This window comes from Plecotus auritus (genome assembly GCF_963455305.1).
Source record: "Plecotus auritus genome assembly, chromosome: 7".
In the NCBI taxonomy this organism is placed as follows: Eukaryota; Metazoa; Chordata; class Mammalia; order Chiroptera; family Vespertilionidae; genus Plecotus; species Plecotus auritus.
This window is the reverse complement of record NC_137774.1, coordinates 118,697,073-118,769,161: the sequence shown is the minus strand read 5'-3', so window position 1 is coordinate 118,769,161 and position 72,089 is coordinate 118,697,073. Positions and strand designations below refer to the sequence as shown.

The 72,089-nt window shown below is 41.0% G+C and overlaps 1 protein-coding gene across 1 annotated transcript; it reads left to right on the top strand.

Annotated features, from left to right (window-relative positions):
• The first annotated feature begins 14,442 nt into the window (after positions 1 to 14,442).
• On the top strand, positions 14,443 to 44,320 carry LOC308252840 (uncharacterized protein). Its single transcript, XM_080677601.1, has 5 exons — positions 14,443 to 14,456; positions 29,291 to 29,421; positions 29,824 to 29,951; positions 42,687 to 42,752; positions 44,120 to 44,320. The coding sequence occupies exons 1-5, from the start codon at positions 14,444 to 14,446 to the stop codon at positions 44,202 to 44,204; spliced, it is 423 nt and encodes a 140-aa protein (XP_080533727.1). The 5' UTR covers position 14,443; the 3' UTR covers positions 44,205 to 44,320.
• Positions 44,321 to 72,089: the final 27,769 nt, after the last annotated feature.

The following is a 72,089-nucleotide window of genomic DNA, read 5'->3' as shown; positions in this document are numbered from 1 at the left end:
GGGATGTCTAAGTAGTACACTTCCCTACTGATCTAGTCCAAGAAGGCTCAGGGAGTGCCAACATCTAGTAAGAGAAGAACTTGATCAGGAGGAAGGCTGAAATATAGAGGACTGGTTTAAAGTTGCTGAAAAAGCAATTAGAACACTAGTTTTCCCCAACTCCTTATCATTAGGCAAAGGCCAACTGCAAACTGGAGTTTATTGTAATATAGCCATGCCCATCTGTTTACATATACCTATGGCTGCTTTCTTGCTACAACACAGAGTTGAGCAAATAGTATTTACTACCTGGCCCTATACAGAAAAGTTTGCTTACTCCTGATCTATGCTCTTGAGGTTATTTACACCTTTGCATTTCTATGTTACAACTACTATGAAGTGGTGTTCTGCTGCATGACTCTTCCCAACTCTGCATTCAGGGAAATCGCTTTGGTAACTTGAAATTGGCTGTGATGGGAGAATTTTTACCACAGAAATAAGCAAATGCTAGAATTCAGGACTTTTTTTTTTTCCAGATAGCTGCTTCTTGTTAAACATTTGTCAGCAGCATTTATTGATGTGTGGTAAGTGCTGTGATCTGAATTGTATCCACCCCAAGTGCATATGTTGAAGTCCTAACCCCTAGCACCTCAGAATGTGACTACATTTGGAGATAGGATCTTTAAAGGATAAGTAAGTTAAAATGAGGTCATTAGGGTGAGCCCTAATGGAATTTGACTGGTGTCCTTGTTAGAATAAATTTGGAAACAGGTACAAAAGGAAGACCATGTGAAGACTCAGGGAGAAGACAGCCATTGGCAAGCCAAGAAAGGAGAGAAGCTTCAGAAGAAAACACTGCTGACACCTTGATCCCAGGCTTCTAGCATCACAGAACTCAGGAAATAAATTTCTTGCTATTTAAATCACCCAGTCTGTGGTATATTGTTATGGCAGCCATAGAAAATTGTAACATAGTAAGTGACCCAAGGAAGTATCTACAGAAGTAAGTTTATTGAAAAGAGTTTCAAAGAGCTTTGATCTAGTGACTATCTGCACCCCACTCCTTTTACCCAACTGCATTTTGGTGTTTGGTCTAATTAGCATATTAGCTCTTTATTATATAGGATGAGTTATTTCTCAATTTTAAAAGAAATTGAATAAATGAACATAGAAGTAAGGAAATCTATGTTGCAATTTTGAAATTCTGATTTATGATGCTCAGAATACAACAACAACTAAAAAAAAAGTAATGGAAATTTAAATCAAATACCTAATAACACCATTAGTTGTCAGGAGACAGATATTTGGGACACATTCTTGAACTTTGAGATTTGGGCATATATATATATATATATATATATATATATATATATGAAAAACAGAAGTTCCTTTGCTACTTTTTCAGAAGAAAAAGAGTGGTTAGATACCTCTGCTCCTTCAAGGCATTTAAAAAAATTTTTTTATACTTTGTAAGTATAACACTTACATTTAATGACATGAATTCATGATGCCTAATATGTTAGATATTATTTCCTTGGGTAGACTTCTTACTGCAGTGATAGCCATGGTCTTTCTTATAAAAATGTACAATGTTTGATCAAACTCACATAAATGTAATATTTTAATATATTTACCGCCTTTCTAAGTAAATGAATATTTATTGGGAGGAAGAGTAAGAATGTTATGTTAGTTTAAAATAAAAATGCTTTGTATTGGGTTTATTTCTTATCTTCACCATGTAATTAACAGGAGAGGGCAGTCATAGACTGCTTTTAAGAATTCTGTAGCTTACATATATTTCAATGGCAAAGTCTTATAATTCTGCCTTGAAAGCACTTCCTTCAGTAACGTGCTACATGCTATTTAAAATCATTGCTGATGAATCATTTATACCTCTGATGTATCCATTAGAGTATGAAGGGTCCTTAGTAAATGTCTAACCTCTCATTTTATAGGCAAGAAAATAAAAACCTAAGGAGCTTATGTGATGTACCCAAGATTACCTAGCCACTTGATGGCAGAGTTTGTTTAAATTTGTCCTTACTGTGCACCCCCCCCACACACACCACTACCAAATGACCATGTCTTTAATATGTGTCCATGGAATGGAAACTAGTTATGAACCTTGTAGTAGATTCAGAAGAATCTGAAGAAATTTAGGCTTGAATAAGGTCAGGTTTACCCGCTTAGAATTTCTTAATAATAATTACTTATTAAAAAAATTAACTTCCATTATCTGAATTTTTCACAAAGAGGATGACCCAGAAACACATATTTGAAAAACATAACAATTTTAGGTTTGTTTTGTACTATATGGTATTAAGTTTGGGTTATCTATAAAAATCATTACTTACAGCAAATTATCACAACATCTATATGTCTATTAAAATTATCCTTAGCAAGAACTTTTAGAGGTGTTGAAATTTGATGGCAAAACTTGTATTTTTTATTGTTTAGATAGTTCTAAATAACAACGTAGCACCCATGAAAACACTGCAATATGAGGAAATTGTAAAGATCAAAAGCGTAGGAGAGACATTTTTACTGACTGTTTCCCTCAGACTCCCTCAACCTTGGATTTCCCATTCAGGCCTATGTTGTCTGTGCCTCTGGGATCTGAGTTGGAAAATTGTTCTTACTAGTAGATTCAGCAATAGCAGCAGGTGCAGTCGTTTACCAACTTATTTGTTATATCACCAGAATACTTATATCATCACTAATCAATTTTTATAATGCACTTACTGACAAACCAGAGAATCACCAAACACGCCCTCCCAAACACACACACACACACTCACACGTGAACCTGTGGTGGATGCTATGACACGTAGATTCCAACCCTTTAAGGACTGAGACACTCGTGCTACATCTGTCTACAGTGTTGGTTGCTAAATGCTCATGACTACATTCTTTTCTGGAAATTGATTTTGACCTAATGAAGCTACTGCATCACCCTCTCTATCAATGTGAGGATACAAAGACTTGGCCCCCTGGCTGTAATTCAGAGCTTCTCTGGAAAGCTTCAGGGCTCTAGTAGGTCCATGAAGGCCTCTGTTACAACTTCATCTCCCTCTGTCTAATCCTACCTCTCACAAATCTTGTTTCCAAGAGTAACTACCACCCCCAGCATGCCTCTTACATGTAGATCTCAGAGTCTGTTTCCCAGGATTCCAACCTGCAACAAAAAGCATATATGTGTACATGAAAATAAGGGAAGAGAAAGAAATAAATTTGAATGAGCTGATTAATTTTGGCTATCACATGTGGCATAATGATGGGGGAAAGAACAAGAAAACAAGGCCTGGATATCAAATTCATTTTCTTAAGTACCACTGGTCCTATTTTATCTATAGTCCTTTTACTGCATTATCTTCTCCCATTTACCCCTTAATTTTAGATTACCTCATCTTTCCATCCTTCACTCTCTTTTCTTTGTATGATGCCTTTGCATTCAAATTAGGCCTTTGAAATTAATTAGCACTTACACACAAATGGATTCCTATATCTTTAACTCTACTCTAACCTCCTTTCTGAGATCTAGATGAGTATTTCCAAAGTCCTTTTTAATTTCTCAATTTGAATTTTCTACAGACACTTCAAAGTCATTGTGCTCAAACTTACTTATAAAGGTAATGAGTCTATGGGGTAACAACTATTCCCCCACGAATCTCCATCTCTTTTTAATACAATCACTATCTTACCAGTTCCCAAAGTAAATTACCTTAATCATTGTTATTCTTCCTCTATAGTACCATACTAACAATTAGTCACCAAATCTTGAAAAGTCTTATCAGAAATATGTCTAAAATAAATTTTTTTCTCTGCTTTATTCAGGCCCTCACTTTTAAAAAAATAATTTATAACCTACCTACATATCTAATTTTGTTTATTTAACCATCCTCCTATTTTCTCTTTCAAACCTGTACTTCTTAATCAGTCTAACTCACCATGTGCTACTTACCTGTATGCCTGTAAAAGAAACTACCCAATGGTATTTATAGAAACAGTTCTAGGCCAACTTGTTATATATATCCTGAGTCCTCATTCCATTTTTTTTCTACTTCCTAAACTTAGCAATTATGTCTAAGTTCTGCCTCTGAAATCTTGAATCTTGGGATTCTGACTTGGCTTTCTCTTTTCAGGGCCTCTGCAGATAATGTAGTCACCATCATCAGTCACATGCCCAATAGTCTACAGCTCAGGCAGCTTAACACCCAATCACTATGTGGGAATAATGGACATTTTGCTGCTAACTGTTGATTCTAGAAGTATACTTTTCTTAAAGATACATGCAAAAATACACTTAAAACTTGATTTTAGAGAGAGGAAATGGGGGGAGAGAAACATCGATTTGTTGTTTCACTTATTTATGCATTTATTGTTGATTCCTCATGACCATGGATTAAACCCACAACCTTGGGGTATCAGAAGGATGCTCAGCTACCTGACCAGGGCTCAAAAATACACTTTAAATCAGCAATTTTTTCCCAACAAATATTTTTTAAGTATCTACATTAATAAAAGAGAAACATGCAAATTAGCCATCACCCCGCTATGCCAACCATGCCCACCAGCCAATCAGGAGCAAGTGTGCAAATTAACCCAACCAAGACGGTGGCTGGCCATGGAGTTGGAGCAAGCAGGAGGCTTGGGTTGCCCCGGCAATGGAGGAAGCCAAGCTTCCTGCCCACCCTGGCTGGCCCTGGCCTCTGCTCAAGGCTACAAAGTTTCAATTATAGAAGATAAATAAATCCTAGATACTTGCTTCCAGCTGGCCCTGGCCTCCGCTCAAGGAGGTGCTGAAAAAAAAAAAAAGGAAACGAAAAAAAGGAGGGGCTGGGACCTTGCGTCGCCAGGGGGTGATCAGGCCAGGATGGGACGGCAGGGGCCGTTGGGGGTAAGCAGACCAGCAGGGGGGCCAGTTGGGGGTGAGCAGGCCGTCAGTGGGGGTCAGTTCGAGGTGATCAGGACAGCGGGGGGGGGCAGTTTGGGGTGAGCAGGCCAGTGGGGAGGGAAGGGGGGGCAAGCAGGCCAGCAGGGGAGGGCAGTTGGGGGCGAGCAGGCCAGCAGGGGGGGCAGTTGGGGGGTGAGGAGGCTGGCAGGCAGAGTGGTTAGGGGCAATCAGGCAGGCAGGCAGGTAGGTGAGCGGCTGGAGCCAGCAGTCCCGGATTGTGAGAAGGATATCCGACTGCTGGTTTAGGCCCGATCCCTGTAAACTGGCAGTAGGACATCCTTTGAGGGGTCCCAGATTGGAGAGGGTGCAGGCCTGGCTGAGGAACACCCCCCTCCCCCCCCACACACACACGAATTTTGTGCACGGGGCCTCTAGTACATTATATGTTAGATGCTGTTCTGACTACTAATAATATGACAGTCAACAAAAGTTCTTACACTCCAGAGGGGTAAGTGCATCTGTTGAAGCCCAGAGATGAGGGAGGGGAATGTTGACCACAGTACTTGTACGTGAACACCTGGCTGAACTAGTGTGTTGAAAAGAAACTGCTTGTCCTGCAAGTGCCAGCATTTCCTCCCAGAGCTGTCCAAGGCATCTGCAAGCCCTCACTGTATCATCTCCTCAGACACATCCTGGGCTCAATAAAAAAAACTGCCTTTCTTGCTTAACTAGCTGTAAATTCATATGGAAGCACAAGATTAATAATTGGCATATTTAATAGGGTGACATTTTACAATATCATACTGATGTAACTTAGTGCTTCTTCACAATCTTTTTTCTCCTGGGTTTGAGGCTTATTACACAAAAGGAGCCAAAGGCTATTGCACAAAAGAAGCTACACCAGAAAAGGGCATTGATGAGCTTTAGACTGAAAAGCTGACTTTCCTGACCTCTCTAAGACGGTAATTGTCTTGCAAAACCTAGGGAGTGAAAAGGTATTCTCAAACTCCTTTAACTTGCATTTAACATATCAAAAGCTAAGCCAAATAGCCAGGCTTTCAAAGCACCCGTAACCACAATAGGAAATATGTGTTATGACCCAGTTCACATGTGTGTATAATATTCAGTATATAGGTTATAGCTGAAACAAGTTTCACAAAAAACCTTACTCTTACTACTTGCAATGAATTTTTATATGCTCTGTCCACTACAATTTCATTTATTTTTAATATACTATTTACAACACTGAATTGTGATCAAAGTTAAGAAAAACTAGCCTAGGGTTTTTCAAAAGAGAGGCTTCAATGAAAAAGAAGAGAAGTTTAGTCATTTTCTGGAGACGACGGATGGGGGTTGAAGGCAGTGCTTAGGGAGAGTATTTGAAGGATCAGAGTGTTAAAATTCTTGGTGTTGAGTATAACTGATCAGGGGGGGGAAATGTATTTTTTGTAGAGTGAAATTGTATTAATGTAGGTTACAAAACAAGATATATCAAGCCACTGAATTCAGGTCACCAAGATACTGTGAAAAATAGATAAGGATGAGGCAAGTGCAGAATGTTTACATTCTTATGACAATAAGCATAGGATGAACTAAAACCACAATTGGAGATTAACCAAAAGAAGGACAAACTATACACTGTAGAGCAAGCATGTCAAACTCAAAGGCTAACACTGCTAAATAAACAAGGTTTATGTGGACTGCAAAAAAACAAAAGCTTCAATTTTCATAGAAACGTAGGTTTATTTCGATAGAGATATGCTGAATACAAAGGGCTGAAATAAATGAGTAATTGTTAACATAAAATAATAGAATATTGTAATAAAAATTAATATTTTTTTCTTGAACATTAACTTACCAGACCCTGAATAACTACACAAATTAATAAGTGTAACGCAAATAAACGTATTTTTCTTCTTTTCTGAAAGCGAAATATTTCCTGTTGTGCACACCAAACAAGTCAGTACAAGACTAATAACGTGGCAATTGGCTGCTAAAATATTTGCTGCTAGTATTAGTGGAGAGAAATGGTGAGCTTGCACCTAAGGCAAATGAGGGACATGAATGCAACACAATTAATCAGCCATTAGCAAATGTTGTAGTCCGTTATTAATAATTATGTATAACAGTATTGTAAAAATTAAGTTATGAAATTTTTATTAAAATGTTTCTTAGCCCTAGCCCAGTGGTCGGCAAACTCATTAGTCAACAGAGCCAAATATCAACAGTACAACGATTGAAATTTCTTTTGAGAGCCAAATTTTTTAAACTTAAATTTCTTCTAAAGCCACTTCTTCAAAATAGAATCGCCCAGGCCATGGTATTTTGTGGAAGAGCCACACTCAAGGGGCCAAAGAGCCGCATGTGGCTCGCGAGCCGCAGTTTGCCGACCACTGCCCTAGCCACTTTGGCTTAGTGGATAGAGCATCGGCTTGCAGACTGAAGGGTCCCGGTTTCAATTCCGGTCAAGGGCACATGCTCAGGTTGTGGACTCAATCCCCAGTGGGGGGCATGCAGGAGGCAGCCAATCAATGATTCTCTCTCATCATTGATGTTTCTATCTCTTCTCTCCCTCTGAAATCAATAAAAAAATATATATATTTTTTTAAAAAACACACATTTCTTACATACAATTATATTGGCTGGGCCATGGACTGTGAGTTTGACATGCTTGCTGTAGAGGCCCCACTCTTGATGGCCTAGGCAATGGATAATGATATTTTATTTATTTTATTTATTTATTTATTTTTATTAATAAATCTTTATTCAGATTACAATTATTTCTCCTTTTTCCCCCCATAGCTCCCCTCCCAGTTCCCACCCCACCTTCTGCCCTTACCTCCCCCCCACTGTCCTCATCCATAGGTGTATGATTTTTGTCCAGTCACTTCATGAACCCCCCCCCCATACCCTTTTCCCCCTGAGAATTATCAGTCCATTCCCTTTCTATGCCCCTGATTCTATTATATTCACCAGATTATTCTGTTCCTCGGGTTTTTAATTCACTTGATTTTTAGGTTCACTTGTTGATAGATATGTATTTGTTGTTCATAATTTTTCTCTTTACTTTTTTCTTCTTCCTCTTCTTTAAGAATACCTTTCAGCATTTCATATAATACTGGTTTGGTGGTGATGAACTCCTTTAGCTTTTTCTTATCTGTGAAGCTCTTTATCTTCCCTTCAATTCTGAATGATAGCTTTGCTGGGTAGAGTAATCTTGGTTGTAGGTTCTTGCTATTCATCACATTGAAAATTTCTTGCCACTCCCGTCTGGCCTGCATGGTTTCTGTTGAGAAATCAGCTGACAGTCGTATGGGTGCTCCCTTGTAGGTAATTAACTGTTTTTCTCTTGCTGCTTTTAATATTCTCTCTTTGTCTTTTGCTCTTGGCATTTTAATTATAATGTGTCTTGGTGTGGTCCTCTTTGGATTCCTTTTGTTTGGGGTTCTGTGCGCTTCCTGGACTTGTAAGTCTATTTCTTTCACCAGGTGGGGGAAGTTTTCGGTCATTATTTCTTCAAATAGGTTTTCAGTATCTTGCTCTCTCTCTTCTTCTGGCACCCCCATAATTCTGATGTTGGTATGCTTGAAGTTGTCCCAGAGTCTTCTTACACTATCTTCAACTTTTTGGATTTTTTTTTTTTGCTTTTTGCTTTTTTCGGTTGAGTGTTTTTTGCTTCTTTGTGTTTCAATTCTTTGACTTGATTTTTGTGTTCCTCTTGTCTGTTTTTGGGTCTCTGTATAATATTTTTTATTTCAGTCAGTGTATGTTTAATTTCTAGTTGGTCCTTTTTCATATCTTCGAGGGTCTCATTATATTTATCGGCCTTTTCTAGGATATTCTTAAAAAGCCTTATAACCGTGGTTTTGAATTCTATATCCAGTCGTTTGTTTTCCTCCATTTCTTTCGTTTGTGATCTGATTCTTGGACGCCGCATTTTCACTGCTTCCCTGAGTTGGTAAGGTAGATTTGTGTGGTAGGTTTCCAATATGGCCCAGTGGGTCTGCCTCCCCAGTTAACCTGAGGTGGACACTCTTGGTGCACCCCTTTGTGGACTGTGTGTACAGCCTTGTTGTAATTAAGTCTTGATTGTTGTTGGTATCACTGGGAAGAATTGACCTCCAGGCCAGTTGGCTGTAAGGATCAGCTGTGTCTATGCTGGGAGAAGTTCGGTGTTGGAGACAGCCTTATAGGATTAGACTTGCCAAATTGCAGTAGCCTCTGTGCTCAGCTTGGATGGGGTGGTGTCTCAGTCTTGGCTTTCTGTCAGCCTTACCCTTGCGCGCACGTGCACGCCTTCAGACCTCCACCTTCCCTGGCTCCTGAGTCTCTGCCCAAGAGTCCAGACTCCCCCCACAAGAGCATGGGTCCCCAGGGGCTCGCCTGGAACCGGGGTTCAGTGAAGTCAGGAACCTCCGACTCCCTTCCACTAGGGAAAGCCTGTGGCAACCTCCGCAGCCTTTGTGCGCACTGGCGTGTGCGCGCGCGCTTTCAGTCCTCCGCCTTCCCCGGCTCCCGAGTCTCCGCCTGAGAGTCCAGACTCCCCCCACAAGAGCGTGGGTCCCCAGGGGCTCGCCTGGAACCGGGGTTCAGTGCAGTCAGAACTAGGGCCCAGTGCATTCAGGAGCCTCTGACTCCCTTCCACTAGGGAAAGCCTGTGGCAACCTCTGCAGCCTTTGTGCGCACTGGCGCGTGCGCGCTTTCAGTCCTCCGCCTTCCCCGGCTCCGGAGTCTCCGCCCGAGAGTCCAGACTCCCCCCGTAAGAGCGTGGGTCCCCAGGGGCTCGCCTGGAACTGGGGTTCAGTGCAGTCAGAACTGGGGTTCAGTGCGGTCGGGGGCTTCCTTCCCCCTTCCGCCAGAGAAAGTCAGCCAGGCTCTCAGCCGCCCTTCCTCTCTGCGCGCACAAAGACCCTTTGCCGTACCTCCAATTCTCTGTGAGCTTTTATCTTTCCTTCTAGTTGTAGAATTTTCACTCAGCCAGCTTTCCTGTGGTTCTGGATGGTGTCCATTCTGTCTTTTAGTTGTAGTTTTGAAATTGTTGTTCGAGGCAGCAGTTTAGGTGCTTACCTATGCCGCCATCTTGGTTTCTTCTGGATAATGATATTTTAAAGAAAAGAAAATGAAGTAGTACCAGGGGTCTAGTTATTGTCACTATGAGGAAAAACTAGGTGGCAATTGTAGGGGTGAGGGAAAAGAAAGTTGTGTAAGAAAGATGAGAATATAAAAATGATATGCCTAATACTTGGGGGCCTCAGACCTGTTATAATTAACTGACAAGGTTGTGTTCACTATAGACATTGCCTCATGAGTGTGTCCTATCCTACAGCTTTGAGCAACAAATGGATTAGGCTGAGGTTATCCTAGGTTGGATTAAATTTAGATTCTTTTTTTTCTTGCTTCCCAAAAGGATAGTGGCTCACCAGAAAGACTGGATAGGTTATAGAAAGTGAAAAGACCTCATTGTCATTATATAGTAATACTAGAGGCCTGGTGCATGAAAATTCATGCACTGGAAGAGGCGGGGAGGGGGGGGGTCCCTCAGCATGGCCTGCCCCCTCTCACAGTCTGGGAGCCCTCAGGGGCAGGAGGCGACCCAACGATCAGGGGAAGGCAATGCCCCCATCACACCTCTGCTGCTGCCACTGCCGGCAGCGCAAGCCTTGGCCAGCCCTGGTTATCTGAGCCTTGGGTGGCCCTGGGCAGCTGGGCAGCCACCATCCGAGGTTTGCCTGTGCCTCGGGCCGGCCCTGGGCGGCTGGGGGGCTGAGGGTGGGTCCGGCTGCATCGAGCACCTGCCACCCCCCTGGCAGGGCTGAGGGGACTGGGTGCCACCATCTTGTGTCTATGGGGACCGCCATCTTTGTGATGGCATGACAGTCAATTTGCATATTCCCTCTTTATTAGACTGGATGTGACCCTATCCATTTGAGCTTTGCTTAGATTCCACCTTTCAGCAGGCCTCTCCTGACTACTCTGTTTATAACTGTACCCCAACTAATCCTTCTTCTTCTATTCTGCTTTATTTTTCTACATAGCGTTTATCACAAATGAATAATTGTGTCTGAGTGTGTATGAATGGTATACAAACCCCCATGTTCCAAAACTAAGCTTCAATAATTATCAAGATTTTACCAATCTTATTTAACTTATACTGCCACTACTTTTATTTTTGGTACATTTTAAAGCAAATTTCAGACATTATGGCATTTCCTTCCGTACTGTATATTTTACTTACTTTGTTCAATGTCTTACCTTATTAGAATGGGAGCTGGATGAGGTCAATAATTTCTATCTGCTGTATTCAAGAAACATCCCCAGCACCTTAAAAAGATTCCTGGCACATTCATATATTTTTTTGAATGAATGAATATAGAATCTAAAAAGTGACATAGTCTCTTGCTAATTAAGCAGAGATATAGAAATGATTTTATTTAGATAACCTGCAGTTTCCCATTGTGGGATTATATGTGAGTTTCTGGCCATGACTGTGCTTGAAGTGTGGGATTATATGTGAGTTTCTGGCCATGACTATGCTTGAAGTGTCCAACCTCTCCTAACAGAACAATTTGCACGTCTCTCTTGAAGAGTGTGAAAGCAGAATTTAGGTTTTTGTAGCAGCAACTGGTCCGCACTTATGGCTTAGATCAGGAGGACCTCAGGAGAGCACTGACTGGGAAGCTGGCCCAAACTATGAGTCCATGATTTGGCCACAGTTAGCAATAACAGACAATTAGGCAGAAACAGCAAGTGGAGATTATGCCTTTTAGTGACTGGTGGTGAGCCAGACATAGCCCCAGTCAAGTCCTAAACTAGACAAAAACACCTTGACCCATGATTCAGAGGAGCTTAATTGTATCCTCATGCTCATGTTGCTTTAGAAATTTCATATGTTCCCTTTTCCAACACAGTATCCTATGCTATAGCTCCACCCAGTCATCTTCTTTAGATTAGGAAATCCTGGAGAACTTTCTTTATTTACCCCAAACCTTTACCCCCTTTGAAAAGCCATTGCCGTGGATTTCATGAAATACTTGCATCTCTTCAAAGATCCCATCACAACCTTGATAAATGCACTCACCAAAATGGCAGAATTTATTCTCTTCACTAAACCTCCAATTACCCTAGTCATTGTCATATGATTTAGTAAAAAAAAAATTTTTAAAAATTGCCTAACACTGATAACCTACCATGTGAGCCCTTTCTCCTCATGCTTTCAGCAGTCACTGCTCAAAGTACTCCATCTCCATATCCACTTGGCCATCATCAACCATCTTAGACCGTTACTACAACAATCATGTTCTAGAAGATTGTTTTCACCCTACATACTTTACAGTGCCAAGGCATAATCTACTACAATTTAAAGTTTAAAAGAGTGTATTGTCCTACCCATTCAGCTAATCACATCATTCATTGCCATCACAGCTTTCATCTCTACTTCCCCATTTCCTGCCCCTCCAAGAACAAGTCTCTGTTTGGTTACATGAATGAGCTTCTCAAGAAAACCTGCAGGATCCCCTCTGCACTTGGACATTTCATATTTTAGCTTAGCCTGCACATTCTCCTTCAGCTCAGGAATCAGCTTTTTTTAGGGCTTTGCCTCTCTTCCATTGTTAGGTTTGGACTGATCCCAGTAGTTTTAATCCAGGAGTGATTACCTGGTTCAGTCAGAAAATCACATTAGCCTAGCCGCAGAGCTTGGGTCATGGGTAACTACACAACAGAAGACAATTTCTGAGCTATATGCTGGAATTTTGGGGAGCAAAAAAGATTTCCTTACAATAGAATTAAACCTAATAATAAAAATCTTGAGCTGCTGGTCGCAATTTTGCTGTCTGTGGAGAACCTGTCTGAGATTGAAACTAATGCAGAGGAAAATAGAATTGAGACATGGCTTGACAATATTAGTTGAGCAATTGCTATGTGTTAATTAACCATACAACCATTTCATCCTACAATAACACCTTAGGGGCAAGGTCGGCATTTATCATCCCCAATCTAGAGATGAGGTGAGACTATATGTTTCACCCAAAGTTTCACAGCTAATGTTGAAGCTGAGATTTGAACCTAGGCAGTCTAGAACCTGTGTTCATTACCACTTTGTTAAACTGCCTAAATAGATGCTATTGCTAATAAATACAGAGAGAGAGAGAGAGAGAGAGAGAGAGAGAGAGAGAGAGAGAGAGAGAGAGAGAGAGAGAGAGAAACTGAGACCTTATTATTTGTCTTTGAGTCCTTGGATCTAATCATGCCTGAAATCTTGAACTTCTTGTTTTGTTTTTTTGTTTTTTTGTTTTTGTTTTTTTTTTAGTTAAGCAAAGAAATGTGTCTCCCTTCCCTGTCTTTGTCAGAAGCCCATTTGACTCCTAAAACTGGAAAAACTGAGTAATATGCTCTCCAATATGCAAGGAGCACTATAAAGTATATAGAAACGTACACCAAACATCCAGAGAGATGACTGCCTGGGAAACATTGGATGGCTTTTCCTACCTTATAGGCCTTTACATTTGCACCATGTATCTCTTCATGCTGAGTCCAGCTAGCATACACCCTGCTGTATGTATATCTAGGCCCTAGGGCCTAAGCTTTTTTAGATGGGGAATCAGAGGACATAGGGAAAGCAGTGCCCTGGCAGCTGGTGTGCTGCAACCCCGCCTCCCATATCAAGGTTTCCCCTAAGTGCATGGCAGCTTTTCCTTAGGTTATTCCAAAGAAACTCAGACTGAGCCCCGTTTGGCAGGGAGATCTGAGTCCGATATACCGACCAGCTAAACTCTGTGCTTTAAGCCATCCCAATATACCCACACACCATGAACACCAGGTACATGACTTGACCCTGCTCACTTGTTCCCTTTCCGTGCCTGCTTTGATTCTGTATTTAACTGATTCCTGATTCTTAGAGACATCTCTTATTTATCTTCCTACTTCTATGGGCAAGGATTTCTTAATCAGTATTACAAAATGAGCTGACCATAAAGGAAAATATTGACAAATATTTACTATGGATAATATTAAAATTAAGAATTTCTGTTCATTAAAAGATACCATTAAGAGAGTGAAAAGGAAAGTGATAAATAGGAAAAGACATTTTCAATGCTTATATTAAAGAAAAACCTTACAAAGAAAGGTAACAATAGAAAAATAGATAAGAAACTTGAATAGGTACATTAAAAATATGATGTTCAATTGATCTACAAATATAAGGCACTCATCATTCGTGAATAGAATAATGCAAACAATGTGTTAGCATTACCCAGTAATCAAAATGGTTAAATGAAAATATCAGTACTAAAAATTGATGTGGATTTGGATACTAAGCATTGATGTTGATCTAGAACTCACATACATATTTAATAGGAGTATAATTGGTACAACAACTTTGGAAAAATGATACTATCTCTAAAATAGAACATATACACCCTCTGTGAACAGCAATTTTAGTCTTAGGTATACAGCCAACAGAAATGCACGTACACATCAAAACTATACTGAAGATTCATAACAGCATTATTTTTTTTTTTTTCAGATAAGCAGCTGAATCTTGGAAGAAGAAGGAGAAGGAGAAGAAAAGATATGCCGGAAAATGGTGATTGTTACTACAAAGCAGGAAGGTTACAAATGTTTCAATGATTAGAGAACCATTATGATGCTCCATGGCTTTTCAACGGATTACTGACTCCTTAGTGGGGCATAAATCTTGAAAATACACACAACTTGAAATTTGGTGCTATTGTTATGAACTGTTTAAATGACAAAGCTTTACTCTGACATTTGAATAAAACATCTAGTATGCAATTTACTTAAGATATACTTTGTGCATATTAACTGCTATCATACATATAAATTTCTACTGTAGCAATGTAATATAAGGACATTTTTATACAATAGAAATGAACCAAGGAGTCCTTTAAAGTTAAATATGAACTACATGGGGAGAAAAATAATAAAACATTTTAGCAGAATGCCCCAAGGTGATCTGGAAAGACTTATCCTAAAACAATATTTCATTAAGCAGATCACATATGCAGTTGATGTTATTAAGCCCTGAACTAAGATTACTAAATAGAGACTAAATGTTTGTGTTATAAAAAATAAATTACATATTTACAACTGTGGATGTATAAAAAGCCAGTATTGGGAAGGGGGGAATGCTCTGGAAGATTCATAGCTTACCAAAGATTGAAATTGATTTTAGAGTTTTTAATCAATGGCAGGTATGGGAGAATTTGCTTGGAAATAAGAGTAATCATACTGGGGAAAATAAATTTGGCAGAAAGAAAGAAAAAAACAAAACTCCTAAGGTAAAATCATGGAACATCACAATAACTATTTAATAGGAACAGATATTCTAAATATTAAATTCCTATATTTTGCTTGTCTGGAAGGAGAGTTTACACAAATGTTTGGAATACAACTTCATCCAGAACAACATTAGCACCTTGAACATTTCTTTTTATAATCTCATCCAATTTGCTTATGAGTTTCCATTGCCACTTGGGAGTAACCTAGCACCAATAAACTGGCACCATTCCTGAACAAGCAAGAGATCAGACTTGGGGAAGGTAAACCCAAACCCAGGTTAGGTAGGAATGGTGGAAGGATGTGGGAAATGAAGCAAGTTTATAATCCCACTTAGAAGAGAGTTCATGAAGAATTAGTAACAAATGTGGGGTTCAATAAATGACGAACTTAGGTTGGACTAGAGAATTTATTTCATTACTAACTCCAGAGTTCTGTGATTCTAATGTCAGAGAAAGGACATAAATCTTTCTTTGTAGTGAAAACAGTGATTCTTTATATTAGTTTAGTTGGAATGCTAGCTATTCTAACAGATAAACACCAACTTTTAGTGGCTTAACATATTGAGTTTATTCCTGACTCAACAGTCTCATATCAGTGGCCTTGCTTTGGAGGCCTTCCAGACATTTTTTCAGGGACCCAGACTCTTTAAATTCTCCCAGACCTCTCCAGCCAAATAGCAGATTGAAACCCTTATGTGGGAAGTTTTCATGGGTCGGGCTGCAAGTGGCTCATGTCATTTATGCCCATATCCCTTTGGCTGGAGCTCAGTTTTATCACACATTTCATTGCAACAGAGACTGGGAAATGTTGTCTATCTGTGTGCTTAGGAAGAGATATGGGTTTGTGGGCATCTAGATAGTGTCTGCCAACTTTTTGTAATAGTCAACAATTTTAAAGAATATTGAAGTATAGCCTCAGTCAAGAAAGAAAATTTTATACACACACAATTGCTCCAGTGAATTTCTCTTGGTCTCTGCTGTTGACTCCTCTCTCTCTCTCTCTCTCTCTCTCTCTCTCTCTCTCTCTCTCTCATAAGGATTAACAATCTTATTAAACAACCTTATTCTATTATCCTTGGATTTATTTGTTCTACAACTTCAGGATTCAAGGAAGGACAACTTCTAATCCTCACCCAAGGATATTTTTCCATTGCTTTTTAAAAAATATGTTTTTATTGATTTCAGAGAGGAAGGGAGAGGGAGAGAGAGATAGAAACAGCAATGATGAGAATCATTGATCGGCTGCCTCCTGCAAGCCCTCTTCTGGGGAACGAGCCTGCAACCTGGGAATGTGCCCTTGACTGGAACCCTTCACTCCGCAGGCCAACACTCTATCCACCGAGCCAAACCAGCTAGGGCTCCACCTAGGGCTCCATTGTTTTTAGAGAGACGTTGGAAGGAAAGGAGGGAGGAGGAAGAGAGAGAGAGACACTGATGTGAGAGAGACACATTGATTGGTTGCCTCTTGCATGTGCCCCGACCAAGTCCAAGGATGGAACCTGCAACCCATATATGTGCCCATGACTGGGAATTGAACCCACAACTCTTAGGTTTGAGGGTCGACGCACTAACCACCAAGCAACACTGGTCAGGGCTAGCATAAACCTAATCCTTATGTATCACTTCATTTTAGCAACAGGGAGATATTAAATATTATTGTAACAATCTGCCTTTCTTTGGCATCAAGTCTGCTTATATATGATACCCTAATAGTGTTGTATTAATAACCTCTAAAAATGTGATCACATTAAACTATGGGTTGCCCTACAGTTTTACTATTGTTTCCATTTTTTATGCATACAAGGTAGAACAGTCTCCAGCAAATTATTGACAAGTGTTTTTTTTTTTTAAATAAATCTTTATTCAGATTATTACAATTATTTCTCCTTTTTCCCCCCATAGCTCCCCTCCACTCCTTTCCCACCCCACCTTCTGCCCTTACCTCCCCCCCACTGTCCTCATCCATAGGTGTATGATTTTTGTCCATTCTCTTCATGAACCCCCCCATACCCCTTTCCCCCTGAGAATTATCAGCCCACTCCCTTTCTATGCCCCTGATTCTATTATATTCACCAGATTATTCTGCTCCTCAGGTTTTTAATTCACTTGATTTTTAGGTTGGCTTGTTGATAGATATGTATTTGTTGTTCATAATTTTTTCTCTTTACTTTTTTCTTCTTCCTCTTCTTTAAGAATACCTTTCAGCATTTCATATAGTACTGGTTTGGTGGTGATGAACTCCTTCAGCTTTTTCTTATCTGTGAAGCTCTTTATCTGCCCTTCAATTCTGAATGATAGCTTTGCTGGGTAGAGTAATCTTGGTTGTAGGTTCTTGCTATTCATCACATTGAAAATTTCTTGCCACTCCCGTCTGGCCTGCATAGTTTCTGTTGAGAAATCAGCTGACAGTCGTATGGATGCTCCCTTGTAGGTAATTAACTGTTTTTCTCTTGCTGCTTTTAATATTCTCTCTTTGTCTTTTGCTCTTGGCATTTTAATTATGATGTGTCTTGGTGTGGTCCTCTTTGGATTCCTTTTGTTTGGGGTTCTGTGGGCTTCCTGGACTTGTAAGTCTATTTCTTTCACCAGGTGGGGGAAGTTTTCGGTCATTATTTCTTCAAATAGGTTTTCAGTATCTTGCTCTCTCTCTTCTTCTGGCACCCCCATAATTCTGATGTTGGTACGCTTGGAGTTGTCCCAGAGTCTTCTTACATTATCTTCAACTTTTTGGATTTTTTTTTTTGCTTTTTGCTTTTTTGGTTGAGTGTTTTTTGCTTCTTTGTATTTCAATTCTTTGACTTGATTCTTGTGTTCCTCTATTCTGTTTCTGGGTCTCTGTATAATATTTTTTATTTCAGTCAGTGTATGTTTAATTTCTAGTTGGTCCTTTTTCATATCTTCGAGGGTCTCGTTATATTTATCGGCCTTTTCTAGGATATTCTTAAAAAGTCTTATAACGGTGGTTTTGAATTCTATATCCAGTCGTTTGTTTTCCTCCATTTCTTTCATTTGTGATCTGATTCTTTGACCCCGCATTTTCACTGAATCCCTGAGTTGGTAAGGTAGATATTTGTGCTAGGTTTCCAATATGGCCCAGTGGGTCTGCTTCCCCAGTTAACCTGAGGTGGACACTCTTGGTGCACCCCTTTGTGGACTGTGTGTACAGCCTTGTTGTAATTAAGTCTTTATTGTTGTTGGTATCACTGGGAAGAATTGACCTCCGGGCCAGTTGGCTGTAAGGATCAGCTGTGTCTATGCTGGGAGAAGCCTGGTGCTGGAGACAGCCTTATAGGATTAGACTTGCCAAATTGCAATAGCCTCTGTGCTCAGCTTGGATGGGGTGGAGTCTCAGTCTTGGCTTCCTGTCAGCCCCGCCCCTGCGCGCATGTGCGCTTTCAGTCCTCCGCCTTCCCCAGCTCGAGTCTCCGCCTGAGAGTCCAGACTCCCCCCACAAGAGCGTGGGTCCCCAGGGGCTCGCCTGGAACTGGGGTTCACTGCAGTCAGAACTGGGGCTCGGTGCAGTCAGAATCCTCTGACTCCCCTCCACTAGGGAAAGCCTGTGGCAACCCCCGCAGCCTTTGTGCGCACCGGCGCGGCGCGTGTGCGCACTTTTAGTCCTCCGCCTTCCCCGGCTCCTGAGTCTCCGCCCGAGAGTCCAGACTCCCCCTACAAGAGCGTGGGTCCCCAGGGGCTCGCCTGGAACCGGGGTTCACTGCAGTCAGAACTGGGGCTCAGTCAGGATCCTCTGACTCACTTTCACTAGGGAAAGCCTATGGCTACCTCCGCAGCCTTTGTGCGCACTGGCCCGTGTGCACCTTCAGACTTCTGCCTTTCCCAGCTCGCGGTCCGAGGCTTCCTTCCCCCTTCCGCCAGAGGAAGTCAGCCAAGCTCTCAGCCGCCCTTCCTCTCTGCGCGCACAAAGCCCCTTTGCCGTACCTCCAATTCTCTGTGAGCTTTTCTCCTTCCTTCTAGTTGTAGAATTTTCACTCAGCCTGCTTTCCTGTGGTTCTGGATGGTGTCCGTTCTGTCTTTTAGTTGTAGTTTTGAAATTGTTGTGCGAGGCAGCAGTTTAGGTGTTTACCTATGCCGCCATCTTGGTTTCTCCTCCGACAAGTGTTTTTTTCCCCCACAGCAAACAGACATTAATATAGTTTACGAAGTGTTCCTGCAGATAATTCAAGTGCCCACCTGGCCCTGTAGATAGTTATTACACTATTTTTAACTCTACTGTATTCCCTATGCTTCATCTTATATCCTCATGCCTATTTTGTAACTGCCGATAGTACTTCTTAATCCCATCACCATTTTTTACTCCATCCCTCACAACCCTTCCCCTCTGGCCTCCATCAGTTTGTTCTCTATATCTGTAAGTTGGTTTCTATTTTGTTTGTTCACTTATTTTGTTCTTTAGATTCCACATATCCTATATAATAAAGAGATAATATGCAAATTGACCCTTATGCTCTCACAAGATGGCTGCCTATGAACAGGCCGGCAGGGCGGGTAGAGAGGGACAACCAAATGAGTGAACAAGCAGGCTGTGTGAGGTGACCAGGCCGGCAGGGGGGTTAGTGAGGGATGACCAAATGACTGACCAGCAGCCTGCGTGGGGTGACCAGGCCAGTAGGGGGGGCAGTTGGTGACCAGGCCAGCAGGTGGGGCAGTTGAGGGTGACCAGGCCAGCAGGGGGGCAGTTAGGGGCAACCAGGCTGGCAGAGGGGGCAGTAAGAGGCGATCAGGCTGGCAGGGGGGCAGTTAGGGGCAACCAGGCTGGCGGGGGGTGTGCAGTTGGGAGTGACCAGGCCGGCAGGGGGGCAGTTGGGGGCGATTAGGCTGGTGGGGGGCAGTGAGGGGCAACTAGGCCGGTGGGGGGGCAGTTGGGGGTGGCCAGGCCAGTGGGGGGGAACAGTTAGGGATGATCAGGCAGGCAGGCAGGTGAGCAATTAGGAGTCAGCAGTCCAGGATTGTGAGAGGGATGTCCGGCAGTCAGACATCCTCCAAGGGGTCTTGGATTGAAGAGGGTTCAGACTGGGCTGAGGGGGAACCGCCCCCCCCCCCCCCCAACGTGCACAAATTTCATGCACCAGGCCTCTAGTAAGTGAAATAATATGGTGCTTGTCTTTCTCTGTCTGGCTTCTTTCACTTAGCATAATGCCCTTTAGGTCCACCCATGCTGTTGCAAATAGTAAGATTTCATTCTCTTTCAAGGTTAAATAATAGTCCATGGTATATGTCCCACAACTTTTTTATCCACTTGTGTCAACTCCTCTCTTTAAAATGCTTTGTATTTCTCCTTAAAAACCACTGGCTGGTATTAAGGTTAGAATTTCTCCTAAACCAAGTTTCACACAATCCATCTGTTGGACAGTGGTGAGGAGAACCAGTAATGAAGATGTAAGAAGAAAATGCCTTCTTCTTTTGCCTGCCACATCCTACTATGCTCACCTTGTTTTACTTTGTCTCATCCAAGATACAGAGCTCAGACCTTTCACACAAAAAATCTACCTGTCCTAATGTTTTAGTGAGAAATGTAGGATTTATTTGACTTATTATAGGGGGCAGGAAGGAATGTTTGCATGCAACAGTTCATGTTTTTAAATGTAATAAAATGAGGTATATTTATTGTATTTAACTACAAAATAGGAGATAAATAAGAGGAACACAAGTAACTTGTAATCCTTTCCTATAACTCAACCCAACTGATCATTGAATTTCCTTTATGATTTTTTGTTTTGCTTGAATTTTACATACATGTAAAATCCTATCTAATAAAAGGGTAATATGCAAATTGACCATTACTCCAACACACAAAGTTTGAGGGTCGACGCTCTAACCACCAAGCAACACTGGCCAGGGCTAGCATAAACCTAATCCTTATGTATCACTTCATTTTAGCAACAGGGAGATATTAAATATTATTGTAACAATCTGCCTTTCTTTGGCATCAAGTCTGCTTATATATGATACCCTAATAGTGTTGTATTAATAACCTCTAAAAATGTGATCACATTGAACTATGTGGTCAATGATGGCCACCCCCATGTGGACACAAGATGGCCGCCACAAGATGGCCAGCAGAGGAGGGCAGTTGTGGGTGATCAGGCCTGCAGGGGAGGGCAGTTGGGGGGACCAGGCCAGCAGGGGAGGGCATTTGGGAGTGACCAGGCCTGCAGGGAAGGGCCAATGGGGGGTACCAGGCCTGCAGGGGAGGGCAGTTAGGGGTGACCAGGCCATCAGGGGAGGGCAGTTAGGGGCAATTGGGCCAGCAGGGGAGCAGTAAGGCATCAGTCACCAGGATTGGGCCTAAATGGGCAGTCGGACATCCCTCGAGCAGTCCCAGATTGGAGAGGGTGCAGGCTGGGCTGAGGGACACGTCCCCCCCCACCCCCCACCCCCGTGCATGAATTTCATGCACCGGGCCTCTAGTAATCTATAAAACATCAGCTTGAGAAAGAGAGCCCTTAGGTAACTCAGGCCCTACACCAGGGGTCCTCAAACTTTTTAAACAGGGGGCCAGTTCACTGTCCTTCAGACCGTTGGAGGGCTGGACTATAGTTAAAAAAACAAAACTATGAATGAATTCCTACGCACACTGCGGGCCTGGGATGAGTCGGCTGCTAAGCAGGACAGGCAGTGGCACCCGGCGGGTCGGATAAATGTCCTTAGCGGGCCACATGTGATCCACGGGCTGTAGTTTGAGGAACCCTGCACACGGTCCACAAAGAAGAAGAGACCTGGGGCTAAGGCAAATGCCTATAAGGATGGGATCCTGCAGTGTCCCCTCATTGATGTCAAGGTCTACTAAGAGCCCGCAGGGATGCAACGCTGGGCCAGTTGACAGTGCATGTTCTTGTAAGACATCGTTAACTTCCTAACTTCTTTCTCAGCTATCATGCCATCGGTAGCTTTTCTCTCTGGCTCTTCTCTTATATATCCATTAACTTGGCTCCCTTTTCTCTGCTTCTCAAATATTCCCCAGAAGCTCAAATTTCTCTGCTCCTATTAGGAAGAATTCTTTTTCCCTTCATCCTAAGTCTTTATGCCAGCTAATATCCAAACTTCTGCTTTCAACTCTAAGAAAAGTATTTTCCCAATACCAAATAGCTGCTTCTCAATAAAAGGAACTCTCATATTTACTCCTAAGATAATAAAAATCTCTCCATCTTACAATGAGTCAATATTTTCAAAAACTAAACTTGAGCTGAGTATGTTTTAGTGTACCATGGAGGACCAAAGGAATGTAATGTCTGGGGCTGAGCAAGGCCTTGAATAAAAGATAAACTGTTGATCAGAATTAACCTGTTCATCACCACTTAGTTATTGCAGCACAGCTCTGGGACAATTAACATAGAGGGTTGCCCTTCAAAGATGTTAGGGGGTCAGTTCCATGTGCATATATGCATAACCCATGGACACAGACAATAGTGTGGTGAAGGCCTGAAGGGAGGGGTTGGGGTAGAGAGGGTAGGTGGGAGAGACAACTATAACACTTTCAACAATAAAGATAAATTTTTAAAAAAGAAGTAAAAGAACAAGATGTTAGGGAGTCAGCAATGGTTTCAACAGTCCCTTAGACTTCTGGGTTTATATTTTGGATGAATATGTGTGATTTGGCCCAAATGAGTGACCTGAGGGAAATAAGAAGCAACATAGCACAGACACTGGGTCTAAATTCAGTCCTTGGTACAAGGATCCTTATGCAGATAGTGCCATATTGGGTGCCCTGGATTTCTTTCAATTCTAGAAGGTATGAAAGTTAATTGCTTGTTGGCAGGGAATAACATTCATGAAGTTGGAGGATGCCCCAGGTAGAGCTATTTCCTAGACACCTTGGAAATTGATATTTTCAGACATAGCATCAACTTCCCAGACAAGAAATTTGATACGTAAACATTGGAAGACAGAATGCATGAATGTTTATGCCTAAACATGGACTCTGCTGAGAGTTGGGGCTTGTTTATGTCAGCATATCTTTAGTTGGTACCATAATTCCATCCCCAGGGTGACTCACAAATAAAGGTGGAACTAGAAGATGTAATCCCTGTTCCCTTATTGAATGTACATATCTGGGAGTAGTTGGATTTTCCCAGAGCATTTGGAAATCCAGATCATGGTGGATTCCCAAGCATTAGAAATCACATCTGTTAGGGGGTAGGACTATAAGCCCAGACTGGACGTGCCTAAGAACTACTCTAATCAACGTAGAAACCACTGAGAACATATCACTGGAAGTCTTTATTTGTGGGTCATAGCACACATAGCCTGCCATAAAGAAAAGGCTATATAATGTTAGCTAACGTAGTAGATAAAGCTAGCTTTTAGAACATACATTCTTCTCCCCTTTCTGACACATGGAAGACCACTCCTTGACTCTTGCTGTTGAGCAGAGCTGTGTCACTAGATTTGAGGAATGATTGTGAGCAGAGGTGATAAATTTCACTTTCAGGCTGAGGTAGTGAAAGCCCATTCACACGTCTTCATCTTTCTCTACTGGTCCATGGAGGAGCCTTCAAGTTGAGATGAAAGAGCCAACACATCAAAGCAATCTGGATCGCTGGAATGTCTATGGGAAAGCTGTCCTAGAATAACTCCTGAACCTGCAGTGAATTTGGCATAAAAGAAGAAATTAACTTTTATCTCAGATATTTTTCTTTTTTATAGCAGCATAACCTACACTCTCCTGTCTAATACAGTGATTATTATTGTTCATATTATTTCTAAAAATGTTTTTATGTAAAAAGTGCTGAGTTTAATTTTATTGGAATGCTGTTTTACAATAAGGAATTTATAATTTGGAGCAATCATTGATTTTTCTTTTTTTATACCCACATTCAATCCATTACTAATTCTATTAGAATCCAGCTTCTAAAGATATCCCAATCCAAAAACATTTCACTGTTTTTAAAGCATCTTAATCTTTTAGCTGGATTACTACAATAGCCTCTTAAGTCATGTTCGGCATTCTTCCCACTGCTCAGCCCACCCACTCTCAGGTATATGCTCAACACAGTAGCTCAGGACCCTTTCATTGTTTCTTTATTTTTTAAAAAATATGTTTTTATTGATTATAGAGAGCAGGAGGGAGAGAAAGAGAGAGAAATAGAAACATCAATGATGATTGAGAGAGAGAGAGAGAGAGAAAGAGAGAGATGGGACAAGTACAGGTCATCAGAGTGGAAAGCTCCGGGTGCCTAGCAACAGGCAAAACGGGAAAACAAAGATCTCAGCCCCCAAGGTAACCTTTAAAAACAAAAATGATGAGAAAAATCATCCATCAGTTGCCTCCTTCACACCCCTACTGGGGATGGAGATTGCAAGTCAGACATGTGCCCTGACTGAGAATCGAACCAAGACTTCTTGGTTCCTGGGTGGATGCTCAACCACTGAGCTACACTGGCCGGGCTAGGGGTCCTTTTAAAGGGCAAGTTAGATCATGCCACTTCTCTCTTCCAAACTCTCAAAAGCTTCCCATTTCACTTAACATAAAAGTCATAGTTTTTAGCTCCGGCTGGTGTGGCTAGTTGGTTGTCTTCCTGTGCACTGAAAGGCCACCCGCTTGATTCTGGTCAGGACGCATGCCCAAATTGCAGGCTTGATCCTCAGTTGGGGTGCATGTGGGAGGTAGCTGATTGATTTTTGTCACATTGATGTTTCTCTCTCTCTCTCCCTCTAAAATCAACAAAAACATTTTTTAAGTCATAGTTTTTATGACTGTCTACAAGCTTTTTTAGTGAGACCTTTCTTTGCCATCCCATTTAAAATATAGAACTGCCTCTTTGTTCCTTCTTCCCCCCACACTTTCATCTCCCTTCTGTGCTTTATTTTTAGTTGAAAAGCTTAGTAATTATTATTAATTTGAGTATTGTCTATCTCCCTCTGTTAGAATATAAACTCCATAAGGGTTATCTTGTTTACTGCTGTATCTCCAGCATCTGAACAGTGCCAGGCATTTCAGAATTCTATAAATATTTTTAAATGAAATAAAGATTTCTATACAGTTAGGGCAAAACAGGTTATTCCCATATTCATCCTATCTAATAAAAGAGTAATATGCAAATTGACCGTACCTCTGCTACACCCACTAGCCACGCTCACCAGCCACACCCACTAGCCATGCTCACCAGCCACACCCACCAGCCAATCAGGAGGGAATATGCAAATAAACCCAACCAAGATGGCTGCAGCCACAGAGAGCAGGAGGGAGGCTTGGGTTTCCCTGGCAATGGAGGAAGCCAAGCTTTCTGCCTGCCCTTGCCAGCCTAGGCCTCCACTCAAGGCTACAAAGTTTCAATGATAGAACATACATAAACCCAAACAGAAATGGCAGCAGCCACAGAGCTGGAAAGAGCAGGAGGCTAGGGTTGCCCACGGAAATGGAGGAAGCCAAGCTTCTGCAGCCCTGGCCTGCTTTGGCCTCCGCTTAAGGCTACAAAGTTTCAATTATAGAAGATACATAAACCCCAACAGAACTGGCTGCCGCCACGGAGCAAGCAGAAGGCTTGGCTCCACTCCAGGCTACAAAGTTTCAATTGTAGAAGATAAATAAACCCCAGATACCAGGGCCTTTGCTTGGGTTGCCAGGGGGCATGGCCGGCCTGCAAACCACCACAGGCCCCTCGCCCAGGCCGCCCCACGCCCCAAGGGAACCCCCACCCTGATCCGGGACACCCTTCAGGGCAAACCAGCTGGCCCCCACCCGTGCACCAGGCCTCTATCCTATCTAATAAAAGAGTAATACGCAGATTGACCATCACTCCAACACACATGATGGCTGCCCCCATGTGGTCAAAGATCCTGCCCCCATGTGGACACAAGATGGCCAGCAGGGGAGGGCAGTTGGGAGGGACCAGGCCTGCAAGGGACGGCAGTTGGGGGCGATCAAGCCTGCTGGGGAGGGCAGTTAGGGGTGACCGGCTGGCAGAGGAGGGAACTTGGGGGTGACTGGGTCTGCAGGGAAGGGCAGTTGGGGGTACCAGGCCTGCAGGAGAGGGCAGTTAGGGGCAAACAGGCTGGCAGGGGAAGGCAGTTAGGGGCAAACAGGCTGGCAGGGGAAGGCAGTTAGGGGCAAACAGGCTGGCAGGGAAGCTGTTAGGCATCAATCATGCTGGCAGGGGAGTGGTTAGGGGGTGATCAGGCTGGCAAGCAAAAGCGGTTAGGTGCAATCAGGAAGGCAAGCAGGTGAGCAGTTGGGAGCCAGCAGTCCTGGATTGTGAGAGGGATGTCCGACTGCCCGTTTAGGCCCAGTGGGATCGGGCCTAAATGGGCAGTTGGACATCCCTCGTGGGGTCCAAGATTGGAGAGGATACAGGCTGGGCTGGGGAACGCCCCCCTACACCCCCCCCCCCCCCCCCCCCGTGCATGAATTTCATGTACTGGGCCTCTAGTTACAAATAAAGAGGGATATGTAGTTATTTGAAAAGTCTATGTGCTTGGTTATTTAAAAAAAGGACAACTTAAAAACATGTGGCATTAAGAGTGCTGATTAAGTTTTATAATTAATTATCATTGCAGAACCTCATAATGTGTTTTATATCCTTTTGGGATCTCCAAGTAGAGAGAGGAGTTTCATTATAATTTTGAGGCATAATTTGTCACATAAAACTGCTCTAATGAGAAGAGTTATGGGGTTTTATTTAAGGCTTTAATAAGTCATTCTGCTAAAATGTGAAATATATCACTGTTCTTGGCAATATAAATTAGGAAAGATAAGGAAGATACTTTCTAATGGGACATGGGTGAGTTATTACAGGAGTTTACTTGGACTATTTTTTCTGTTTATATTTAATTAAATATAAGCAGAATTCAAAATTACTGTTAGGCATAAAAATTTTCCCTTAGTCACTTATTATTGTGATTAAAAAGTTGTCCTCTTATGCCTAATATAAGAAAGTCAATCTATGACAAAAATAAAACTTTATAAATATTAAATGTAAAAGTTATGTGATAGCATTAATCTAAAAATTCTTCATTTTGGATACAGAATTTAATATTGCTCCTTCTTATCTCCTGGTTTCTGAAGTATATTAGGAGATGAAAAAGATGAATGGGTAATGATTTTCTTAGCAACACAGTTTTCCTAGTAAAATTAGAGTCTGTTGAAAGTCACCTGGAGATTAGCACATTCATTATGCATTTTATTAAAAATTACAATTATTAGTATAGTTTGGAGTAGAAAAAAGGAAAAGAACTCTGAGGATTGCATCCTTGATAAAACCCAGTGAACTCCAATAATAGTGTGAATTAGTGCTAGAAATCATGGTATAAGTTTCAGTTTACATGAAATAACTTTATTTTCACTAATTCCTACAGAATATCACTAAAATTTGCATTCAGTATAAAAATTGTTTTGTAATATTATTGAGATATTTTATTACATGGCAATATTATTAAATGTAAAAAGTTAAATGAAAAAAATACCTTCCAAAAATTCTATTTAGTTATTATGGCTGTTTCAAAAGTTATGGTTTATTGGTGTTCTGAAGGCTATCTCATCATCTCATCAGTTACCTATTTGTTACACTCACACCACCTATGCACCATTTCCTAGGTACTACAAAATATCCTCTAATAATATGGTGCCATTCTCCCTCACCCCTGGAAACAAAACAATACCATCATATGAATCAACTACATCAATGCATTCGTTTACACATTTCAAAAAACTCATTACAATGTTTAAAAAACTCAATAGTAGCAATCTTACTCCATATGACCGGGACCCAAATATGATTCGGGACACTAAAAATTCAATTTAGATTAGGAAATTATTTTTTTAAATGGTATAAGCATATGCTAAACACTTTATCTTGACTTAAAACATATATGAATTTTTCTTGAATACAATTCAGCTGATGTCTTCTTTCTGGCATGAAAAATATTCAAAGTAGCATGATGGAATCCCAAATTGCACCATTTCTGATTTATAGTTTTTGTTTCTTTAAAGTGAAATTGGCCTTAATGACACTTATAAAGCAATTTGAGTGCAAACTCAACTTTTATTTTATTTTTTAAAATTTTTAAATATATTTGTATTGATTTCAGAGAAAGGAAGGGAGAGGTAGAGAAAGAGAGAAACATCAATGATGAAAGAAAATCATCAATTGGCTGCTTTCCGCATGCCCCCCACTGGGGACCAGGCATGTGCCCTGGAACCCTGACCTCCTGGTTCATGGGTCAACACTCAACCCCCGAGCCATGCCAGCTGGGCTCTTTCAACTTTTAAAACTTTCCCCCAAATTTTTACAGATGCCTTGAACACTCTAATTTGACAGAAACATTTTCAAAATGACTCATTTTTATTGAGCCTTTACAAGGTATTAAATTTAGTTTTCATAGATGTAACTTTTTCTTTTTTTATTCATATTTTTGGCTTTTAATTTTATGTATTTTGGCATTTATTTATGATATAATACAATGGAAAATACTGTATTCAACTTAAGCGTACTTTATTAAAATAGTATTCATTTATAATTTGACAAAAATTAATATTTTATTAAATTAAATAATTATACTGATAAGCACAACTGACTGAAATAGGTTGGGGAATTCAAGTTAAAAGCTTACAACCATCTGAGAAAGTAGAATATTAGGAGGCACTAGAAAGAGACCAGAGAGAGTGAGGAATTAAGTAAATATCCATTAAAGAGCCAACGCTGTGACTGAATTTATGAAAAGTACTTAATGGAATACTATTGAAATTTTATATATCACCCTCTTGTCCATAAGTAATACTTCTGAATACCTGAAACTCAGGGCAACTAATTTTTCCAGAGTTACATGAGTATATTCCATTAATATTAAGTGAAATTATTCTAGTTCTTGGTAGATGAAGGTCAAAACTATGATTCCCAATTTTGTATTTTGCTTAGGTAACTTTGCTTTACTTTCTGCATCTATACTGTTCCCTAATCCCCATCTGTCACTCCTAGTCATTTTCACAATCTAGTCTGGGTTTTTGATGGTTTATAGGTGGTAAGAAGAGGTGAGGAAGAACTACCTCAAGTAAAAGTATATGACAAGCAAAAAATAAAAAAAAATGTACTTCCTGAAGACCAAGAATAAGCAAGCTCAAATAATCTCTTTGATTTCTTTCCCCATGAGATCTTTTTTTAAAAAGCAGGGTTAAGAAATGCAAGAGAAAAAGGAACAGAAGAAACCACATTGCCATTTAGAAGAAATCCTGGAGCCAACTGTCACTTATCCATAAAGAAAGCAAGTTTTTTAGAGAAAAAAAGAGTGAAGAAAAGCCAGGTATACTACCACATGTATTCATGGACTTTTTATTTATACTACAAGCTTGCCTGCTTTATTTATTTATTTATTTATTTATTTATTTATTTATTGATGAGAGGGGGGTGGGTGAGGGAGAGAGAGAAAGAGAAAGAAGTGTGAGAGAAACATTGATCAGCTGCCTCTCATACATGCCCCCACTGGGATCCAACACGTAACCTAGGTATGTGCCCTGACCAGGAATCAAACCTGCAGCCTTTTTGGTGTATGGGATGACACTCTAACCACCTGGCCAAGGCTCACATATGTTTTCACCAATCCCTAAGACTTCCTCCCCTTTGGCAACCATCAGCTTGTTCTCCATATCTACGGGACTGTTTCTGTTGTGTTTTGCTTAGCTTACTCATTTGTTTTATTTTTCAGATTCCACATACAAGTGAAATCTTTCTCTGTCAACTTCTCTGCTCTCCACAAGCATTTGGGCCTGCTACTTCCTCTTGCTGTCTGCAGTGGGCAAGGCAGTCTTCTTCTACTCCTTTCCTTACTTTAAAGTATGTTCAGCTATATAGTGTCTAACAAGTTTCACCATATTGTAATACAATGATAAAACTAACATTCATATCGGTCTTATGGCCAGACATAATTATATGTTTTCTACATGTGTCAGATCACTTAATCTTCACAACAAACTTATGGGTAGGTACAATTATTTTTCCTATTTTAAAGAAAAGGCAAAAGGTTAAGAAACTTCCCAAAGTGGAGATAGTATAAGTACTCAGATGATGTAGCTTCAAAATCCATCTCTTAACCACTATGGTACACAGTGAGTCCTTGACGAGTGCAGTACATAATGTCTGTTATTTTCTGTATGCACCATATACATTCTAATAATACAAACTTCTTCCTAATATCAAGCCACTCTCGTTCCTACAGAGAAGTCAAAGCTCTAATATAGGATCCAGTGTCTCAAGAACCCTTGATGCCTCCCTCCTGCTTGCCTGCACCATGCGCATTTTCTTTTAATCTGTGCATTCTTACATATAGGTGACTAATTCAGGAGTTTCACTGCAGCCCGAAGCTTCTCCTCTCGCTGTATCCTGGGCCATCTTCCACTAAATCTGAGGTAAAGGTTTTAGATGCTCAACAGAAGCATGAGATATCCCAGCCGCTACTCCCACCCCCAAAATTTAGACCAATATATGTCATGATCTAGATTAGCACTGTCCAATGGAAAAATAATGCTAGCCTTATATGTCATTGTGAATTTTCTCATAGTTTTATTAGGAAATTATAAAGAAGTAGATGAGTTAATTTTAGTAATATATTTATTTTAACCAATATATTAAAAATAAGACATTTTCAACATGTAATTAATATAAAAACTGAGCTGTTACATTATTTTTTGTACTAACCTTTTGAAACTGAATAGATATTTTACAGCTAAGGATGCTCTCAATTTAGACTAGCCAAATTTCAAGTGGTCAAAAGCCATATACAGTGCTTACAATATTGGGGAGAGCAAGTCTAGATCTACCAGCCATAAGCCAAAAGAGCAGAGGTAATTTTTCCTGTAGGGAGTAGACAGAAGAATAAAATGAAATAAAATAACAAATAAAGGCTATTTGATTTCAACCCCACCAAGACACAAATAAATTCCTATTGATTGTTCACTGTAAGGTTTGCACCTCCATGATGCAAGCTTTCCTGAGATCCTCCTTTTTCTCTGAATTATTTCCATTGTCCCCTAATGTTCCTACTATTTTGGCCCCACAATCCTTAATTGAGGGTGGTCTGTTCTCGGTAACATAGACTCCCACTCTGTGAGCTGCTTATTCCCAGCAGAGCCCCATCTTTGCTTGTACCGTGGCTCTAAGTTCTTCCTCCCACTGTACACACAGGGGCTCACTAAGAAGTCTGTTATCTTTGCCCTGTCTCATTCCCCAAATCTTACATTTTGTCAGCGTGGAAATCACATAGCCTTGGCTAAACTGTTCCTTCTTAGAGTGATGTCAACATATTTTTCTGCCACCTATTTTCCTGCTCTAGCAGGAATTTGCTATTTTCCCCGGAGTTACATCTTGTGCCCGCCGCCCTGGCTGAGGAATAGGATGAAGAGGAAATAGATCCTGGAGTGGAGAACATAGAGCAGTCCTACAATGTGATTGGCACTGCAGAGCCGGAAGTTTGCACACTGAAGCTCTGCCTTCAAGTCAGCCCAATACCCTGAAGCCCAATCCTTGTCTTCACCAAGTCCTGGGTCCATGTATCTGTTTCTGTCCACGTTAAAAGCCTTGCTTTTCTTGTGGGGATTTACCCATAAGAGTGAAACAGCCCGTCAAGTTTGAGGTTCTTGAGTGATCTAACCTCTCAGACCTTAGCTATGTACTCACGTTGGTCAGTTTAATGACACCAGACGTTGGTGATCAGAGTCCCAAATTCTGAGTGATAGGGTAGTAGGCTGGGCTACGGCCTCCTATCACAATGTAGTCTACTCACGAGTCAGTCAGGGCCTGTGAGCACCCGAGGATTTCTCTTGCCTAAGTTAGAGGCAGACCGAGAGACCATTCTCCAAGACCTATAGCCTAAACTTGAACATCATACTACTTGAATGGCATGAAGGGCAAAGACAAACACACGAATACATGGATAAATGAACCACAGAGGCCTAAACCTGAGCTGGAAAAACCCAATCCCCTAAGCCTTCCGAGAGCCACAGTTGTGTTGCTGCAGTTGGTTTGGGGAGTAAGAGCTGTATCCAAAGGACTCTTCCAACCACTTTGTCTTACCTCAGCCACCTTGGAGGTTTGCACTACAAAAGTGCAGACTCAAAAAACACTAGGCCACTGCTGGAGCTTTAAAACTGATCACCACTCCAAAAATGTTCCCTATCAAAGAAAAAGAGTGAGAAACAAGAGGACATCTAGAACAACTTCTGAATATCTTGTGAGATGGCGGTACCAATAGCCAAGACAGACTGTATAAAAGAGGCGGCCATCCTATGGGAGAATGTGATGAGAGTTCAGTTTTGGTTTGTTGGTTTGAGTTGTCTGTGATACCCAGGGGTAAATGTCTAGTGGGCAGTTGAATATATTGGACTGAGGCTCAAATCGCAGAGTTCTGGGATTGGGATAAAGATTTGTGAGGCAGAAGAAAAAAAGTAGTAGTTGAAAGTTCAAGATGAAATTTTGCAGCCCTATTACTCTATTATTACTGCTTTTCATGTTGATGATACACTTAATTTTTGCCTACCAGTTTAAAGCATGGTGTTAAATATGGGTAGAGAGAATGTTGCTCATCTTTTCTATCTTCTATGCTATAATGCATTATTCCATATTTCATTGTTCTATGTGAAGATTTTCTTTTGGCCCTTGCTGGTTTGGCTCAGTGGATAGAGCGCCGGCCTGCAGACTGAAGGGTCCTGGGTTCGATTCTGGTCAAGGGCACATGCCTGGGTTGTGGGCTCGATCCCCAGTAGGGGATGTGCAGGAGGCAATTGATCAATGATTCTTTCTCATCATTGATGTCTCTCTCTCTCTCTCTCCCTCTCACTTCCTCTCTGAAATCAATAAAAATATGTATATATAAAAAAAGATTTTCTTTTGAAGGGTGTTAAATGGTGCAGAAAAGGAAAGGGGGGTGGAGTATTATTATAATGATTCTGATGCACAGCTTCTCACCAGCTCCTTTCATTCCCAGACAGATTCTATACTTTGATTTTTAGTGGTTTTATTTAAGAACTAGAGGCCCAATTCATGAAATTCGTGCACTGGGGGTGGGGGGGGGGTCAGCCCGGCCTGTGCCCTCTTGCAGTCCAGGACCCCTCAGGGGATGTCCGACTGCCGGCTTAGGCGCGCTCCCTGTAGGCAGCAGGCAGGCATCCCTCTCACAGTCTGGAACCCCTCACTCCTTACCACCCACCTGCTCGCTGCTCATTAATGCTTGGCACGCAGCTCCTTAGTGCTGCCGCAGAGGCGGGAGAGGGTCCCACCACCGTCACTGCACTTGCCAGCCATGAGCTTGGCTTCTGGCTGAGTGGTGCTCCCCCTGTGGGAGCGCACTGACCACCAGGGGGCAGCTCCTGTGTTGAGCGTCTGCCCCCTGGTGGTCAGTGTGCATCATAGTGACTGGTCGTTCTGGTAGTTCCACCGTAATGGTCGCTTAGGCTTTTATTATATATACTAGAGGCCTGGTGCACGACATATGTGCACTGGGCAGGGGGCCCTCAAACTGGCCTGCGCCCTCTCGCAGTCTGGGACCCCTCAGAGGATGTCCGCTGAGGGGTCTAGCGCTGTTGCGGAGGTGAGAGAGACTCCTGCCACTGCCACTGTGCTCGCCAGCCATGAGCCCGGCTTCTGGCTGAGTGGCGCCCCCCGTGGGAGTGCACTGACCACCAGGGGGCAGCTCCTGCATTGAGCATCTGACCCCTGGTAGTCAGTGCATGTCATAGCAACTGGTCGTTCTGCTGTTCAGTTGATTTACATATTAGCCTTTTATTATATAAGATATTTCTCATAATGGTATCAAGAACATATTCATTACAATATTTGAAATGCCAATTTAAAAAATGAAATTCTTAGGCTCCTTCCAGACCTATCATATTACAATATTATACATATAATATATTTCAAATGAATATTTAAGAATCTCTGGCTTGATAACTATGATTCCACTGAATAACCATTGATATAACTACCTGGGAAGCAATTCTTCAACTTTAGTGTATATATTAGTCACCTGGGTGTTTAAGAAGACATATCACATCAGGTCTAGGAAAAGGCCAAGAGATTTACAATTTGTTGTTGTTGTTGTTCTCAGCCAACAGGCTGAAAAGGAATCCAAGAGATTTTCATTTTTAATAAACATTCCATAACTATAATCACACTTTGAGGGATCAGGATAGTTATAGAACAGGGTTTCTTAACTGAATACCTCCAAGGAACCCATGGATAAAATCTAGAGAGTTCATGAACTTGGCTAGGGGAATAATAGATCTTCATTTTTCAATTAAACCTTAGCATTTAAAAAACTATAAATATAGTCAACAAGCCACAGAAATAAGAGCAGTTCCTCTAACCTTATTACCAATAGAACACAGATATTTTCATATCACTTTAGAGTTGTCACAAATATCTTGAAATGTTGTTTACAACCATCACTACTTTGAAATTATGGTAGTTATTAGACTGCCATTAGATCTCATTTAAGTTAATAAAGGAGCACATATATTACTCTAAATTTAAATTTAAAATACTGAGGCATTAGAGAGGTGTATTACTTAATTCTATGAAGAAAGTAAAGCACGAATACTTACACATCAAAAAAGATTTTGGTCCCAGCCCCCACTTCTCATTCCTGACTAACTTTTCACTCTTCAGTACTTCTTCTCATGAACTTCACATTTCTGGTTTGTTTACTACTCCTCACCGGTTGAATGGCTGTTTTCTGTCAAGGATGACAGCTTTTAATCAGAGGTCTCAAGCTCATTATGAACATCAATTAATGCCTGACACCTCTTAATGAGGTAGGTAAAAACTATTATCATTTTATAGATGGGAAAATCAGGCCTAGGCAAGTTGGTAACTTGCTTTTATGCCACCCAAGAAACTGGCTCATTTCCAGAATTTAATGCTTATTCTCTTCATGTGCAAATGCATCTTAAAAATTTATTATGTACCAATCTGTTGCAAGCAACCCATTTTGCATAATATTTCATTAATATAGATGTGGAAACAATCTTTAAGGCAGAAACATTTGATGGTATCAATATTTACACTACGTCAATACCAATAATTTGTTTGTGGGGTTGGTCTCTGAAAAATAATAGATGTCCTGATTGGAGAGAAAAATACCATGCCAAAATAAGCTATTAAAAAACACTGTCAATTTTGAAATAATTAGCTTCCTGTTTTATTTAAAAACTTTACCTAGTAAGAGTCAGAGAGGAACAAAATAAATATGAGTCATCAAAATGCATCAACTTAATTTCTGCTCTTAAAATACCACATATACACAGTAAGGGCTTTTGTCTTTTTGTTGTCACTTTGTTTCTTATGAATTCACTAGAGGCCTGGTGCACAAAATTCATGAACAGATAGGGTCCCTAGACCTGGCCAGCGACCAGAGCCAATTGGGGCCTTCCAGCTGCCAGCCGGGGTCTTCCTTTGTTCCGTGCCACCCCCTGGTGGTCAGTGCATGTCATAGCAAGCGATCGAACTCACAGTCTCCCAGTGGAACTCCCAAGTGGATAATTTGTATATTAGGCTTTTATATATATAGATTAGAGGACCGGTGCACAAAATTCGTGCATGGGGTGTATGTGTCCCTCAGCCCAGTGTGCACCCTCTCCAATCTGAGACCCCCTCAAGGGATGTCTGACTGCCCGTTTAGGCCCGATCCCACCGGGCAGTCGGACATCCCTCTCACAATCCAGGACTGCTGGCTCCCAACTGCTCGCCTGCCTGCCTGCCTGATTGCCTCTAATCGCTTCTGCCTACCAGCCTGATCACCCCCTAACCACTCCCCTGCCAGCCTGATCAATGCTTAACTGCTCCCCTGCTGGCCCTATTGCCCCTAACTGCCCCCCCGCCCTGCCAGCCTGGTCACCCCCAACTGCCCTCCCCTGCAGGCCTGGTCTCCCCAAACTGCCCTGCCCTGACCTGCAGGCCTGGTACCCCCCAACTGCCCTTCCCTGCTGGTCCAGTCACCTCTAACTGCCCTCCCCTGCCAGCCTGGTCACCCCTAACTGCTCTCTCCTGCTGGCCTGGTTCCTCCCAACTGCCCTCCTCTGCAGGCCTGGTTCCCCACAACTGACATCCCCTGCAGGCCTGGTTCCCCCCAACTGCCCTCCCCTGCAGGCCTGATCGCCCCCTACTTCCCTCCCTTGTGGGCCTGGTCCCTCCCAACTGCCCTCTCCTGCCGGCCATCTTGTGGTGGCCATATTGTGTCCACATGGGGGCTGGCCATCTTTGACCACATAGGGGTGACCATCTTGTATGTTGGAGTGATGGTCAATTTGCATATTACTCTTTTATTAGATTATTAGATAGGATGACCAAAGGAGTTTGTATGTCTTATCTTAAGCTAACTTTTTTGTTGCTTGACTAGTCCATCTGGCTTGAGTGGGCAGTGTGAAAAATTTAAAAATCTTTGTTAGTTGTCTTTTTAAATGGTATTGATTTTTATCTATTGCTTTGCTAAATTTCTACTGTCCTGGCAAGGAAGGGAAACAGAAGGAACACATGAGCAAAAATGAAGGGCACTAGTAATTAATTAATTAACTAATTAATTAATTAATGGAGAAAGGATATCCTCTCCTTAAGGAAAAATTCCAATTAATATATGTAGGGGAAATTCCATTCTGAAATTACTCTAAAATCAATTTTTTTTTTTAAATGAAGGGGTGGTTTGCAGCAATTAAAAAAAAATAACTCTCCATTGGTGATGGGGGAAAAAAAAAGATTTTGATGGCTTTGAAATATCTGTATGTTTTTCCAACCCAGTCCAATAACTCTTTGCCTGGGCACATAAAGTTTCAGAACTCTACTTCTTTTAAATGCATAGAAGATCATAACCTTTTTCTATATGAAATACTCTACTTTTTCCTCATATGACATAGGCACTTAAAAATATTTGTATAAAATCGGAATAATGATTGCTGTCCTACCCATCCTGCTGTTCTCTGCCGAATTTACAGGGTTGTCATAAAGTATAAAGAAAGAAAAAAGTGAAAAGTATTTCCTAAATGATAACCATTGTACAGGTATAAAGTGTTCATATTTTTTAATTTTTAAAAATGTATTTATTGATTTTAGAGAGAAAGGAAAGAGGGAGGGAGAGAAGGGGAGGGGGGGGAGAGAGAGAGAGAGAGAGAGAGAGATTGCTACAACTCTGCCAATAGGATATATTGTAATCTTCCTCTTTGCCTTCCTGAAAGTGACCTGGGGCCATTTATCTATGTGCTAGAAAGAGGAAAACATCTAGTTTTGTCTTTTGTTTTTCTAATTACTAGGACAGGCTTGGAGTTGATGCTATTTCCTATTTGGTTTGATTTCTCTAGCAGTGGGCCCAGTAGGGCCACACATACAGCCCTATAGTAATTCTCTTTGCACCTGAATCTATGGTTCCCAGGAGCACATTTGCAAACCAGGAGACTGCACACTGGTTCCCTGGACTCGTGGAAGGAGGGTTTATCCTATCTAATATCTAAAAAAGAGTAATATGCAAATTGACCATCACTCCAACACACAAGATGGCTACCCCCATGTGGTCAAAGATGGCTGCCCCCATGTGGACACAAGATGGCCAGCAGGGGAGGGCAGTTGGGAGGGACCAGGTCTGCAAGGGAGGGCAGTTAGCGGGGGACCCAGGCCTGCAGGGGAGAGCAGTTGGGGGGGACCAGGCCTGCAGGGGAAGGTATTTAGGGGCAAATAGGCTGGCAGGGGAGCAGTTAGGCATCAATCAGGCTGGCAGGGGACTGGTTAGGGGATGATCAGGCTGGCAGGCAGAAGCAGTTAGGGGCAATCAGGAAGACAGGCAGGTGAGCAGTTGAGAGCCAGCAGTCCTGGATTGTGAGAGGGATGTCCTACTAGGATCGGGCCTAAACGGGCAGTCGGACATCCCTCGAGCGGTCCCAGATTGGAGAGTGCAGGCTGGGCTGAGGGACACAACACCCCCATGCATGAATTTCATGCACCAGGCCTCTAGTATGATAGAAAGGGCCAAGTGGAAAGCACTGAATTGACCTGTTCAACCAAAATATTAAGTCAAAAACAATACTGCCTCCCTCCCCGAGGAGGTCTGTGAAGATTAACATTTTTCACCATGAAAGTTTTGAGAGATACAAAAGTGTCGGCTTGGCCTGGTAGTATAGTCTCCTTCCTGGTGCCAACAGCACCATCGCTGACAACTGGTATGCAGCTACTGCTCTGGGAAATGCTTCCTTGTCTCTATATCAACCAAGAAGCAATTTGCTTTCACATTTCCAAATGTGTTTGGCAATTCTGAGGTACTGAGGGTTAGGACTTTGACATACCTTTTGAGGGGGGACACAATTGAACTCATGACAATGGCTTTATGGAACAGTGATTTGGGGGTAACATACTAAGTTTGGAGAGAGCTGCTATGGCATGAATACTAGGCTGAGGAAATTAGTTGTTTTTTTGTTTTGTTTTGTTTTGGTTTTTTTTTGGTGATGAAGAGGCACTGAAAATGTTCAAGAAGTGGGACCAAACTCAAGCATCTCCCTCACTTCTCTCTCATAGCCCCCAGAAATATCAAGAAAACTTCATTTACCTTTCGGTTTTATTTGTTTGTGTGTTTGGTAATGAAACTATAATATCACTTTAAAATAGATAGGATATGAGGAATACATGGAAGGTAGGAAGCAGGTGTCAGATGGACAGAGGAAGAAAGGAGGGAGCAGCCGCCTAGGGTGGCAGAGGGAAGCTCTGTGTTCCTAGGAGAGCTCTGGAGAAGCTCTGGGCTGAATCCGTGCAAAACAAAACAAATGGGACATGAATAAATCTGCAATGATTTATGTATAAAAGGTGCCAAAATGTCTATGAACTGGAAAGTCTATTCAAAATGTACACTGTTGATACTGTCCAGTGACTGTAATAGTGGTGATTCATCACATAAAACCTATAATGAGTTTGATTTTCACAGACTACATGTTGGGTAATTGTCCTTGATATACGATGACATCATTCTCATTTAAAAACAACTTAACTTCTGGAAAACTTCACTCTAAAAATTATTTCTCCATAAGCCATTTTTCATTAAATCAGTGCAAAATCTCTCATCAAAATATTAAATGCCTTGTTAAAGACTATCGCTGCAAATCTAACCATTATATTCTCAAAGGATGAATTCTGGACGCAAGCTTACACTTGAGAGGGTACGGCACAGAGCAGAGCTTTTAAAGAGAATTAGCTGTTCTCCCACATGAGATGCAAATAATCAGGATTCCAACTTCTAAACTTGTCTCTGAAGCAATCACAACAAATTGACTTTTGAAAGTCAGCTAGCCTTTGCTGGGTAGCTCAGTTGGTTGGAGCATTGTCCCCATATGCCAAGGTTGTAGGTTCAATCCCCATTAGGACACATGTAAAAATCAACCAATCAATGCCTAAATAAGTGGGACAACAAACTAATGTCTCTCTCTCTCCCGCCCTCTCTTAAATCAGTCAATCAGCTATATATATTTAAAGTCAACTAATCTTATAACTAAAACTAGTTTAAGTGGAATATTGAATACATTTTTAGGTGTTGGAAAAAATACCTTCTTCCCTTTTGGCATCAAAATTTTCAGATTATTTATTAGAAATGTCACAGAATTTGGGGTAAAATAGTCAATGTGCAAAATATTCAATTGTAGTCAATTGCTGAGTTCTTATGAAAGTAGAAAACTGCTGTATATGTCTTTTTTCTTTGCCATTATTTCCCTGTAGTAGCTTTATTACAAGAAAGGAAGATGTATTTAGATACATATTTACTTGGTAGTCTGTCAGTAGTGGAAAATCTGTGTAATGATTTGCTCTGACTCATATCTACTTTCAAGTTTTTTTTATTAAATATATTTTTATTGTTGATTTCAGAGAGGAAGGGAGAGGGAGAGAGATCAAATCATCAATGATGAGAGAGAATCATTCATCAGCTGCCTCCTACACACCCTATACTGGGGATCGAGCCCACAACCAGGGCATGTGCCCTGACCAGGAATTGAACCGTGACCTCCTGGTTCATAGGTCAATGCTCAACCACTGAGCCACACCAGCCAGGCTACTTTGAAGTTTTAATTGAACCTGAATATAACTGTCCTCCCCTCCCTTACCAATCTTTTCCTTCAGCTTGAGGATAGTCAATGTAACTATTTTTTACTCCAAACAGATCATTTCAAATACATGAAGAAATTAGACTAAATGACAGGTCAGCATTACAGAAATTAATACACGGTATAAAGGCAAGGTGGTGGGGCTCAGGTGCAGGCAGACCAGATGTATTTCTCCAAATTGCTTTGTAGAAAAAGGGCCCAGTGGACATCAGAGGATTCTTGACAGCCAAGTTCACCATTGGCAATTCAAATACTCCCTAGATGGGCCTGGTTGATACAGAACCTGTTCTGTTATGCGGCTCCAATCTAAAGAAGACCTCACCTTTTTAAATTGCAGACTTTCCTCTCTCAGCAGCAGAGCAAGTTATTAAAATCAAAGCCAAAGAGATGTTTTCTTCCACTGTGAATTAAAAAGGGAAGAATAGGCAACTCCTGTCCCCAGTCAAGAGAGGAGTAGCTAGTGATGTGTTTCTAAAGGATTAAGTTAGAACTTCTCTTCCTGAGTAATGGCCAAAGTTCCCTGTGCCCAGAATTGCCATGAAGGGAATGCTACACCGTTAGACAGACGTCACAGCTAGGGGATTTCAGAAGGCAGACAAGGGCCCTTCTCCAACCTATCAGGGCAGCTATAACCACCCCAGGAAGCACTTCCTCTCCTGCCTCCCCATCATGACCAATATCTGCTGATTTTACTTCCCTTGTGAGTGTGGGCATGACTCCAAATTTAATTTTATTTAAGAAAATAAAGAAGTGTGATGCTTCCTGCACCTGGATATGTAGGAGACATTTGCCAGGGCCATGGTTGTTGCAAAATTAAATTCACATCCAGAGCGGTCCCCAAGATTTTCAAAGTTACTCTTGAATGTTTGTGCCAGAAGCATAAAGCTATCCAATGCTGGCTTATGTTTGTCAAAATAACCTGATAGTAGAATTCTATGGGGGATGGGGGATCATTCAGAAGAGTCTAAAAATTGTTGTTCATGAACTGTTAACATACCTTTCTTCTATATTCACCTAATTTTCTGTCTCTCCTTTTTTAAAATTTTAAATTATTGTTGAAAGTATTATACATGACTCCTTTTTCCACCATTGATCTCTCCCTAGCTGTTCCCACCTTCCAGCACATGCCCTCACCCCCCTACTGTCTGTGTCCATTGATTATGCTTATTCTGTCTCTTTTATTTATTTACTAGAAGCCCAGTGCACGATATTTGTGCACCGCGGGGGGGGGGGGGGTGGGGAGGGAGATGAGGGTCCAGCAGCCCGGCCTGAGCCCCATAAGCCGGCAGTCAGATATCCCCCAAGGGGTCCTTAGTTATGCTACAGAGGTGGGAGAGGTTCCCACCACCGCCTCTGTGCTTGCCAGCCATGAGCCCGCCAGCATGGCGAGCACAGTGGTGGTGGCAGGAGCCTCTCCCGCCTCCGAGGCAGTGCTAAGGAGCAGCAAGTCCGGCTTCTGACTGAGCCGCGCTCCCCCTGTGGGAGCACACTGACCACCAGGGGCAGCTCCAGCATTGAGCATCTGCCCCCTGGTGGTCAGTGTGCGTCATAGCAACTGGTCATTCAGCTGTTCAGTCGATTTGCATATTAGGGTTTTATTATATAGGATTTTCTTTCTCCATTTGTTTTTTTTTTGTATTATTAATCTCCCTCTAGACCACATATAATTTTTAATATGTTTTTATTAATTTCAGAGAGAGAGGAAGGGAGAGGGAGAGAGATAGAAACATCGATGAGAGAGAATCATTGTTCAGCTGCCTCCTGCACACTCCTCACTGGGGATCGAGCCTGCAATTCAGGCATGTGCCCTGACCAGGAATCAAGCTGGCAACCTCTTGGTCCATGGGACGATGCTCAACCAACTGAGCCACACTGGCTGGGCCAGACCATATATTTTTATGTAATAACTAGAGGCCCATTGCACGAAGATTCTTGCAATAGGCCTTCCTTCCCCTGGCTCCTGGCACCGGTTTTCCTCCGGCACCCAGGACTCAGGCCTTCGATCTGGCTCCAGCGGAGAAGCCAAGCCTCTTCAGTCTTCAGTCTTCAGTCTTTGCTCTGTGCCTGCATATGCAAATTAACCTTTCATCTTTGTTGTATTAATTTGCATACTCACTCCTGATTGGCTGGTGGGTGTAGTGGAGGTATGGTCAATTTGCATATTTCTCTTTTATTAGTGTAGATTATATATTATATATAATACACGTGGATGTAGTATATTTATTTAAAGATTATCTGAAAACACACACACACACACACCTGAAAACAAGGTTTATCTATGCAATGGGGATCTGAGCTTTTTAAAGCACTTGCCTCTACCCTCCTGTGCCAGGAATTAGCACAGTGCCTTCCTCAAAGTAGTCACTCTACAAACGTTCTTAAGAGACTAGATATTCTCAGGTTTCACTCCATTCTCACTCCATTTTCTTGTATTCTTGTTTTCCCTTTATCACAGCTCCAAACTGGTCTTCCCCCCATCTCTGGTTCTCATCCATCTGCTCTCTTCCTGCAATCATCCAAGGTAAGAACATGTATGCTCCTTTTTGGGTCTAAGCCCAACTGTGGCCTCAGCTTTGCCATCTTACAGAAAAACATGAGTTTAGTTTCTGGCTGCCACTTACATGTGGTATAAGCCTTTCCCACCTTCTGAACCTCAATTTTCCTTCTGAAAAATAGAGATAAGAATGCCTACTTAGCAGAATTATTGTGAGACTTAAAAAAGGTAATATACCCAAAGTGTCGCCCTAGCCGGTTTGGCTGTGTGGATAGAGCATTGGCCTGAGGACTGAAGGGTCCAGGGTTTGATTCCAGTCAAGGGCACATGCCTGGGTTGCGGGCTCGATCCCCAGTGTAAGGCATGCAGGAGGCAGCCAATCAATGATTCTCTCTCATCATTGATGTTTCTATATCTCTCTCCTTTCCTCTCGGAAGTCAATAAAAATATATATATTAAAAAAAAAGTATCCAGTCTCGAGTTTATAACATAGTAAGTGAGCAATAAGCATTCATTCCCCAAATGATCAATAAAAACTAATTCATCAGGAGAGAACTTGGGGATCAACAGAGGTGGGGCACAGACCCTCACTCCCCCAACCTTGCAGGGGCCTGAACCCTCACCCATCTGAGGGAGGTCTCCTGCCCCCATGGCTGCTTTGCTTCCCACGCCCAGCTCAGATCGGGACACAGGTGACAGACAGTGACTTGGCCCAGCTCAGATTGGGATCCAGGTAACAGACAGAGACTTGGCCGACAGCAGCTGCCCTATATCTAAATCCAGCCTAGCACCAGGAATGCTCAGAGCCTACTCAAGAATGCAAATAATCCTTTCCACTAATATTTACAGGGTAAACTAAGATTGTTGGTAGAGTATTAAATTTGACAGTAAAATAATAATCATGTTTTCAGATTAAATTAAATAGGCTAATTCAAATAAGTGAATATTCAAGAAAATTTAATTGTACTGGACAAAAAGCTGTTCCTAAAGTGTTAACTAAAATTCCTATTGGTAGTTCATCTCATGGTAAAATTCCTGAACATGCAATGAAACTAAAGCAGTCATATTTTTGTGCAAAAAATTAAAATTTAAAGTTATCAAGACTGCATTATAAAATTTACAAAAGCCTCCACTAATCAAAAAAGGGGGGATAGTAGGGTAATATCATGTAAGGAAAAATATCCTGTAAGTAAATTACATCTAGAAAATTTTTACTTTACAAAATTAATTTTCATTTGTAATGCTAACAGCAAGACACCCATGAAAAACACACATGGTGTCTAAATAAGACAAAGGAAAATCGTTTGGGCAAAAATAAAAAGGATCCTAAATCAATTATATAGAAAAGATTCCTTTATTAACTTTTGGTTGAGAATATGTTTGTATATTTTCAGAAAACAACTCCAAGACCATGTGGATTCCTTCAAAAGAGAGGAATTGACAGGTCTGCTCAAACCACGAAGACAAGAGGAGAAATAGTCCAGAGATGGAAGATGCTGACGACTCCTTGCCACGCTAGCAGACAGCAGCTGTGCGACGCAGCAGGTTGCCTAGGACCAAACCAGAGAGGGTCGGACCTGCATTGCCACCATGTGCCCACCATCCAGATATCATTGCTGACATGTACACATAAGGAACTGTTTGACATTGAAACAGGGACTCAGAACTGTTGGACATTGAAATTGGGACTCAAACATTTTTTGTTATTATATGTTTATTTCTAGTCTGCAGAGGCAAGATTTTTTAAAGGAAAGAAATGGGGAAAAATAGATACAGAGGCAAAGAAGCATTGAACAGACTGTCAAATTACAGCGGGAAGGCAGAGGAGGTTGCGGGGGGGGGGGGGGGGGCGGGGAGGCTGTAAGAGATCAACCGAAGGACTTGTATGCATGCATATAAGCATAACCAATGGATACAAGACACTGGGGTGGCGGGGGGGGGGGGGGGGGGGGCAGGTAAAGGCATGTACTGGGGGGAAGGGGAGGCCTGGGGGAGGTCAATGGGGAAAAAAAAAGGAGACATATGTACTACTATTTGTAATACTTCAAACAATTAAAAAAAATAATAAAATAAAATAAGAAAAAACAAACAAACAAAAAAAACTAATTCACTCTCATTCTTAAGCAGTCATCTATCAAGATTATTATTCAGCCCTAGCTGGTTTGGCTCAGTGGATAGAGCATCGGCCTGGGACTGAAGGGTCCCAGGTTTGATTCTGGTCAAGGGCATGTACCCCGGTTACAGGTTCCATCCTTGGTCCTGGTTGGGGTGCATGCAGGAGGCAACCAATCGATGTGTCTCCTTCACACAGATGTTTCTCTCTCCGTGTCTCTCCCCCTCTCTTCCACCCTCTCTAAAAATCAATGGAAAAATATCCTCAGGTGAGGATTAACAAAACAAAACAAAAAAGGTTATTGTTCAGATTCTTCCATCTCAATATAGTGTAAAAATAATAGTGCAAAAAACATTTTAATTTTAGCAAAAGTGAAAACTTTAGGCCAAAGCATGAAGTGCAAAAGGAATACATTATCTAAAAAAATTTGTCATAGGGGAGAGGAGTGGTTGGAGAGTGTCAGAAACAGGAAGTGATAGTTCTGGGGAGTCCCATCAGTCCATCTGGCTTACCTGGCAAAGGCATATAAAGCTGTGGCACCGTGGGACTATTTAAATTAAATATTGTTAATTAAGGCCTGCACCCCAAGGGAGGAAAAACAATATGGGCTTCAAGTGGCTGTAAGCTAACAAAGCTGCCTCTTGAGAATTGCTGAAACTCTCTGAGGATTTCAGAATCTGTCTGGAGGATGGAACCTGAGGATTCCAGATTTTGAGAAATCTTTCTTGCTGCCTCCCCTGCCTGCCAGCTGCTATCATTTTCATTATAGGTAAAGTCTTAAAGTGCACATCAGAGGCAGACCTGAGAGGGATAGGCTATTCCAGGAGAGTCAGGGAGGGCCTGAACTGAGTGGAGGTAGGTCTTACGCATATAGATTGCTTTGATGAAAAAAGCAGAAGAAAAGGAATAATTTATTTGTATAAAAAGTGACTTATTTTTTAGCATAAATTGGCAGCCCAAACCAAAGAGCTAAAACTGTTATAACAAGTTCCATTTTGGTAAATTTTCAAAAACAAAAGGCCCACAATATTCATCTTAATTCACTGTGCCCTGCAAATGATTCTTGGTTCATATGTTATAGAATTGGAGCACGTTTCTAACAAAGCCTTCCAAATTTATGATTTTAGGGTACATAATTTTCTTCCAAAGTCATTAGAATACTTTTCACACCTTGCCTAGTATGTATGAGTCTTCGTACCACTTTTAAAAAAATCAGTAGCATTATGATTTCAGTTTTCCAGGTGTGGAATGAGAGATTGGACTATTGAAGCCCAGGGTTTGGATTGTTGTAGCCTCCAGAATCCAATGAGCATCTTGTAGAGAGGAAGACCTCAAAGCATAGAGGATGGAAGCACGGTGCCTAAATTGCCAAGAAAGTGCTGACAGAGCAAGGATTTTTACCAGCATTTCCTGGCTCAAAACAAGTTCTGACTTTGGTCTTCAATGGCAGTAAAACGGAGATCAGAAACTGTTACTGTTTGTTCAAAAGCAGAAGCTGGAACCATTTCAAAGAAAGAGAGAGCAAAATCGAAATTGAAACTCTGTTTCTACCTATGTGTAGCGCCACTGGAGTGTGTCCGCCAGGGCTTCCACTACCCTGTGGCAAGTGAAATGATTAACCGCAGAGGTGTCTTTCACTTGGGTCCTAAATTAGAACACATTTGACTGTTTTGGGTACCTCAAATAGTCTTCAGTGGCTTTATGAAGAATCTTGCTCCTTTCCACAGCTTGTGTATTCATTGGTATCACTTCTGAGAGCTTTAGTCTGGCTCGGTAATTAGACTAATTTGTACCATTCGTCAAAATGCTCTATGAAATAACCCAAAGCCAAGTACAAAGAAGAGAACTGCATGGTATGCTGATGTATGCTTCTTCTTTATTTTAAACAATTCCACAACCTTCATGGAATCCAGGATCTGATTTAAGAGAATTAATTAGTGCAGCCATCCCTCTTAAAAAACAAACTTTTACCAGCAGGCCCCATTCGTTCTTCGTGACCATGATGGGCAACCCAGTAACTATAATAATAAAAGTGTAATATGCAAATTGACTGGACGGCCGAACAGTGGAACGACCGTCTGGACGTCCTTCCAAATGACCTTCCGGATAACCTTCTGGACGAAGCCGGGGTTGTGAGGGTCTACTCTTGCATGACTTTTGTGCATCGGGCCTCTAGTTTTAATATAATTTGAACAATTGTAAGATAGTCACAGAAAAGAAAAGTGGAGGGAATTCTCATGTCATCGTGGGTGTTAGGAAGGGTAATGTGGGGGAGGTGTCATAGAGGAGGCAAGGAATTGTCAAGAAACTAAGCATATAAAGTAATTTCATTCTTTCCTCAGTCATCTCATTGCCTAAAATGTCCTTTTCATATTTCTAAGTGATCTCACTTATCAAGGCTCAGTTCAAATATTACTTCCTGTCAGAAACTCTTTTATCTGTCCCCAAACCTCAGATTGACTGGTTTCTTATTTGTGTTTCTGTGGATGCTTCTCAACACATCACATTATATAGATTTTTATTTTTTTAGTTTTATATCATGATAAACTCTGAGTTCCTTGAGATAGGAAGCATTTACCCTTGCAATTTTGCAATATGCACACTGTCTAGTATATAATAGGTAATAAAAGCTTGCTGAAGGGAACCAATTTGGGATAGGAAGTTGATAACTGAAACTGACTTAAAATCCTCCCTCTTCCAATTTATCCTGCACATTCTTCCATCTCTATGGATATGTCTGTCACTGTTTAGATGATGCATGATCAGACATCTCGTCTATTAAGCCGTCTTTCAAATGTCAGATCCTCATTTCTAACAATGTTACACAATTGTATGTTATTTTAAACTTTTCAAACCTCTTTTGCATGAGTTACCTCATTTAGTTCTCAGGACAATTCTACAAGGTTCCAGATGAGATAACTGGAACTTAACAAGCATCAATTACTTGGATGAGAACTCAGGTCTTTTGAACCCTCAGTGTAATCCTATCTGACTCAGAGCTTAATTATTATTATTTTTTGGAGCTTAATTATTTTTAAAATTTGTATTTTGAAATGGTTTTAAACTTATGGAAAAGTTGTAAAAATAGTTCAAAGAATAGTGCAATAGTGTACTTCACCCAGATTAACCATTGTTATCATTTTGCCACATTTTATTTATGTCTCTCTATCATCTATCTATCTATCTATCTATCTATCTATCTATCTATCTATCATTTTCTGGCCATTGAAAGTAAGGTGGGTACTTACTTTCTCCCTAAATATATCAGTTTATATTTTTTAAAAACAATAATATTCATTTTTCCATACCATAGTAAAATGATCAAAATCAGGAAATTTAACATTGATGTGTACTTTAATCAACAGACATTGAAAGTTTACATATTTTTCTGCTCACGTCTTTTGTGATTTTTCTGGTTCAGGATTAAATAGGATCATGCATTGCATTTAATTTTATATCTTTTTTTTTTTCTCTTTAAATGTGGAAGTGCCCCTCACTCTTTTTATTTCATAATATTTATATTTTTAAGACTTCAGAGCATTTATTTTATAGAATGTAACTTAATTTATGTTTGTCTGATGTTCCCTCATGATCAGATCCAGGTTATTATTGATTTGGGCAGAATACTACAGTAAGAGCAATGTTTCCTTCTCAGCGTAGCACACCTGTAGGCACATGATGTCAGCTTGACCCATCATTGGTAAGCCTGCCAGGTTTCCTTTCTTTATGAAGTTACTATTTTTCATTTTTAGTTATGCCCAGGGATTTTTAATTTTTAAATCTCTAGTAGGGTTAATTGTTGTATAGGCAACTGATGTGACCCAACTCATAGTGCCTTGGGCCTTGCTCTCCTGACCTGCACTGGGAACCTTCTGCCCCATTGTTCCTCAGCACAGCAGAGGGGATGCCTGTGGCAAGAAATAGACCTGCTCACACATTGTATGAGAGAAAATTAATGCCTCTTGACCAATCAAGGACAGACTGCAGGAAGCAAATGCTACCTTTTTCTATTCCTTGAGTAAGCAATTCTGAGGCTTATTGTACACAGCTGTTTAGAGGATCCCAATGGGTCATATCCAACTTGAGAACATCTCATGTACTGCTTTCTTTTCTTCCATGTTATTCTTCTCAGCCCCTTTGTCCCTGATCCCTAGGATCATTTCCCAAAATAGTCCCTTCCATATAAGTCCTTGTCTCATGTTCTCTTTCTGAAGGGACACAGGCTAAAATGATTATGCCCACAGATTACTGGAGTTAGTATATCGGGGAGGTGACACATTAGAATACTGCAATAGAAAATAGTGATGCTTCTTTCTTAGGTGCTGACCTGACCAGACCTTCTTTCTTATCCACAAAACAAAAATATACCTTCTTCTACATTAATGCCACTCTTTCAAGACTCTGACTGTGCCACCGGTGGCACTTCTCTTCAGTCCCACATTTCTTTCTTTCTCTTCCCCTACCAGTGCAGTGTCTTCTAAACTGTAATCCCCGAGGGCATTGCAAGAGAATGAAAGTGTCTTAGTGAATATGATTGCTCTGTTCAACTGAATACTACTTGTCCTTTTCCTTCTCACCATCCTGTCCTTTAACTTCACTTTTCATTCCACTAATTATTTTCACTTTCTCCTTGTTCATTTACTTCTGATAGGCAACTCATTATCCTTGTGGAAAGAAAATAAAACAGAGAAAAGATGAGATTCGTATTTATTCCTGTTTAATGGGAGAACAGAACAGAACAGAACAGAACAGAACAGAACAGAACAGAATATTCTGTGTTTGTGTGTCTGTGTTTCCTAGAAGAAAATAGCACCTGATTAAGCACCTAGTAATAATTTGGGGTGCTGATGAAATCCAGGATCCTTAGACCCCTTGACAGTCAGTGGAATGAAAAGTTTTGAGAATTGGAGAATTCCCTGTCTTGGACATTAGGAGACAGACAGTTGCTTCCAATTAAACTCTATGAAATGGGTAAAATTTTACAACTTGCATAATCAATGTCCTCTTCTTTAAATTAAAGGATAACATGACTATCTTTCTCACACAATTGAAGAAAAGTCTGAGATAATGACATAATAGGATTTTAACATGTTTTCAGGTGACACAAGAATATTCCTCCATACAGTATAACCAATTTCTTCTTCTTTGTCCCTATATCATGCAGGTATGTGGCTTACTTTCGCTTTACACTGGTGGTGTTATATTATATTGTCACAGTTTCCTTAAGCTATTATAGCTGGATTGCAGACCTGGAGCAAACTTTTGCCCTTGAGTTACTGACAGGCATTGTAATTTAATTAAGTTGACATTTTGAGCATAAATTCTCAGAGCTGGAAGAGAACACAGAGAACCTTTCACCCAACCTTGTGCCCCGTGTGGAGAGTCTCTCCACAGATACCTAACAAGTGGCTTTTCGTGTCTAATAATTTCAACCACTGGGTGCCAGTTGTGAGTATACAAGTATTTTGTTACAAAGTCATGAGTCTACATTTTCTTGCTTTTCTCACACTACAGCAGAAAGTGCAAGACGACAGTCATAAAGCAAGATAAAACTATGAACCATGTAACGAAGCCTGTAGTTTGAGTTGTCATAGAGGGGAATATGCAGGAATCCAGCCACACTTTCTCCTTGCAGAGATAAGGCACACTCTGGGGCACTGTGCCAAAGGTAGGAGAGTAAGTAATCCCTGGCACACAGTATCCAAGTAAGCTAACCACTAAGATACTTTCAAAGTAAAACTGAACAGAAAGTCATTCTAAGAGGTGTGAGGTGGTATCTCGTAGTTCTGTTTTGCATTTCCCTAACAGCTAGTGATATTGAGCATCATTTCATATATCTGTTAGCCATTTGTATGTCTTCTTGGGAGAGTGTCTATTCAGATCCTCTGCCCATTTTCTTTAAACTGAAACTCATAGACACAGACAACAGGGTGGTTACCAGAGGGAAGGGGGAATAGTAAAGAGTAAAGCAGATAACATAAATGGTGACAGAAGGTAATTTGACTTTGGGGGGTGGGCACACAATGCAATATCCATATCATGTATCACAGAAATGTACACTTGAAACCTACATGATATTATTAACTAATGTCACACCAATACATTAAATTTAAAAAAAACTGAACAGAATGTCATAGAAGACAGTGCCACTTCTTTTCTGGTAATTACTGCCCTTATAATTTTAATACATGGCTGCTACAGAATAAAAGGTAGGTGGCAATTTATACAACAGATCATTGTTTCATAGCAGTAAAGAAGGGTGGCACTAAGAAATATAATATTTTTAAACCTGTGAGATAAAATAGTAAAGATATTAATAGACTAAGATTAAAAGCAATGTCTTAATTAAGGTCCTTTTTCTGATCCTCTCTTAAAAATAATTTCTACTGCCACTGAAGGATTAGAAAGAAAGGTTACAGTTAGCTTGGTAATATAAGGAATAGTAATTGTTGAGGTAAGATCAAAGAATTTCCCCAAATCTTGGTTGCTCAGAGTACCAGAAGTCAGCTATTTTCTATTGGAAGCAATAGGGAATAGGCAGCTCATAAAAATGAAAAAACAAAAGTACTTCTTAATAAGTCCATTACATAATATACTAGACTAAAACTAAACTGTATAATTTCATAGAATCTCAGTAGATCTTAATATTCAACCAACAGGGTGATATTCTTTCTGCTATAGCCCTGCCAACTGGTCACCCAACCTGTGGGTGAAAGTCACAGAAAAAGAGATTAGAAATTCTAAGAAAGAATGGTAGGCAGAAGACAGATGAACTCATATCCTCCATCTGTAGCGAGATTCAGATTCAGGCTTCATGTTTAAGCAAGACATCTGCTTCTCTCCACCATTTGTTTCTGGTAACTTTCCTGCCCTTACTTAAACTATGCTTGCTCTTTGACCTCATGACCCCATGTGCTTTGAGTCCTTCATTTTCTCCTAATCAATCATCCCTTTCTGTCTTCCCATTTTCTCCTGTCCAGCCCCAGACACTGATGTCCACCACTTAAGTCATGCTTTCATTATTACGTTCAACTCTAATATAGCCATTCTGTTTCTTTAGTGTTGGAACTGAGCATGTGAGAGTTTCTGGAGAAAAATCACACAGCGGTGACAATTGATGATGTCACTACATAGCAATGCTTCCTTCCTAAGATTATGATTCATATGTGTCTGATCCACTGACAGTGGCTATTGTAAATCTTCCCTCTCCTCTCAAATCCCTTTTCTGATATCAACACCACTTGCTTAGACTCAGCAGATGATGGTTCTACCATTTTACTGAGAACTGCATCAGTGAGGGAATGACTCGAGAACTGCAATCTCCTTTTCTCTTAGAAGCTTATTGGTATCTGTACCTCCCCTTCCTGATGGAAGAGCTACCCAACCGAAGGCTCATTTTTTAACCTGTGGCTTTGATTTCAGGCCCTCCAGCCTACTCAGTGAGTTCATTTGTTCTATCATCTCCCCTCTCTTTTACCTCAGAAAACAGAGAAAAATGGTTTATCTCATCAAACTATGAAAACAAAAAGCAGGACTACTTTATTGGTATGGGATTTTCAACTATAAGTAAAAGAAATCAGCTCAGATTCTTTCAGAAAAAAAAAAAAAGGAATTCACTGGAAAGATACTGGTGTAACTCATAGCATAGAAGAGAAGGCAGCAAGTGCTTTATATTTATTAATTTCCTTTAACTGTTTCTGCAAATGTAGTAAATAGAATTTATTCTGTGGGGAGTAAAAAACTTAATAAAATGGGAATAGTTGCTCTTAGCTCTGGAGAGGAAAGCTCAAGGATATGGTCTTATCAAAGCCCTTCACTGGTGGAAGCGACATGAATGGCATATACATTGACCTGGAGGAATTATGTCAACCTTTCTCCAGCTGACTTTATTAACCCTAACTTTGCAAATGTCATAAGAAGAAGCAAATGATCATTCACTTGTAAATTTGACGCATAAGCTCTGTGGACATAAGAAATGTCTAAGCCTTGTAGAGAATTTTTATGAGTTTATTTGAGCCAAACTGATGACATATGCCAGGGAGCAAGTTCTCAAAAATGCTCCAGAGAATAACAGTTTTGCAACTTCTTTTATTGTGCATTTGAAATTAAGGCGGGAATGTAAGGAAGATTACATGAAGGTGGGAGGAAACAAGGCCAGGATTGGAATACAGGATAGTTAACAAGATAATGTGCTGTCTAGAGGGGGATTATGGCTATGTCAAAGAATGGGCAGGCTCTGCTTATGGCAAAGATAAACTCTTTACTAAAGAAGTATATGCCTGGGATGTGACTACCCACCATGACATACTCAGTTAGGAATTTATGATCAGATCATTCTGTAAGATTTTCATAGAACCTTTTTTTCATCCGTAGCTCACATATAAGAAATATCAATAAATGTAACTGGAATAGTGAGCCTTAAAATATATGTCACCTTATTTAGAAATTCCAGGTGCACTTGAAATACACTAAAACATAAAGTTAATATCTAAAAGTACATACAAATTTAGTTAAATTTGTGTTTTCTTATTACATTAGATTTTTTTCCCCCCATTGTGCGTTTTAGATGTCATTATTTTAAGTAAGGGCTCCAGGTAAAGTTAAACTATATACTCCACAAATATTTGATATTTGACAATTTATAAGAGGTAGGAATGTTACATAAAATGAGGCCAAAATTGTTTTTAAATACCATTTAATTAGGTTCAAATTAAAATAACATAAAATATATGTTGCTTAGTTGTATAAACTACGTCATGCACAAAGGATTAATAGTAGAAAATATGGGAAGCCACAATGCTCTAACAAATAATGACTAGGAAATCTTAAAACAGTTCATCATTTAACCAGAAAGGTTTGACATCTGACCTTTGATTTTTAAATATATGCTGCTTACTCTGCAAGAGTGTGAAGTCCTGAATGATCTAATAGTAAGCAGCTTCTTTCTCTTTCCATGCTTCTACAATACCGGGAATTATTTTGACAAGATTCAGTACCAGGAATGCTCTCCCCACCCCAACCCCAGCCCACACCCCAGGAATGCTTTTTTTGAACAACAACAAAAAAGTAACCTGAAAATACTTGTCTTGGCCTGCTTTAGAATTAGCATATAAATTGTGAGCATTAATTAGTGATCAATTAATTAGATGGAACCTGAAGTCCTATAAAACATCTTTACCCTCAAGCTAGGTATGAGGTAAGACATTACAATATGAGAAGTAAAGCAAGCTTCAGACTGAATTTTGAATCCTAGCAAGCATTTTTAGCATGCTAATACCAACACATCATACCATCTGTCTATATTTTCAGTGAAGTCCAGCTCCCTTTTTTGGGGTCCTCTGATACACAACTTGCATGGAAGGTTTACTCAAGGCAGATGCAAAAATATTATCACAACAGAATTTCAGGACCAGTTCACCTGCAAGATATTTCTAGCCAATCCATTGGACGTTGGACACCAGTCATTTCACTGATGCAAAGTAACTGCTAGCATTCATTATGTCAGTTAATAATACTTTGGTGAATGGGGATAAAGATAGATGAAGCTAAGAGCAGCTACTTTTTATTTTTTATTTTTATTTTTTTAATATATTTTATTGATTTTTACAGAGAGGAAGGGAGAGGGATAGAGAGTTAGAAACATCAATGAGAGAGAAACATCGATCAGCTGCCTCCTGCACACCTCCCACTGGGGATGTGCCCGCAACCAAAGTACATGCCCTTGACCGGAATCGAACCTGGGACCCTTCAGTCCACAGGCCGACGCTCTATCCACTGAGCCAAACTGGTCAGGGCTAAGAGCAGCTACTTTTAAAGGGCTTTTGAATAGTCTTCCAAATACTAACTAACTTTCCCTGATACATGTGTTCTGCTTTTAGTTTGTAGATTAAAGCTAATACACACATGTATCACACTGCCTATGGCTGTGTATTTTAAGTTAAATAAATACAACATTCCATCCTAATATTTCAACATGTTTCTTTAAAAACAGAAATAACTTGTATGGCCAAAAATGACATTGTCACACCTAACAAAATGTATAATTTATTTCTATCACATAATACTTAGTCTATATTTAATTTTCTCTTACTGTTCCTTTGAAAGTGGTCTATATTAATTAAGAGCCAATCCAAACACATCTTGTTAATTCCTTGAGTTTCTTCCATTCTTCCACAGTACCTTTTGTGATGACATTCTGACTTGCTGAAGTCCTCCCAGTTGTTCTTTAGAATGTCTTATAATGTTTGATCCCTTTCTTATGGTGGCGTTTTACTTGTTCCTTTATCCCCAGTAATCTCTGAATCTAGAAGTCAAATCTAAAGGCTTTATAAAATTCAAGTGAAACGTTTCTACTGCAGTTAAAATCATAGATGATGTTCAATAGTCTCAACTACATCATACTGGGAGTTGCAAATGTCTGCCAGTCCCACCAGTGGTGATATTAAATTTGGCCAAAGGATCAAGGGGTTCAAAAGTCTGTTTTTTTCCCCATTAACAATAATGTTTCTCATTATTGGCTGGACTATGTAAATTTCCAGGTTACCATTAGCCATTTGCCTAATCCTTCTAACACCAATCAATAAAACTTGGCTGAATTAATAATCTCATTAGAGTTGCAAAATAGTTATACAGTATTTATAATTATACTAGAGGCCCGGTACACGAAATACGTGCACCGGGGGTGGGGGGGTGTCCCTCAGCCCAGCCTGCACCCTGTCCAATCTGGGACCCTGAGAGGGATGTCCGACTGCCCATTTAAGCAGTCGGACATCCCTCTCACAATCCAGGACTGCTGGCTCCCAACAGCTCGCCTTCCTGCCTTCCTGATTGCCCCTAACCGCTTCTGCCTGCCAGCATGATCACCCCCTAACCACTCCCCTGCTGGCCTGATTGATGCCTAACTGATCCCCTGCCAGCCTGTTTACCCCTAACTGCCCTCCCCTGCAGGCCTGGTCCCCCCCAACTGCTCTCTCCTGCAGGCCTGGGTCCCTCCCAACTACCTTTCCCTGCAGGCCTGGTCGCCCCAACTTCCCTCCTCTGCCGGCTTGGTCACCTCTAACTGCCCTCCCCTGCTGGCCTAATCACACACAACTGCTCTCCCTTGGAGACCTGGTCCCTCCCAACTGCCCTCCCCTGCTGGCCATCTTGTGTCCAAATGGGGGCAGGATCTTTGACCACATGGGGGCAGCCATCTTGTGTATTGGAGTGATGGTCAATCTGCATATTACTCTTTTATTAGATAGGATAGAGGCCTGGTGCACGAGTGGGGGCCAGCTGGTTTGCCCTGAAGGATGTCCTGGATCAGGGTGGGGGTTCCCTTGGGGCGTGGAGTGGCCTGGGTGAGGGGCCTGTGGTGGTTTGCAGGCCGGCCACGCCCCCTGGCGACCCAAGCAAAGGCCCTGGTATCTGGGGTTTATTTATCTTCTACAATTGAAACTTTGTAGCCTGGAGCGGAGCCAAGCCTTCTGCTTGCTCTGAGTTGGCAGCCATTTTTTTTTGGATTTATGTATCTTCTATCATTGAAACTTTGTAGCCTTAAGCGGAGGCCTGGGCCAGCCAGGGTGTGTGGAAAGCTTGGCTTCCTCCATCGCCGCGGGCAACCCTAGCCTCCTGCTCTTTCCAGCTCCGTGGATGCCGCCATTTCTGTTTGGGTTTATGTATCTTCTATCATGAAACTTTGTAGCCTTGAGTGGAGGCCTAGGCCAGCAAGGGCAGGCGGAAAGCTTGGCTTCCTCCATTGCCGGGGAAACCCATGCCTCCCTCCTGCTCTCTGTGGCCGTAGCCATCTTGGTTGGGTTTATTTGCATATTCACTCCTGATTGGCTTGTGGGCGAGGCTTGTGGATGTAGCGGAGTGATGGTTAATTTGCATATTACTTTTTTATTAGATAGGATCATTTATTCCACAGTTATTAACTGGCTTTTTTTCTGCCAAGTAGCCTCTTCAACTAGAGCTGTTTAATTACCCTAGATGACAGTTCCTTCTGGAAAGGTGGAATAAATGCCAACCCTTTCCTTTGCCTCTAAAATTTGGAGGTAATTCACTGAGCAGATATCTGTCTCCAGAACTCTAATTAACCCTGCACAATGTGGTTGCTTTCTAATTCATACTCTTTTTTATTTTTTTAATAGTAATTCCCATTGTGCCTGTACCCAAATGGCCATCTGGGAAAAATTATTATGGTGTATTGCATTTCCTGTTTGTCTCTTGTTACTTTGTAAAATTCCCCTGGTATCTGAAAATGTAGTAATCACTGCTCTCACTCTCTTCATTATATTTCCTTGTAAGGTATAGTTGATTCATATACTGTAACCTTTTCCTACTAGGATACTCCCATGGTGTTCCACAATTTCTGTTGTATTTTGATTATCTCATTTATAACATTTACTTGGTGCTGAATTGATTCTTATAAATTGGTCATGTTCCAGTGCAATATCCTATTACTTCTTATTCTACCATCACTAATTCCCTCGTTGGGTATCTAAACAGAACTCTCTCATAGGTGGTCTCAGAAACAATTTATATGGCCAGTATTTGTTAAAGGGTAAATACTAAAGGTCTAGCACAGCTGGTAGGAAATTATCTCATGAACATTTTGGTTAGTTTTAAGACTGACTTAGATTTGACAAGATGTGGATTTGTCATTATGGGATGCCACCAGTTTTTCTTCTGGTGTTGTGCTAGAAACTGGAATAGTTTGATATACTGGTTAGGCCAATGTAACACATGAAATAGAGTGTGGTTTGAAAGTTAAGGCCCATATGAAAGAAAATTACTTTGCTCTCCATGTTGAAGAGTTTTAAATATAAATTTTAGACAATATAAACCCTCCATGAGATCAGGAGCCAGTGATGAGTCCACAGAATGAAGCCTCAGATGTAATAAAAACCAAACAAATGTTTGTTGAATTAATTTCAACTCATTACTATGGGAACTAAAGACTAAAGCAATCAGATGAGAGTTAAAAAAAATGACCTTGTTAACAAAAAGAAAAACAAAATAAAAGAAAAATTATCTTGTTGCGATCTCTCTCTTAATTGAGATGCTATGTGCTCTTTTATAGGACAGAGCGTTAAAGGTCATTTGCCTTTCTTGAAGGTGTTTATAACACTGAAAGGTGTTTCTTACCCTCCAACATCAGTTTCTTACCAATATTATTACTAAATTTTAATAATAAAATAAAGGTACTACTTGAAGAAAACATTCTGATATCTCTCATGCCTCGGGTTCTGCTTCCCCTATTCCCATATCTAAATGCTCAGAAACGCCGAAACCGGTTTGGCTCAGTGGATAGAGCATCAGCCTGCGGACTGAAGGGTCCCAGGTTTGATTTCAGTCAGGGGCATGTACCTTGGTTGCAGGCATGTCCCCAGTAGGGGGTGTGCAGGAGGCAGCTGATCGATGTTTCTCTCTCATTGATGTTTCTAACTCTCTATTCCTCTCCCTTCCTCTCTGTAAAAAATCAGTAAAATATATTTAAAAAAATAATAATAATAAAATAAATAAATGCTCAGAAACACAATTCTTCCTAATCACCTAGACATTTAACCATGTATTTTCACTAAAACTTAGAGGAGACTGATGTATTAATCAGAATGACAATGAAAATATATCTGCCGAAAGGACAGGCCATGATCAACTAGCCAACATGGGTTATCTCTTCTCTTTTCTCCATCAGAATCTACAGAATGATCTTCATGAGCAGGGAATTAGGTGATTTAATGACTTGTACCATCGTAGCTGGTACCGGCTATTTCAGTTTCATTATGGCCATTTAACTGCCACATCAACACAAAGTTCTGTTTGTCAGACCTCTCTGCCCCTCTGGAGAGTGTTAGAAACCCAGCACTAAAATGAGCCTCATCAAATTACTCTTTCATACATAGCAAGCGGATTATTTCACTATTGTTTATATATTCTTAAAAAAAATAGTTAATGTCCATATCATCTCTGAGCTTTTACCTTGGTCTATTTATTTGAATTTTAGTTCTCTACCAAAAGGCATCTGATCTTATTCTTTATTTTTTTTCTTCTGATATATATAATGAATATATGTATTTATGAGGGATGCTGTTTTACCCAACATTTTATTTTGAAATTTGTCAAAATTACAATAAAATTGAAAAGAGTAATACAAGTGTATCTCTTACTTAGATTTACCAATTGTTAATAGTTTGTCTTCTCCTCTTAAATTTTATGGATCATAAAATTGTTTCAATGAAAATAATTCATTAGCACTATTATTACTTTGATGTCAATTTGTCACAAATTTGACCTGAGAGAGCCTCTTCAGATCAGATACTTTATATTTTTGACATGATCATATTCATATTATGTTTTAATCCCTCTTGATTCCAAGTCGTTAAACTTTAGGTTTGCTACTATGTTGCTATCTTCTACAGATACAAATATTCAGTAACTTAAAATAATTACTTGGGCACTTGCTGGAGTGGCTCAGTTAGTTGAGCATCGTCCCATGCACCAAAAGGTCACCAGTTGGATTCCTGGTCAGGGCACATGCCTCAACAGGAGGCAACCAATCAATGTATCTCTCTCTCTCCCTCTCCCTCTCCCTCTCCATTTCTCTCTCTCTAAAATCAATAAAAACATATTTAAAAAATAAAGTAACATAATTACTTGGTCCGTTTAATGTCATTAGGGCAAGATTTAAACATACAATATATGTAATTTGATTTGATATTCTTCTATTTCATGATAAATTGTGTTTTTAAGAAAAATACTTTCTGTTAAGTTCAAAGGCTAATACTGGAGATGGGAATATGGACCTTAAATTGACATTTGCTTCTTGGTGTAACTTTATAACATTCTATTCAATACCTCTTTTTAGTGTTGACTGTCTTATATTATTTCTTATGTATTTTAAAATTACATAATATGAAATTTAATATGCTTTCAGAATTCTGAATCCAGCTAGAGATAAAAAAAACAAAAACAAAATATCACAGAGACTTTCAGATGAACAATCTAGTATAGCTCAGAAATGTTAAATTACAGGACTTCCTTAAAGATTTTTCCTGGTGAAAGAATATGTTAAAGTGCATACAATATTCAATTCTTGTCATTTTTTAATAGAATGGGTTGATATGTGTCACTCCTTAAGGAAACTATTACTTTTTTATAGTTCTTTCAAAATATTTTCTGGAACTGGGTTATACTCATAAAATAGAGATTTTAAAGTCTTCCATCCCATAAAATATTCTTTATTTCATAAAGCAAAATTTAGCTAAAATATGCACTGTTACTCTGAAGGTGTAGGTATAATGTCTTAAGCTAATTCAGGCAAGCACTTGCTCTAAAATTGCCCTTTGGGGTAAAGAAGTTTTATTTCTAGTCCCAGCTCTTTCAATATCCAAATCTATTGTTACCTTAGGCAAATTATTTGACCTCCTTGGCTTTACTTTCCTTCTATGAAAAATAAGAGAATTTAACGAGATGATTTCTAAAATCATCTCTAATTTTAAATTTCTGTGAATCTTTACTAGACAAATACATGTCAGGGAAGATCCCTACTCCGCATGAAAGTTAGAGAGTCTAAATTTTATTATCTGAAGAGAGTACTAAGAGAAGTCCTTCCTTTCATCTGCAAATGCACCAGCAACCATCTTGTGCTAGAAATGGAGATAAGAGCCAGCAGCTGGACCATAGATCGATATACTGCACTTCTGTTAGTTCTTTCCTTATTTACCCTTTCTTATATACACTTTGCAAACACAAAGTATTGCATATGTACAGTGTTGCTGTGCTGAATAGGAAAAATGTAAAGAAGGGGATAGATGGGAGATCAGGCAATAGTTCTTTTTCCCTTCCAAATTTTAAAAATGCATCAATGCTAGTTTATACCACTCTGCAACATGGGAGCAATATTAGGACAAATATGTTAATCTGAGAGACATTGCTGGCTCTGCATCTCTAAGTATCATCTCAGCAAACCTGTCTCTCTACTCTCGAGTTTTACTATAGCCAATTATTTTCCGAGACATTGTATAGGATTCAATACATTAATGACAGTAGGCTATCTCCTTGGAGCAGAGGCTCATCTGCCTTCAAATAAATTACCGGGGAAAATTTATTCAATTCTAAGGAGCAATATTTCTTACAAACTTTCTGGAAAATATTCCTCAAAATGTTCTAACGTAGACATCCACTTACTGCTGGCTTAATGATCAAAAGGACTTAGAGAGCACAAAGCATTCTGAAGCTGAAGTGACTGAAAAGCCTGTTCTGCCATATCCCTTGTTCTTGAATGTGTTCACTCACTTGCTGAATTTATAGAACCAATTTGGGAAAGGAACAATGTTCTTGTCTCCCCTAAGAAATTCCTCAAATTCCTTACAGTGACAATCAAAAGGAAATCTGGGTTGCTCTTTGTGAGACATTTCTTACACACTCAGCAGTAAAAGTTTTGATTGTTTAGGTTTTAGCAACATTCCCTTATTTATTCTACCTTTAAAAGCATAGTTTGTTTGTTTACATATATATTTTTACCTTTAAAAGCATAGTTTAGAATGCTGCCTAGATTTAAAAAGAACCACAACAACAAAAAAAATTAGCCACAGGTCGAGTGCCTGCGGCATGAACTTTACAGTCAGACAGATCTGGATTCAAACGCTTGCTCAGGCATTCGCTTAGCTCTATGATTTGGGGTGTTATCCCTTGGGAATCTGAATCTCAGTTTTTCATCTGTAAAATGAGACCCAGTGTTTAGTGTGATGAGTTCTAACTGAGGTGATATAGTACATGTGATATACTGAGCACAGTCCTTGGAACATATGAAATGCCCAGTACATACTAGCTCTTATTCACTGGTTCCTAACTTTTTAACTGTATCTCTAAACATGGAGAAGTATTTTTTAAAATGTGACCAAATATTAGGGTTTCCTTTTCCCTGCGTTGCTTTTGGGGCAGCACACCACTGCCCCCTCCTGCACAGCAGGGTGAAGGGAGACACTGTGGCACTGTCTTCCTTGAATTCATTTCAGAGTCTCCTCCTCAATGACTCTCTAACTGTCATGCTGAGTAGGGATCTGCCTTGACATGTATTTGTCTAGTAAAATTCACACCATGTAGGATCTATGATAATTGTGAGATCCTGTTGGCTTTGCACTGGGGAAGCCCTTTAGAATGTAGGATATTTCTCAGTTTTTCTTAGCCATAGTCAAAGTTAGGAGTCAATACAAATTATCCTATTTCAGATCCTGCCCTATGCGGTAAGATCATGCTTAGTGCTATAGTAAGGGCTGAATGATGTGGCAAATTAATTCCAGCATACCTAGAATTGCATCTGTTTCTTTGTTTACATTAACTCAGATGTGAATAAGTGATTTCACTGGACAAAATTTCAAGACTTTTATCCTAGAACCGCTTGTTATATAAGAAGAGAGAAATAAACTTAAAAAGGATCCCCATGATATTATGACCTTAAACGTTACATCATTCCTGTTAAATATAACATCACAGCAGCTACTGGTCTCCTTTCTAAAAATCAAATATTTCATGTTGCTAGCCATTATTAGTAGTTTGAATCTAATGTTGTGATCATACCTCAGTCATGGTCAGAATAACCTAACCAAAGTGCGGTCATTTTTAATTTTAGCCCTATGAGTTTCAAACGTAATTCTGGAAGAATCTTGAGAGGTCATTCACCTCGGCTCAGTGCCATCCAGTAGAATGTCAGACAAAGATGGACATATTTGTTCTACACTGTCTAACACATGTGGCTACTGGGCACTTGAAATGTGACAAGTAAGACTGAGGAATATGATTAAACATCATTTTAAATTATATTTAATTTGAATTAATATCAATTAATGTAAATTTAAATAGCCACATGTGACTAGTGGCTACTATTTTGGACAACTCAGTTCTATCTTTACACAGATGTGGTTAAGTCTAAACTACTAATTAAACAACTTTTTTCTTTTGTAAGACTGATTTTTCCCCCATGAAAAATGGAAATAGAATGATTGAGTAACATGGCAATAAATAGAGATTCTTCAGCCTTGGAATCCCTACTTTACTGAGAAGAATAATTGAAAGGAGAAACTCACCACTGTCTTTTCATTAAACATCCTAAGTGATGACATTTAGTATTATTGACACAATGCTCGTTTAGGGAGCTTCCTTGACATGTATTTATCTAGAGATGTAAAATTCACACCATGTTATCTTTTTTTGTTTTTTCAGAAAGACTCCCTCAATATTATGACGTCACAGCATGGGGGAAGAAGGGGGGGTTAGGCTCAGTTCTCACCAAACAACAGTTCCTATGAACTCATTGCTTCTGGCAGGCACTGTGTTACGTGTGAAGGACTCAGAGAGGAGTAAAATAAAGCTGCCCTGTGTCCTGTCTTGGATATACTGGAAACCTCCTGTCTGTGTTTTGGCAGGAGATTGGAGGAAGGGAGAAGGGCGAGGCTGGCCGTGAAAGGTCATAGCTCCTTAACCGCTCTCTCCCACTGGGTGTCAGCAGCCCACTCTCTTCTAAGCCTTTCTGGCTATGCTAGCAGTACTGTCCCAGTGACTCACACTTTCCCTTAAGGCTTGTCTGCATCCTGCCGTATCTTCAAAACTCATCCCTTTTAAAATAACCCCTCTCCTGTATTATCTGATGATGTTCCCTAATTCCGCAGGGGACCCAGGGGGGTCCATTTCCTCCTTCTCCCGGGGCTGTTTCTGGTGGTGTCTGTCCTTTCTTCTTGGGTTGGGTGGGACATCGCAAAAAGTGCACTGGGAATAGCAGCCCCGAGGCCGCTCTTCTTCTTGAATACTGGTCAGTGCACGGGGTGCCATACCCTCCAGCCCACCAAATGCCCAGCATGTGGGGGGCCTCAGCCCCATTGCAGATGATGACTCTGTGTTGGGCTGTGGGTTTGAATTGAGGCAGCACCCCTTGGCAAATCATTCCATTATGGTATGCATACCATAAGAAATATTTAAGTTATTCCATGGTCTGATGATGAATTCTGTTAATGGGTATAACTTTACTTACTGACCAACTGTAGAAAGATTTCATTCATAGAGTGGGGTGCTCGATTAATGATTTTTGTGAATGACAAAGTTTGGATTTATTCTTAAGTTATGATGCATTATAAATACATACCAAGAAATAAGCATTTATATTAGTTAACTAGTGACCCGGTGCATGAAATTCGTGCACATTAAAAGGGGATTAATTAGAGGAAATAATTTAATATTGCTATTTGCACTTTCTCTATAATAGAAGTGTCAGAGATGAAAGAAAATTAGTAAAATGTATATGAAAACCTTCCTCCTGTCAGAGTCTGGGGCTCACCATGGGACCCAGAGTCAAGTCCCCACCCACCCACATGCACCTCAAAATCGCATGAGACCCAGACCCGGCTGCCCCCCAGCTATTGGGCTAGATCCAGACCTGGCCAGTCCCACCCTTATCAAGCCCTGCCAGGTAGGTGGCGTAGCCTCAGGTCCCCTGGCCCGGCTCCAGGATAGGGGGCATGGCCTGAGGTCCCCCAGCCCAGACCGGGGTGGGTGGCGTGCCTTGATGTCCCCTGTCAAGCCCCGCCAGGTGGGGGACACGGCCTGAGATCCCCTGTCAAGCCCCACTGTGGGGGGGGGGCATGGCCTGAGGTCCCCCATCAAGCCCCACCAGCAGGGGGGCACAGCCTCAGGTCCCCTGTCAAGCCCCGCTGGGTGGGGGCATGGCCTGAGGTCCCCCGACCCAGCACTGGGGGTGCACCTTGAGGTCCCCCGTCAACCCCACCTGGGTGCAGGGCACGGCCTGAGGTCCCCACAAGCCCAGCCAGGCAGGGGGGCACAGCCTCAGGTCCCCTGGCCCGGTGCTGGGGCAGGGGGCATGGCCTGAGGTCCCCTGTCAAGCCCTGGCCGGTGGGGGGTGTGGTCTGAGGTCCCCCAGCCTGGTGCCAGGGTGGAGAGCATGGCCTGAAGTTCTCTGTCAAGCCCCACCAGGTGGGGGGCATGGCCTGAGGTCCCCTAGCCCAGCACCAGGATGGGAAGCGCACCTTGACACCCTCCCCCTGTCAAGCCCCACGGGGACGGGGGAGGGTGTAGCCTCAGGTTCCTGCTGATTGCTCCTTAAGGCTCCTTATGGGAACTTGGTATCAGCTGTGGGTGCAGCCATCTTTGTGATGGAGTGATGGTCAATTAGCATATTCCCTCTTTATTAGATAGGATTATATAAGAGATCAAAATATTAACAGCATCTTACCTAATAATAGACAAACATGTAAATTGACTGTACCTCTGCTACACCACCAGCCAATCAGGAGTGATATGCAAATTAACCCAACAAAGATGGAAGTTAATTTGCATACACAGGCACCAAGTGACAGGGGCAGAATGCTTGCATCGTCGCCATGGTGATGACGCAGGCGTTCTGCCCCACCCCCATCTCTCAGGGCCTCGGGGCAGTGTGGGAAGGCGGGGCTGGAGCAGAAAGAGGCGGCTCCAGAGCCTGAGCGGAAAGGGGCTGGGCCGGAGTGGAAAGGTGGTGCCGGCAGGCAGGGAAAGGAAAGCCCATTCTAGCATGAATCTTCGTGCATCGGGCTTCTAGTTTAATATATTATGTCTCAGATCACAATTATATTTTAACTGCGATTTACGAATCTTCACTTAGTAGATTATCATGAGAAGACAATTTTATTCTCTCAGATAATATCATTGAAGTGGCTGCCTCTTTTATTATAAATGATTTTTTGTGTATCTATTATGTGCCAGACACTGTGGTAGGTACTGGGATTAAAGTAATGAATGACTTGCCCTAACTGGTTTGGCTCAGTGGATAGAGCATCGGCCCGCGGACTCAGGGGTCCCAGGTTCGATTCCGGTCAAGGGCATGTACCTTGGTTGCAGGCACATACCCAGTAGGGAGTGTGCAGGAGGCAGCTGATCGATGTTTCTCTCTCTCATCGATGTTTCTAACTCTCTCTCCCTCTCCCTTCCTCTCTGTAAAAAAAAAAAAAAAAAAAAAAGTAATGAATGACTAGACACTGTCTGCATTTGGGGAGCTTATATTTTATTGGATAAGATGTATACCAAAGGAATAATTTAGAAATAATTTATGGATTACAACTGTTGCACAGGAATATTTTCCCCTTCCTCCCTCCTCATTTTGCACCCCATTCCCCATCCTACCTGGAGCCTGACTCATATTGAAACTGAGCAAACAGGGTTTTTGGAAATTTGACTCAAGGAGGAGACAAATATTCTTTAATATAATAAAATGCAGGAGCTATTTAAGAGGTGTTAACCTTGGGAGTATGAAGCTAATGGCTTTCTGTTGAGAATCTGAAAAACTGGCCTTAGTGAATATTTTTCCTCTCTTTTGTTTTCTGCCCACAGCAATGAAAATCTCCAGAACATTTGGCAACAGAACATAAAAGAGCTGAACTAGGAGACACCCAGTGACAGACTATAGGGTTTGGTTGAAGGTGAGGAGAAAAGTGATATAAAGAGAATCATGGAAGCTGTGGGAGGAAGGAGATAGAAGAGGGACCTTGGTGGAGACACATCCATTCTGCCTACATCTAGGTTGGCCACATGGGAATGCCGTGAATATCCAGAACACTGGGGGAGCCAGGTATGGGGCCAGCTTCCAAGAGAGTTCTCACTGGTTTTAGCCCCCAGGGACTCACATCCTTATGTAGTCTCCTCCCACACTGGAAAGGCCTGACCTGTGTAACCAATGGGATACTGTAAGGTGATTGTGTCTTTTCAGTCTGCGTCCTAGAACGTATGTGGCTTGTTCTCATGGAGCACTCGATCTGGGAGAAGCCAGCTGCCATGCTGTGAGGACCATTAAGCAGCTCTCTGGGGAGGTCCATAATCAAGGACCCATAGCCTCCTTTCAGCAGCTACGTGCGGAAGCAATCTTGGAGGTGGATCTTCTAGCCCCAATCAGGCGGTCAGATGACTCAAACCTGAGCTGATATCTTGACTGCTGATATCTCGTAAAACTGAACAAGAACCAGCTTAGCTTCTCCTCCACTCCTGACCCAAAGAAACGGTGAGTCATAAAGCTGTGTTGTTTTAAGTCGCTATGGGTTGGGGTAATTATTTGTGTGAAAATAGATAACTAGAATCCTGAGAGCTGAATTAAACAGAGGCTACTCCAAGTTTCCACTGCCGTGTGGACTCTGAGTTGAACATGTTGCTTGGCTCGCCCTCCTGGAGGCACACCCACTCGAATCTTCCTTTCCAGTGAATTTTCTTTCTCTGAAACTCTAAGGGTCCCCACAAGACTTGCAATCAGGGGAGCAATGGGCAGCGGCAGTTTGTCCCAGGCTAACCCCCTGAAACTGTCTCCAAGCCCCCCTTTTCTCTAACTTTCCAGTGAGCTGACAGCAGCCCCGCCTTCTCTCTTTCCTGTTGCTTCTTCTATCCTAAGCGCTTTCTGGTTTCACTGTCCCCAGCTGTAATAAACACACTCTCCAAAACAAACCCTAAAAACCCTCCAAAAAACCAAAAAAAACCACACCCAACAAACAAAACAAAAACCCACCCCACAATCCATGTCGCTCTAATCTGAGCTCTTTGTTCTTTTGAATCTTGTGTGTGTGTGTTTGATTGGCTAAAAAAAACCCCACCAACAAAAATCAACCTGCAAAACTTTAGGACTAAGTACTATACCAGTGGCCGGCAAACTGCGGCTCGCGAGCCACATGCGGCTCTTTGGCCCCTTGAGTGTGGCTCTTCCACAAAATACCACGGCCTGGGCGAGTCTATTTTGAAGAAGTGGTGTTAGAAGAAGTTTAAGTTTAAAAAGTTTGGCTCTCAAAAGAAATTTCAATCGTTGTACTGTTGATATTTGGCTCTGTTGACTAATGAGTTTGCCGACCACTGCCCTAGACCACCCCACCTTCCCATAATAAAGGGTGTGGTGTTCAGGCTACAACTCTTAGTGCTGAAAGGAGAAATGCAGGGTACAATAAAAGAATATAAGTTGTTAATAGTTACTGGTTACAGGTGTGAGAGACTGATAATCTGAATTAAACTGTGCTGTGCGTACCTGTCCTAAGAATCATCAGCTTGATATTTTCCTGCTGAAAGTATCTGGGCTCTTAGTTCCTCAGTACAATTAACCTTTTCTTTTTTCTTTTTAAAAACACTTATTTAAAATCAATTTCTACTTTAATTTGGATCGTATTTTTGTCTTTCCCTTTAAAAAAACAACTTTGTTGCTGTCCCTTTTAGTAACAGAATATTCTAAAAACACTTTCTTTGTATTCTACATTTTAGAGCCACTTCAAAACCCAAATCCTTAAAATTGGCATTGCTTATCAAATTAGCAATGATTTATACCACCACAGATACCTTGTTAATGCTCTCTGTGGCTTAATGTAACAGTTTTGCCATTGCATAAAAGGATATGTACCGATAATTCTAATAATTGAAACACCAATTGGAGTTTTCTTTTAACTGGAGAAAAGCTTTTTGAAATTAATTCATTAACAAAAGCCCCACTGTATTCAGCAAGGCAATTTCAAGTGGAATGATACCACTATCTCCCTCACTCAGATGTTGCTATTTACATATTTTAGATCCTGAACCACTATGGAGATTTCAGTACTATTTAAGTATTAGCATAAAACAAACATGTGAACCAGATGCACCTGCCTACTGCTTTTATACATAGATCTGACTCCTTCCGGTCTTTAACTTTGCCATCAAACTCAAAAATCTTCACTAGTTCCATGGCGATTACTTAAGGAAAGTCAGCTTCTGGCGCCCTCTTGTGGACACATACTCCTGGTGTTAGTCTTACTGGCAGCTCAGTTGTGGTTAGAGAAATCTGAAAGGATGAATCATTTTATCATTTACTAGTATTTATGCAACATGATTTGAATTTATGAAACAGTGTGACTCACTTCTTGCTAAGTTATAGGACTGAGGAACCAAGATTAATGTTGATTAAAGCAAACATGAGATATTAAAAAGAACCATTATTAAAGCAATTGAATTCCCCTTAAACTTGATTTATTAGGTGGGATTTTTTTGTTCTCACGTGTATTGGTAATAATTGCCAAAATACCAATTCCTTTGCTCCCTTCCTTCTTGATTTAAGAACTGACTAAAGAGGAACCTTCCATTCAGCATCTCTCCTCTGAGGTTCAGGGTCAGGAGTTACCACTGTTGGGAAGCGTGTCCCTGGAAGATGGGTCATCAGACACAATCCCTAACTCATCCCATAGCCATGCCTTCCCACACATGATCTCTCTGGGGCTCCACTGAAATGTTAATGTTCTTTCCCAAGGTCAGGAAAAAGTAATCAAACAATGATTGAGCACTTACCATGAGCTGGAGTAAGTAGGAGGATAGCACAGTGTTTGTATAACCCATGCGTAGGTCACACAAAACTAGGAATTAAATTAGGCTCACAGCTTGTGCCCTGTTTCTCTGATTCTGCTTGAACTTGCCTCTGTAGAACCTCCAGCTGCCTCCAGATATCCCCATCCCATCATTTCTGGGAGTTTCCATCAATTTCCATAAGCGCTCACCCTCAGTTCTCTTAGCCACCAAGCAGTCACACATTTGGGGCGAGTGCTGCTGACCGTGGCGTGAGGGTGCTGCTCCTGAGATGCCCAGGCCAGCTGAGCTCTCTGGGGCTTTGCTCGCTAGGGGCTGGAACCGTCCTGGATGCTGCTGGCGTGCAGGAGCTCTAGTTAGGCCAAGGCTTCTCCCGCTTTGATTTAAAAAATCTGTACTGACTTCATCCCCAAACGAGGAAAACTCCCACCTTCTGTTTTGTCATCTTTCCGAGGTTCCAAAGCAGCACCCATTTGGGCGCCCACTATTTCTCAGACCTTGGAGCTAAGCAGCTCTCCTACATTTTTGTTAAGGCTTCTCCCCTCAGGCTCCGGCCCAGGTTCCTGGAGGGAGGGAAGGTGCAGGCGAAGGGAGTTGGAGGAGGCGGAGGGAGAGTGGAGCGGGTAAACGGTTCCTGGGAGGAAAAGTGGAAGTCATAGAATACTTTTCTCCCTCTTTGCCCAGGATATTTTTATTAAAAGAAACCAGGCGTTTCACTTCTTTTTCTTTCTTTGTCCTCCCCCTCTCCCCCCGCCCCCCCCCCCCAAAAAAAAACCACAACTAAAAACAAAACCCATACAGATTCCTCATGGCTCAGATTCATCTATTTGCCAGAAGTGCTCAGACATGTTTGAGTCTAGGAAGAATGCTGCTTAGGCTCTGGTGGGGTTCTCTCCATGTTGCTTAGGGCTGACGAATGTGATACTGGATGGCGGTGGGCAGGGTAAGGGAAAGGAACCTCTTTACATGGAAAAAGCTGGCAGTCCTCCTGCTTCTAAAACAGTCTAGCAGTTGTTCTTGGGGGAGACTACATCTCATGGAAACTATGTTCTAAAAGTTGACCATATCATGAGAGCATAATACTAAAAATTAGGTGCTCTTGCAGTATTTTGTTTTAAAAAGTACTTCCACCTTGTAATGTGTTCAGCAAACATTATGCAGAATTATTGTAAAGCTCATAGTTTACAAATATTGAGGTTAGAAGAGACTGAATAGTCAAAGGCCTATATAAGTAAGTAGACAAAGGCCTTCTCTGCTGGGAGGTTAGCCAGAAATCTGCATAAAGACTTCTTTTGTTTCTTTTTAAAAAAAATTAAATCTTTATTGTTCAGATTATTACAGTTGTTCCTCTTTTTTCCCCCCATAGCTCCCCTTCACGTGGTTCCCACCCCACCCCCTGCCCTTACCACTCCTCCTCCTCATCCATAGATGTATGATTATTGTCCAGTCTCTTCCCGCACCCCCCACACCCCTTTCCCCCCCCCCCGAGGATTGTCAGTCCACTCCCTTTCTATGCCCCTGATTCTATTATATTCACCAGATTATTCTGTTCATCAGATTTTTTATTCACTTGATTTTTAGATTCACTTGTTGATAGATATGTATTTGTTGTTCATACTTTTTATCTTTACCTTTTTCTTCTTCTTCCTCTTCTTAAAGAATACCCTTCAGCATTTCATATAATACTGGTTTGGCGGTGATGAACTCCTTTAGCTTGTTCTCATCTGTGAAGCTCTTTATCTGACCTTCAATTTTGAATGATAGCTTTGCTGGGTAGAGTAATCTTGGTTGTAGGTTCTTGCTATTCATCACTTTGAATATTTCTTGCCACTCCCTTCTGGCCTGCATAGTTTCTGTTGAGAAATCAGCTGACAGTCATATGGGTGCTCCCTTGTAGGTAACTGTTTTTCTCTTGCTGCTTTTAATATTCTCTCTTTGTCTTTTGCTCTTGGCATTTTAATTATGATGTGTCTTGGTGTGGTCCTCTTTGGATTCCTTTTGTTCAGGGTTCTTCTGTGCGCTTCCTGGACTTGTAAGTCTATTTCTTTCACCAGGTGGGGGAAGTTTTCGGTCATTATTTCTTCAAATAGGTTTTCAGTATCTTGCTCTCTCTCTTCTTCTGGCACTCCCATAATTCTGATGTTGGTACCCTTGAAGTTGTCCCAGAGGCTCCTTGCACTATCTTCATATTTTTGGATTCTTTTTTCTTTTCCAGTTGGGTGTTTTTTGCTTCTTTTTATTTCAAATCTTTGACTTGATTCTTGCGATCCTCTAGTCTGCTGTTGGTTCTCTGTATATTATTTTTTATTTCAGTAAGTGTATGCTTAATTTCTTTTTTTTTAAAATAAATCTTTATTCAGATTATTACAATTATTTCTCCTTTTTCCCCCCATAGTTCCCCTCCACCCATTTCCCACCCCTCCTTCTGCCCTTACCTCCCCCCCACTGTCCTCATCCATAGGTGTATGATTTTTGTCCAGTCTCTTCATGAACCCCCCATAGCCCTTTCCCCCTGAGAATTATCAGTCCACTCCCTTTCTATGCCCCTGATTCTATTATATTCACCAGATTATTCTGTCCCTCATGTTTTTAATTCACTTGATTTTTAGGTTCACTTGTTGATAGATATGTATTTGTTGTTCATAATTTTTATCTTTACTTTTTTCTTCTTCCTCTTCTTTAAGAATACCTTTCAGCATTTCATATAATACTGGTTTTGTGGTGATGAACTCCTTTAGCTTTTTCTTGTCTGTGAAACTCTTTATCTGCCCTTCAATTCTGAATGATAGCTTTGCTGGGTAGAGTAATCTTGGTTGTAGGTTCTTGCTATTCATCACATTGAAAATTTCTTGCCACTCCCATCTGGCCTGCATAGTTTCTGTTGAAAAGTCAGCTGACAGTCGTATGGGTGCTCCCTTGTAGGTAACTAA

Bases quoted from the DNA above. Each gene is read 5' to 3' on its own strand.
- LOC308252840 (XM_080677601.1), top strand. The intron at 29,422-29,823 runs GTATACTACCAC...TTTATTTTTCAG, and splicing joins AAAGAGTGAAGAAAAGCCAG to ATTCCACATACAAGTGAAAT. The intron at 42,753-44,119 runs GTAAGAACATGT...GTATATTTTCAG, and splicing joins TCTTCCTGCAATCATCCAAG to AAAACAACTCCAAGACCATG.